This window comes from Grampus griseus (assembly GCF_964374135.1).
Source record: "Grampus griseus genome assembly, chromosome: 2".
Lineage (NCBI taxonomy): Eukaryota > Metazoa > Chordata > Mammalia > Artiodactyla > Delphinidae > Grampus > Grampus griseus.
In genome coordinates, this window is record NC_139018.1 from 119,605,732 (window position 1) to 119,666,679 (window position 60,948).

General features: G+C 45.9%; 2 protein-coding genes across 2 annotated transcripts; both read left to right on the forward strand.

The window, feature by feature from the left end:
• Positions 1-13,427: 13,427 nt before the first annotated feature.
• Positions 13,428-32,221, forward strand: CHRNB4 (cholinergic receptor nicotinic beta 4 subunit). Its single transcript, XM_082648116.1, has 6 exons — positions 13,428-13,598; positions 17,907-18,055; positions 25,651-25,695; positions 25,799-25,908; positions 26,984-27,971; positions 31,368-32,221. Exons 1-6 carry the CDS (start codon positions 13,544-13,546, stop codon positions 31,506-31,508), a joined length of 1,488 nt encoding a protein of 495 aa, XP_082504242.1. The 5' UTR covers positions 13,428-13,543; the 3' UTR covers positions 31,509-32,221.
• A 5,659-nt stretch (positions 32,222-37,880) lies between these two features.
• On the forward strand, positions 37,881-60,686 carry CHRNA3 (cholinergic receptor nicotinic alpha 3 subunit; the record flags this gene model as incomplete). Its single annotated transcript, XM_082649465.1, has 5 exons — positions 37,881-37,916; positions 38,030-38,074; positions 39,196-39,305; positions 52,732-53,743; positions 60,558-60,686. Exons 1-5 carry the CDS (start codon positions 37,896-37,898, stop codon positions 60,684-60,686), a joined length of 1,317 nt encoding a protein of 438 aa, XP_082505591.1. The 5' UTR covers positions 37,881-37,895.
• Between the last annotated feature and the right edge of the window lie 262 nt (positions 60,687-60,948).

The following is a 60,948-nucleotide window of genomic DNA, read 5'->3' on the forward strand; positions in this document are numbered from 1 at the left end:
GTGGAATATCTGAATAGACAACGAATCATCCCAAAATTGAGGCAGTGGACCTTGGGAGCAATGATATATATATATATATTTTTTTCCTTTTTCTCTTTCTGTGAGTGTGTATGTGTATGCCTCTGTGTGTGACTTTGTCTGTATAGCTTTGCTTTTACCATTTGTCCTAGGGTTCTGTCTGTCTGTTTTTTTTTTTTAGTATAGTTTTTAGCGCTTGTTATCATTGGTGGATTTGTTTTTTGGTTTGTTGCTCTCTTCTTTCTTTTCTTTTTTTTTCTTCTTTTATTACTTTTTATTTTTTTAATTTTTAATAATTATTTTTATTTTTTATTTTAATAACTTTATTTTATTTTATTCTCTTTCTTTCTTTTTTTCTCCCTTTTCTTCTGAGCTGTGTGGCTGACAGGGTCTTGGGGCTCCAGCCAAGTGTCAGGCCTGTGCTTCTGAGGTGGGAGAGCCGACTTCAGGACATTGGTCCACCAGAGACCTCCAGGTTCCATGTAATATCAAATGGTGAAAGCTCTCCCACAGATCTCCATCTCAAGGCTAAGAGCCAGCTCTACTCAACGACCAGCAAGCTCCAGTGCTGGCCAACCTATGCCAAATAATTAACAAGACAGGAACGCAACCCCACCCATTAGCAGAGAGGCTGCCTAAAATCATAATAAGGTCACAGACACCCAAAACATGCCACCAGACGCAGACCTGCCCACCAGTAAGAAAAGATCCAGCCTCATCCACCAGATCACAGGCACTATTCCTCTCCACCAGGAAGGCCACACAATCCACTGAACCAAACTTAGCTCCTGGGGGCAGACACCAAAGACAACAGGAACTATGAACCTGCAGCCTGCGAAAAGGAGACCCCAAACACAGTAAATTAAGCAAAATGAGAAGACAGAGAAACACACAGCAGATGAAGGAGCAAGGTAAAAGCCCACCAGACCTAACAAATGAAGAGGAAATAGGCAGTCTACCTGAAAAAGAATTGAGAGTAATGATAGTAAAGATGATCCAAAATCCTGGAACTAGAATGGAGAAAATACAAGAAACGTTTAACAAGGACCTAAAAGAACTAAAGAGCAAACAAACAATGATGAACAACACAACAAATGAAATTAAAATTCTCTGGAAGGAATCAATAGCAGACAGAATAACTGAGGCAGAAGAACAGATAAGTGACCTGGAAGATAAAATAGTGGAAATAACTACTGCAGAGCAGAATAAAGAAAAAAGAATGAAAAGAATTGAGGACAGTCTCAGAGACCTCTGGGACAACATTTAACATACTAACATTCGAATTACAGGGGTCCCAGAAGAAGAAGAGAAAAAGAAAGGGACTGAGAAAATATTTGAAGAGATTATAGTTGAAAACTTCCCTAATATGGGAAAGGAAATAGTTAATCAAGTCCAGGAAGCACAGAGAGTCCCATACAGGATAAATCCAAGGAGAAACATGCCAAGACACATAGTAATCAAACTATCAAAAATTAAATACAAAGAAAAAATATTAAAAGCAGCAAGGGGAAAACAACAAATAACATATAAGGGAATCCCCATAAGGTTAACAGCTGATCTTTCAGCGGAAACTCTGCAAGCCGGAAGGGAGTGGCAGGACACATTTAAAGTGATGAAAGGGAAAAACCTACAACCACGATTACCCTACCCAGCAAGGATCTCGTTCAGATTTGATGGAGGAATTAAAACCTTTACAGACAAGCAAAAGCTAAGAGAATTCAGCACCACCAAACCAGCTTTACAACAAATGCTAAAGGAACTTCTCTAGGCAGTAAACACAAGAGAAGGAAAAGACCTACAATAACAAGCCCACAATTCAGAAAATGGTAATAGGAACATACATATCGATAATTACCTTAAATGTAAATGGATTAAATGCTCCAACCAAAAGACATAGACTGGCTGAATGGATACAAAAACAAAACCCATATATAGGCTGTCTACAACAAACCCACTTCAGACCTAGGGACACATACAGACTGAAAGTGAGGGGATGGAAAAACTTACTCCATGCAAATGGAAATCAAAAGAAAGCTGGAGTAGCAATTCTCATATCAGACAAAATAGACTTTAAAATAAAGACTAATACAAGAGACAGAGAAGGGCACTACATAATGATCAAGGGATCAAGCTAAGAAGATATAACAATTGTAAATATTTATGCACCCAACATAGGAGCACCTCAATACATATGGCAAATGCTAACAGCCATAAAAGGGGAAATCAACAGTAACACAATCATAGTAGGGGACTTTAACACCCCACTTTCACCAATGGACAGATTATCCAAAATGAAAATAAATAAGGAAACACAAGCTTTAAATGATACATTAAACAAGATGGACTTCATTGATATTTATAGGACATTGCATCCAAAAACAACAGAATATACTTTCTTCTCAAGTGCTCACGGAACACTCTCCAGGATAGATCATATCTTGGGTCACAAATCAATCCTTGATAAATTAAAGAAAACTGAAATCACATCCTGTATCTTTTCCAACCACATCGCTATGAGGCTAGATATCAATTACAAGAAAAAAATCTGTAAAAAATATAAACACATGGAGGCTAAACAATACACTACTCAATAACCAAGAGATCACTGTAGAAATCAAAGAGGAAATCAAAAACTACCTAGAAACAAATAACAGTGAAGAAACGATGACCCAAAACCTAGGGGATGCAGCAAAAGCAGTTCTAAGAGGGAAGTTTATAGCAATACAATCCTACCTCAAGAAACAAGAAACATCTCAAATAAACAACCTAACCTTACACCTAAATCAACTAGAGAAAGAAGAACAAAAAACCCCCAATGTTAGCAGGAGGAAAGAAATCAATAAGGTCAGATCAGAAATAAATGAAAGAGACATGAAGGAAACAATAGCAAAGATCAATAAAACTAAAAGCCGGTTCTTTGAGAAGATAAACAAAATTGGTAAACCATTAGCCAGACTCATCAAGAAAAAAAGCGAGAAGACTCAAATCAATAGAATTAGAAACGACAAAAGAGAAGTAACAACTGACACTGCAGAAATACAAAGAATCATGAGAGATTACTACAAGCAACTATATGCAATAAAATGGACAACCTGGAAGAAGTGGAAAAATTCTTAGAAAAGCACAACCTTCCAAGACTGAACCAGGAAGAAACAGAAAATATAAACAGACCAATCACAAGCACTGAAATTGAGACTGTGATTAAAAATCTTCCAGCAAACAAAAGCCCAGGACCAGATGGCTTCACAGGCAAATTCTGTCAAATATTTAGAGAATAGCTAACACTTCTCCTTCTCAAACTCTTCCAGAATATAGCAGAGGGAGGAACACTCCCAAACTCATTCTACGAGGCCACCATCACCCTGATACCAAAACCAGTTAAAGATGTCATAAAGAAAGAAAACTGCAGGCCAATATCACTGATGAACATAGATGCAAAAATCCTCAACAAAATACTAGCAAACAGAATCCAACAGCACAGTAAAAGGATCATACACCATGATCAAGTGGGGTTTATTCCAGGAATGCAAGGATTCTTCAATATACGCAAATCAAACAATGTGGTACACCATATTAACAAACTGAAGAATAAAACCATATGATCATCTCAATAGATGCAGAAAAGCTTTTGACAAAATCAACACCCATTTATGATAAAAACACTCCAGAAAGTTGGCATAGAGGGAACTTACCTCGACATAATAAAGGCCATATATGACAAACCCACAGCCAACGTTGTTCTCAAGGATGAAAAACTGAAACCATTTCCACTAAGATCAGGAACAAGACAAGGTTGCCCATTCTCACCACTCTTATTCAACATAGTTTTGGAAGTTTTAGCCACAGCAATCAGAGAAGAAAGAGAAATAAAAGGAATCCAAACTGGAAAAGAAGTAAAGCTGTCACTGTTTGCAGATGACATGATGCTATACATAGAGAATCCTAAAGATGCTACCAGGAAACTACTAGAGCTAATCAATGAATTTGGTAAAGTAGCAGGATACAAAATTAATGCACAGAAATCTCTTGCATTCCTATACACTAATGATGAAAAATCTGAAAGAGAAATTAAGGACACAAACCCATTTACCACTGCAACAAAAAGAATAAAATACCTAGTAATAAACCTACCTCAGTAGACAAAAGACCTGTATGCAGAAAACTATAAGACACTGATGAAAGAAGTTAAAGATGATACAAACAGATGGAGAAATATACCGTGTTCTTTGGTTGCAAGAATCAACACTGTGAAAATATCTATACTACCCAAAGCAATCTACCGATTCAATGCAATGCCTATCAAACTACCAATGGCATTTTTCATAGAACTAGAACAAAAGATTTCACAATTTGTATGGAAACACAAAAGACCCCGAATAGCCAAAGCAATCTTGAGAAAGAAAAATGGAGTTGGAGGAATCAGGCTCCCTGACTTCAGACTATAGTACAAAGCTACAGTAATCAAGACAGTATGGTACTGGCACAAAAACAGAAATTTAGATCAATGGAACAGGATAGAAAGCCCAGAGATAAACCAACACACATATGGTCACCTTATTTTTGATAAAGGAGGCAAGAATATACAGTGGAGAGAAGACAGCCTCTTCAATACGTGGTGCTAGGAAAACTGGACAGCTACATGTAAAAGAATGAAATTAGAACACTCCCTAACACCATACACAAAAATAAACTCAAATGGATTAAAGAGCTAAATGTAAGGCTAGACACTATACAACTCTTTGAGGAAAACATAAGCAGAACACTCTAAGACATAAATCACAGCAAGATCCTTTTTGACCCACCTCCTAGAGAAATGGAAATAAAAACAAAAATAAACAAATGGACCTAATGAAACTTAAAAGCTCTTGCACAGCAAAGGAAACCATAAACACGATGTAAAGAAGACCCTCAGAATGGGATAAAATATTTGCAAATGAAGCAATGGACAAAGGATTAATCTCCAAAATTTACAAGCAGCTCATGTAGCTCAATACCAAAAAACCCACAACCCAATCCATAAATGGGCAGAAGACCTAAACAGACATTTCTCCAAAGAAGACATACAGATGGCCAATAGGCACATGAAAAGATGCTCAACGTCTCTAATTATTAGAGAAATGCAAATCAAAACTACAATGAGATATCACCTCACACCAGTCAGAATGGCCATCATCAAAAAATCTAGAAACAATAAATGCTGGAGAGGGTGTGGAGAAAAGGGAACCCTCTTGCACTGTTGGTGGTAATGTAAATTGATGCAGCCACTATGGAGAACAGTATGGATGTTCCTTAAAAAGCTAAAAATAGAATTACCATATGACCCAGCAATCCCACTACTGTGCATATACCCTGAGAAAACCATAATTCAAAAAGAGACATGTACCACAATGTTCACTGCAGCACTCTTTGCAATAGCCAGGACATGCAAGAAACCTAAGTGTCCATCGACAGATGAATGAATAAAGAAGATGTGGCACATATATACAATGGAATATTAGCCATAAAAAGAAATGAAATTGAGTTATTTGTAGTGAGGTGGATGGACCTAGAGTCTGTCATACAGAGTGAAGTAAGTCAGAAAGAGAAAAACAAATACCATATGCTAACACATATATATGGAATCTAAAAAAAAATGGTTCTGAAAAACCTAGAGGCAGCAGAGGAATAAAGACGCAGACGTAGAGAATGGACTTAAGGCTACAGGGAGGGGGAAGGGTAAGCTGGGACGAAGTGAGAGAGTGGCATGGACTTACATATACTACCAAATGTAAAACAGATAGCTAGTGGGAAGCAACCGCATAGCACAGGGAGATCAGCTCGGTGCTTTGTGACCACCTAGAGGGGTGGGATAGGGAGGGTGGGAGGGAGATTCAAGAGGGAAGAGATATGGGGATATATGTATATGTATAGCTGATTCACTTTGTTATAAAGCAGAAACTAACACACCATTGTAGAGCAATTATACTCCAATAAAGATGTTAAAAAAAACCCTAAAAAACAGAAGCAGACTCACAGACATAGAAAACAAACTTATGGTTACCAAAGGGGAAAGGGTGAGGAGGGATAAATTAAGAGTTTGCGATTAATATTTATACACTACTATGTATAAAATAGATAAACAGCAAGGACACAGAGAACTATACTCAATATCTTGTAATAAACTATAATGGGAAAGAATCTAAAAATATATATATATATATATATATATATGTATTTATATATGTAGAGCTGAATCACTTTTCCGTACACCAGAAAGTAACACAACATTGTACATTTGTGCATCGACTATACTTCAATTAAAAAACAACAACAGGGCTTCCCGGGTGGCGCAGTGGTTGAGAATCTGCCTGCCAATGCAGGGTACACGGGTTCGAGCCCTGGTCTGGGAAGATCCCACATGCTGCGGAGAAACTAGCCCCATGAGCTACAATTACTGAGCCTGCGCGTCTGGAGCCTGTGCTCCGCAACAAGAGAGGCCGCGATAGTGAGAGGCCCGCGCACCGCGATGAGGAGCGGCCCCCACTTGCCACAACTAGAGAAAACCCTCTCACAGAAACGAAGAGCCATACACAGCCATAAATAAATAAATAAATTTTTTTTTAAAAAGGCAAAATTCCTTTAAAAAACAAAAACAACAAAAAACCCCCACATCTCTTCCTATGTCTGTGGGCCATTTAAGTTTCCTCTCCTGTGAATTATGTGTTTGTGGCATTTGCCTATTTTTCTCTTTGGTTGTTTAACTTTTTAACACATTAATGTTTATAGGAATTCCTTAAATATTCTGGAATGTATCCTTTGTTGATTATATGAATTGCAAGGATCTTCACTCACTCTGTGGTTTCTCTCGAAACCTAATTTGAGGTATGTTTGGTTGGAGAGAAGTTCAAATAGTTTAGTGAAATCAGACCTAACAACATTTTTCTTTGGGAATTATGTTTTAAATATTTTGTTTAAGAAGTTACTTTCTACCTGTTATGCACTGAATGTTTGTGCCAACCCCCAAATTCATGCGTTGAGATCCTAACCCCTAATGTGATGGTTAGGAAGTGGGGCCTTTGGGAGGTGATTAGGTCATGAGGGTTGAGCCCTCATGAATGGGATTAGTACCTTTATAAGAAGATAATGAGAGAGCTTGCTTCCTCTCTTTTTCTGCTCCCTTCCATGTGAGGATACAAGGAGAAGGTGGCTGTCTGTGAACCAGGAAAAGGACCCTCACCAAGAACTCAACCATGTGGCACATCTTATCTCAGACTTCCAGCTTCCAGAGCTGTGAGAAATAAATGTTTATTAAAGCCACCCAGTCGATAGTTTTCTGTTATAGCAGTCCAAACTAAGACATTTACCCTAGTCATCATGATATCTTCCTATATTTCCTTCTAAAAGTTTTTAAAGTTTTTCATTTCACAACTAGATCATTAATCAACCTGGTATTTTTTTTTTTGGGTATGATGGGAGTTAGGGATCTAACTGTGTTTACTTTCCATGTGGATAATCCATTGTCCCAGCACCATTTATAGAACATTCCATCCTTTCCTCATTGATCTACACGGAAACATCTGTCTCATTTCACATTTCCATGTGTCACGGGTCTCTTGATGGGTTCTTGTTCTCTTCCAGTGGTCTATTTGTCCATCCCCTTGACAACACTTCACTGTCTTAATTTCTATGGCACTATCATATGTCTAAATATCTTAATAAGTTCCATTATCACCACCCCATATACCATTCTTATTCTTTAAACATGTATTCATTTGGGTTGCCCTAGAAGCAGAGCCTGAGACAAGGATTTGGATGTAAGAATTTTCTTTAGAAAGCAGTCCCAGGAAGAACAGGTAAGACAGTGGGGAAGTGAGATAGGGAAAGGAAGAAAGTCAATGGAGGTGCATTAATGAGCAAGATGGAAGGTCACCTGAGTGCAGTCTCACTGGGCACTTCAGAGTTACTCCAACTGAGAGGCAAAGAAACTGGAGTATTTATCTACTAACTCTCATTCCTCATTGGCTATTTTTAAAATGTACCCAGGATTTGTTTTAATCTGGTAAGGTAAGACATACAGACATAGAAATGACTGTCATAAAGGAAGAAGTTTTCCATACCCACAGATCTTTAGAAACAGGAGGCATGGCATGTCATGTAGGGCCACAGGGGGAAGCACCAAGTTCAGTCAGGAGGCAGAGGGAGTGCGAGGAAACATAGCATGAGTCTTTATTGTGATTTCTGCAGGAGAGGCAGGGCAAGGTAAGCAGGCTTAGTATTGACTAGTTTGAATAATTTCAGTGGCCTCTGGGGCATATCAGCTATCTGTAGTTGTCTAGTACTTGGCCCTAGGATGATTAGGGCAGATGGATAGTGGTCTGGAGTATAAGAGCCTGATAAGGAGGTGGTTGAGGGCTGTGGTCTTTGGACGGTTGGTTTGCATACGGAAGTTGCACTTGCAGGTGAGTCCTTTATTATCTCTAGAATTGGCTAACCCCTGGGAGGAGGAGTCTCTCCAGGATCAGCAAATCTTCAGATGTCAAAACATCAGAAAATAAAAAGGCATGATTAATACACTAAGGCTGCTCTTGGAGGCATCAACTCCCTGGCATGTATGGGGTTGGTGATGCTGAGGGACAGGGGCAGGGCACCACTGGTGTCTGCTACACTATTCTTGGTCCCTTGAATTCTATAGGGACTTTACAACCCACGCATTAAGTTCCATGAAAAATTCTATTGGGATTTGTGTGGGAATCACATCAAATTTATAGATTAATTTGGTAATAAGTGATATAATTGCAATATAGGTCCTCCTGTTCATAAATATAAGTACTTCCATTTTATAATTTGAGTCCTTACATTCATAAATATGTTATATATTTCCATTTAGTCAGTTCTTCCTTTAAGTCCTGGAGTAATTTTTATAATACTCTGCATGAAAGGTCTTGTGTATCTTTTGCTTGATGCAATCTCAGATTTTTGTTGCTGTTGTGAATAGAATCTCTTTTTCTATTACATGTTATAATTTGGTATTACTCAGGTATAAAATACTAATAAGTTTTTAAAAGTTGATCTTGAATTCATCAACCTACTCTCTTACTAGTCTTAATTATTTATCTGTATATTCTCTTGGATTTTCTACATAGACAATCATATTGTCTTCACATACAGGTAGTCTTCCTTTCCAATTCTTAAATTTCTTTCTTTCTTTTATAGGTTGAATCATATAAATTGCTGCTGTTGGGCAACCTGTGACCTAAAAAAATGGCAATTTCACATCACTTAAGCTAGCAAATGAAGGCCTAGGACCTCCAGTGTAGTGCTGAATAGGAACCACGATAGAAGGCATCCTTGTCTAATTCCTGACTTTGATGGAAATTGCTTTTAAAATTTTACCATTAAGTCTGATCATTGCTACATGTTTATTAGGTTAAGGAAGCTAGTTTGCTAACAGTCTGCATTGCGTGAGTAATCTGTTAAGGTACATTAGTGATTTATCTAATGTTGACTCACTCTTGTATTCTTGGAATAAACCCTACTTTGCCATGATGCATTATTTTTGTGTGTACACTGCTGTTTTCAACTTTGGTATTATTTTATTTAGAATTTTTGAATCTACATTCATGAAAACTGATAATAGCTAACATTTATTAGGTGCTTTCTATGTTTCAGGCACCATTAAGGCATTTTCCATGAATTATTTCATTTCATCCTAGAAGGTCTATTGTTTTGAAGGTTATTTCCTCCTCTGAAATATGAGAGAACTGAGGCACAGAAAAGTCAAGTCACCTCCCCAAGGTCACAGAGAATATTAGCAGTGACACCAGAATACAAATCCAGACTGCCTTGCTCCAGGGGCCACGTACTAACCACTAAGCCATGCCATCTCCCTGTGACAAATACCCATAAATCATATTGGTCTATAATTCTCTTGTATGTCCTTGTCTGGTTTAGTACCATAATTATACTATCCTCAACAAATAAGTTTGGGTAGCATTTCCTCTTTTTCTTTTCTTTCTAAAAATTATTTGTCATACTTCTATAAAAATGTATTTCATCTGGAGTGAATTCGCCGATTTCTTTATTTCGTTTGCTACCTTTGTTAGCCTTTGATTGCTGACGTTTTCAAATCTTGGTTTGTAGGCTCACTTTGCTTTTTTAGATACAATCTCAAATTTACAGAAAAGTTGCAAGTACCATACACAGAACTTTTCCCCCTTGCATCATTTTGAATACATTTACCACACAAGCTTCTGAACACTTTCATGTGCATTATCTACAAAGATATCTCCTATATAGCCAAAATATAGCCATCGATATCACGAAGTTAACATTGACATAGTACTACCATCTGATCCCCAGACCCCATTCAAATTTTGCCAGTTGTCCCCATAAAGTCCTATATAGCAAAAGGATCTGTTTCAGAATCAAGCGTTGTATTTAGTTGTGGTGTCACTTGAGTCTCCTTCTATCTGAAACAGTTCTTCAGTCTCTCCTTGACTTTCACAACCTTGACACTTTTGATGATAACAGATCAGTTATTTTATAGAATGTCCCATAATCTGGGTTTGTCTGATGTATCCTCATGATTAGATTCAAGTCATACATCTTTGGCAGGAATATCACAGAAGGAACTCTGTGTACTGCATCCTATCAGGTAATGTACAATTTTGATTTGCCCCATTATTCATGATACTGATTTTGATCACTTGGTTAAGGTAGTATATTGGTTTCCTAATGATGCTGTAAGAAATTACCACAAATGGCTTGAAAAAACATAAATTTTTTTCTCTTACAGGTCTGAAGGTGAGAAGTCCAAAATCAGTCTTATGGGGCTAAAATCAATGAACTGGCATGACTGGTTCCTTCTGAAGTTTCCAAAGGTGAATCTGTTCCTTGCCTCTTCAGTTCTGGAGGCTGCCTTGACATTCCTTAGCTCATGTATACATCACTCCAATCTCTGCTTCCATCTTCACATACATTCTGTCACTCTGATCCCTGTCTCCCTTTATAAGGATCTCTGTGACTACATCGGTCCCACCAGGAAAATCTCCCCATCCCAAGACCTTTTAATTTAATCTCATCTGCAAAGTTCCTTTCACCATATAAAGTGACATCCACAGGTTCCAAGATTAGGATGTGGACATCTTTGGGGATCATTATTCAGCCTACCACAGGTGGTATCTGCAAAGTTTCTCCTCTGTCAACTCTTTTCCCCCTTATAATTAATAAGTATTTTGTGAGGAGGTACTTTGAAACTATGTAAGTTCCTCATTTCTCATCAAACTTTCATCATTTATTTACTTCAATATAGTCTTAAAGTTTCTAATTTTATTCAATGAGTATTCATCAATATTATTTATTTTAATGCTAAAATTGTCCCAGATCTGGTCAGTGGAATCCTTTCTGGATCATTCTCTGAGCACTTCACTTATGTTCCAGCACAAGTTAGGCTGTTTTGAATGGACATCATACCCTCTCCCTCTCTCTCTCCCTTCCTACCCTCTCACCTTTGCTTACCTAACTTAAGGTTTTGCAGATGCCTCCAAGTTTTATGGCATTTTCAAGCTCCCATACTGTGGTACATGAGGGATAATACACATCCTATGAAGTTAGGGCCTCAGATAACAGGTCAGCAGCAGCATCCCTACCCTAGCATCCTTTCAGGGACTGGGGTACATTCAAGCCCCCAGCTTCTATCCAGGAGTCTTTTAGTCCCTTTTTATCACTAAGGACCTGCCACTGCCTTTGGCTTCCAGAGCCCAGCAGGCTCCAGGCTTCAGCACCCCCATCACTTTGCATTTCTTTTTTGATTTTAGTTCATGGAGATCTTATTTTTTCAGCCTGGCTATGTCTTTTTGGTTTGCTTTATATATTTCACGTATTTATTGCTGCAGTTTGGAGAGGAGAGGATGCACTCAAACCTTAATTCTACAAGCCATCTTAAAGGGAAAGTCAGCTCCATTTCAACAGTGTTCCTTTTAAAAGAATATGTCAACATGTCAGATTATAGCAAAAAAGACATTGGGGGAAGCAATATGATAGCAAGACTGAGAGTCCTGGAGAGAAGGTGGCAAAGCTGCCGTTTGTAGGCGATCACTCTCCCAGACCCTGCCCTTCCCACCCTCCCTCCAGTTGTTAGTTTTTCTTTTTTTTTGGCTGTGTTGGGTCTTCATTGCTGTGCCTGGCTTTTCTCTAGTTGCCGCAAGTAGGGGCTATGCTTCGCTGCGGTGCGCGGGCTTCTTATTGTGGTGGCTTATCTTGTTGTGGAGCACGGGCTCTAGGCCCGCGGGCATCAGCAGTTGCAGCACGCGGGCTCAGTAGTTGCAGTGTGTGGGCTCTAGGGTACGTGGCTCATGGGCTCTACAGCACAGGCTCAGCAGTTGTGGCGCATGGGTTTGTTACTCCGCAGCATGTGGGATCTTCCCAGACCAGGGCTCAAACCCATGTCCCCTGCATTGGCAGGCGGATTCCTAACCACTGTGCCACCAGGGAAGTCCCAGTCGTTAGGTTTGCCTGTTGGAACCCAGACAGGGGAGGGGGTGGGTGGGGAGGTGGAGTGCGAGCGAGGAGTGCCATGGGCTACAGGAATATGCCAAAGGCTCTTTTGGATCCTGGATTGAGGCACCACTTCTGGCCAGGTCCAAAAGTAGGGCTGCCCTGGCACTGATGCCTAGCCTGTGAGGTCCCCCAGCTCCCAAGGGAATGATACTGATTCCGACACTTACCCAGGACCACCTGGCTGGAGGAGGGGGTGCTTGCTCCCTTGAGTCACCAGAGCTGCCTGGGGTCAGCACAGGTTGTAAGGCTCAAGGGGGAGGACACAGCCAGCCCACTCTGGCTCCATCCTGTCCCTTCCCCAGTCACCCAATCTAGGTAAGGGGACCCTGAGCTATTTCACCCTCCCAAATTCCACACGCTTTTCCTAAGCGCCCTTTCCCCAATGTCTGCAGATAGCTGCGCCCCACTCCAGCTGGCTTACTCCCCACTCCCTGCAGTGCTCCTTTTTTTCAGCAAACCGCATGAGCATAGACTTGAGATCTTTTTCTGAAAGACCTCCTGGGTCCTGACGGCAGACAAAGCCCAGGGACCTCCCGGCTGGAGTACAACCACTTTCCCCAACAGTAGAGGGATCCCGAGCCAGCGTCTGCCTCAGTCTCCCCAGCTGTACAAAGGGTGCATGCACGGTCCCGCCGACCTCCCTTCAAGGAAAGTTGGAGGCCGGAGTAGGTCGGGAAGTGCAGAGGCCAGCCGCTGGGAGTCGACCCTAGGCAGTTGGCCGAAAAGAGCCAGTCCCGCCGGGTTGGTGCCGGCCCCGCCCCTGGGGTCTCTTCTGCCCCGCCCCATCCCCTTGTGGGCGTAGCTCACAGCTGCTACCCCCAAGCGGGCTTGGCTGGGCTCTCCCCGGGGTCCTAGTGCCCGCCGTCACCACGACTTCAAACCTCCGAGGCCGTGGGCACCGGCTCTCACTCGCCTGCCCGCGGCCGCCGGTGCCCGGGTAGTCCGACCGCTGAACTCGCCTCGGCTGCCTCTCCAACCCCCGCCCGTCATGAGAAGCCCGCTCCCCTTGCTCCTTTTCTCCCTGGTTGCCCTTTGTGGGCGAGGTGAGTTCTCTTCGGGGAAGGAGGGAGGGACGCCTGGGTCGGCCAGAGCCCGGCTGGACTGGCCACAGGTGGGAAGGAAGGGAGGGTGTCGAGCACCCAGGGGAGTGGCCCGAGATTGTCCGGGACGAATGGGGGCGTGGGCGGGACTAAGCCCACTCGCGGCAGCAGGGGCGGGTCAGGATGAGTGGGTCTGCGACGTTTGGGGTGGGGACCGCCTGTCCTCTGCGCGGCCGCCAGGGCCACCCTCCATATGGAGCGCCTTTGGGCTGGGCAGCGGGGCTGAGTGGTACCCGCTTGACAGGCAGCTCTGCTTAATCCCAGCGCTACTGTAGATAGGGAAACTTAGCCTGAGGGTGGAGGGTGGCGCTACCCAACTCGCCAGCCCAAGTGTGTTTGGGGGTGGATCTCCTAGAAACACACTTTTATGGCACCTCTGCCTCTGGTCACCCACTCCTAGCGGTTGGCCGGCCGGGGCAGCCAGCTTGGCTGAGTGCGGGGCTGGTGAAGTGGAGCCTGCCCCTCAGGAACCTGCAGACACCCAGAAGGGAAATCCAGTCAGCCCTTCCAAGGCGAGTCCAGATATGGTGAGGATTGTCTGCTCCCGGCCTCAGTCTCCCCACCTGAGTTCCAAGGACTCTTTCAGCTCCTTCCCTCCAGCCCAAGCTTGTCCTCCAAGCCCTAGTCAGCCTAGAGGACCAGGGCTATATCTTCCTTGGACAGAGACACACCACCAGGGGTGTTGGAGGTAAGGGGTAGGGGGACATATGAAGTTCCTATAGGGAAGCGGAGATCTCACCAAAGATGGTGTCTGCACTCCATGTGTGCATCCTGGATCTGTCACCACTTGCTCAGTGACCCTCTCTGGGCCTCAGTTTCCCTATCTGTTCTATGGGGATGATATGCCTTGACTACATACTTAGGGACTCAGATGTGAGTCAGTTGCAGTGTTTCTTAAGGACGGTCCTGGGGCCACCTGCATCAGAAACACCCACTACACATCCCCAGGGCCCCATCCTAGGCTCACAGGATCAGAATCTCCGGAAGTGGAGCCTGGGAATCTGCATTTATACCCGTATCCAGGTGATTCTTGCACATGATTGGAGAAGCTACTGATAATATATTGTGAGCTTTTCGTAACACGTAATAACCTCAACTTTTTGAAAAGAATCCATAGCTGCCTTTTAATAAATACAAATCTCTTGTTCCCTTCCTCAGTTAAGGACAAACATATGCCACTGAAAATCACGCTGCCTTTCAGATGCCCGCTTGCCAAGATTCCACTGACCCTTGACTTTCTGTGGTTTGTATTCCAAACCAATAGGTATTGCCTTTCCATTTTACCAATATAGATTTTTACCATTAGCCCTGCTTTTTCAGACTGTACACACACTCACACGTTTTAGAATTCCAGCCATGGCTTCCTCTCAGGCTGTTCGTTAACCCCTTACTGGTGGGGAGCAGTTTTTCCAGAGAAGGCCAAGGAAGGCAAGGCCCTGGACAGAGGCAGGGCGGGCCCACTCCTTCTCAGAATCACTGGGTCATGACTGACCCCTAGTGGTGGCCTCTTTGTGTAACTGTGCCGGCCCCAGGGCTGGGAGGTGACCCCCAACTGTGCCCTAGAAGCTTCCACCTCTTCTGGGCCACCCCTGTCATCTGGGGGTGAGAGGCCTGTTCCTTGTCTTTTGAACCCGGCAGGCCTCACAGGCATAAAGCAGTAGACTGAAAAGCCTAAACAAATATAGTTTGGAAACCCCTCTGCCCCCCATGCATGTATACAAGTACAAACACAGGCACAGGCATGAGTACACACTTGGCTGTGGACACCAACATGGCTTCTGCAGGGACAGGCTCCTTACGGGGAAGTTAGCAAGGGCGCGAAAGAAGACACAGGGGTTAGGGGAGGGCCTCTAACTGGCTCTGCCTCTGACTTGCTGGGACTCCTTGAGTAAGTTCCTCGCCCTCTTTGGTCTCAGTTTCCCCAGATAAGAAATAGAGAGTGGGCTAAATGGTCTAAGGTTTTCGGAACCTCTTTCTCTGGATCCCACAACTGGTCCTCAAGATGGGTGAGGGTCCCTGGGGGCCAGCTGAATGACTGAGAGGCAGGACAGGCCCGAAGGTGAGCAACCTGAGCATCCCAGGTGGGCTTGGAGCAGGAACAGAAGCCCCCGCAGCCTGCAGAGCAGCCCATGCCTCTCAGGAACCTAGGTACACCAGCCTCCTGGGGCTGCAGAGACGTGGGATCCAGCCTCCCCCAGCACTGCAGGGCTGGGGACCAGAAGCCTCAGATTCTGACCCGAGCTGTCCCAGACATGCTTGATGGACTTGGGCAAGTCATACCCTGCTGAAATGATGGGTCAACTCAAATATATATAATAAAGAGGGGCTATGGGAGAGACCCAGCTATAACCTGGGGCTACAGACTGGCTTCCAGGGGATTCAAGCGGCTGGCCTCTGGGAGGGGGTCCAGGGTATGAGAGGCAGGGCTCAGTATGTAGGCCAAGCATCCACAGGACCCCCTCTGGACAGCCTGGGGCAGGTTGGGGGAGGGACAGTGGGCAGCGGGTGCCCTGGGAGCATCTTTCACAGGCACTAAATGCTGCATTTGCTCCAGATAGGCAATGAGTTGGAAAGTGCATGGAGCAGGCAGGGTGGTGGCTGCTCTCCGTGGCCTCGTGTCCAGCCCAGCACCCACCCAGGAGTCCACCTCAGACTTGCTCTGTCAGGCAGTTCACACTCTGGGCCCTCTGGCCGCATCCAGAGGGTGGGATTTGGTAAAACAGAGTGAACTGGCCCCTCAGCGGAGGATGTAATCCCAGTCCTGGGCCTGGTGAGCCGGCAGACCCAACCCCACCTCCTCAGCCTCCCTTATTCCCTTATCCTTTACCCACTTCCTTGCCTGCCCCCCGACACTGTTTGCTCTGCACACCTGCATCTCTTCCCCTGTTCCTGGGGTCTCCTGCTCAGGTGTCCTTGACCTTCCTCTGAGGCTCCCTCTTTCCCAGGCCCCTCCCCAAACTGCCCTTACCTGACGTCACCAGAGTGAACGATGGAGTTCCTGAACCTCCCCTTCACTCCCAGACGTGTGAGGGAGATGGGACAAAGACCCAAAGGCCACATGGCAAGAGATCTGGGCTGTGAAAAGGGGCAGATCTGGGGCTGTGGGAGCTCAGTGGGGCTCCCGGCCAGGTCAGGCTCCTTGCGGGAGGCTGCGTTTGCTGGCTCGCAGGTATGGTTCTGAGCCCAGACCTCTCCTTTAAGCTCCAGACCAGGAGCCAACTGCCAGCTGGACCCCTCCATTTGGTGTCTCAAGGTACACCCTGAATGCTGTAGGGCCAAGTCTGATCCCAGCAAACTCCCCCTAGCCCAGGCCTTTGCTCTTTCAGTGAAAGCACCACCATCTCCCCAGCTCTGCACACAAACCCACGTTTGAATAATCTCTCTCCTCCACTACACAGGAGGCTCCCTGAGGGCAGGAGCCAGGGTTTTTGCTGGCTGTTACCCCCAGCGCATAACACAATGCCTGGCACAAGAAAGACTCTCAGATATTTGACAGCTGGTCGCCGGGGGGCTGTCCTGGCAGAAGAAAGAGTGTGCTTGAAGATTTAGAAGTGAGACAATGAAGGCCACATGGGGAAAGGAAAGCGGTATATATGGCCAAAATATACAGTACCTGGGCATAGAGGTGGAGAGGTAAGAAGAGATCAGGTTGAGGAAGAAATGCTGGTGCCAAGGGGCTTTGGATGCCAAGCCGGAACGTTTGGATTTGAATTCTGCCTACAGCTCTGAGAGGTTACGGGCAGGGATGGGCTCTGGTTCAGTAGCTGCAGGAAGACCACTCTGGCACTGAATGGGACATGATGGCAGGGGCAGAGTGGGGGTGGGGAGACCAGCAAGGAGGCTACTGGAAGAGCCTGGGGCAGGGTGGTGAGCCAGGACCAGGAGGGATGGAAAGGGGAGGACAGACTGAGAGATTTGGAAAGTAGAATAGACAGAACTGGGTGGCCCCTTGGATGAACCAAGGAAAGGGTCAAAACAGATGCCCAGGTTTTGGACTAGATGTCTAGAGTGTGGGGTGCCATTCATTGCTAGACGGAACAGGAGGAGGAAGATGTAGGGCGTGGGAGGAGAGGGCTGAGCTCTGTCTTGGGTAGATTTAATTTGAAGTCTCCAAGGAGAGGCAGGCCTGGCAGCCCCTTAGCTGCTCCAGCTGGCCCCGAGGGCACTTGTGCTCTCCGGCCCTCGCAGCTCTCCCTTTCACTGCCATCAGCTGGATGAGGACCCAGCAGATCTGACTATGTGTTTTCCCAGGGGACTGCCGCGTGGCCAACGCGGAGGAGAAGCTCATGGATGACCTCCTGAACAAAACCCTCTACAACAACCTGATCCGCCCAGCCACCAGCTCCTCAGAGCTCATCTCCATCCAGCTGCAGCTCTCCCTGGCGCAGCTCATCAGTGTGGTAGGTACAGGGGGCAGCTGCGCCTTCCCCACGGCTGGACACAGTATGCTACGTGCTCCTCATATGCATGCCCCCCTCAGAGCTGCTTCCAGGGGCAGGGCTCCAAACCTGTGCGTGGGGATGTGGAAAGGGCCACAGGGAAGATTAGCAATGAGCCATGGTTCCCTCAGGCACCTTCCTCAGCACTCCCTACGAGGCCCCACATCCACACATCAAGACCTGACAACCCTACTTTTGCACTCTGTAATCCATTCTTCATTTCCATACCTGCAGTGATCGCCCTCATTTACCCAGACCCTCAGTTGGCTAGACCGATGCAGCAGCTGCCTCTGGCCCTGTCCCTACACCTGGGCCTCTGTACCCATCGGTTTCTGTACCTAGTTCCTATCTCCCCCCAGTAGGTAGGGGGTATGTGAGGTCATCTGTTGAGCAGACTGGGGGAGATGATAGGGTAGAAGGAGGAGAAGCTTATGGCCATGTTGGAGGCCCACCTTGTCTATGGCAGGCCCATTGGCGGGCTACCCAGTGGACATTCCTGCCTCACAACTTCTTTGTTAATAAAACTATGACTTGATATTGGATACTCACGAACTTCATGGGCCCTTCTCCGGCCTCCTTGCCACGTATGGTTAAGTCGTAGCTAACCATGGTAATTCTATTCCTCCAGCCAATAATTAGTTAAGGCTTAGGCAAGAGCTGTAGCCCTGGCACTGGGATGTAGGGGCTGCCTAAAAGGGCGGGGCATCTCTGGGAAAGTTTTCCTTATACTCAAAAAGGGACCCAAGAAAAGATTTGCCATTTCCTGCCATAGACATTGTCATGTGAAGGTTTTATATTTGGAACTATGGCCTCCATCTTAGGATTGTGGGGGAAAAACAGGAGAATCAGAGTCCTAACATCACTGTCAACAACCTAGAATCCCGACATCATTGAATTACTGCATTAACCAACGCTGAAATGATTGGCCTGCTCTCTTATGTGATATAACAGATGTCCTTATTGTTTTAGCCGCTCGTAGTTGGATGTTTTGTGGAACATCCAGCTATGCTTGAAGCCAAAGCATTTTAACTGGTTCTGGGATATGGATTGGCAGGTGACTCCAAACTGGGAAACTAGAGTGCACAAAGTGGGCAGGATATCCCTAGCAAAGAGAAGAGCACGTGCAAAGGCACAGACGGCATTTCTGGAATGAAAGAATCATGACTTAGAGGCCAAGTCAGGGGTCTCAAAGTTTAGACAAATTCCTTAATTTATGCATATGGAAAAAGATCAGATGAACAACCTAGGACCTTGTCCAGGAGTTCTGGCGATGCCAGAAGTAGATCCCAAATTGCCTGACTCCCAGCCCTGCACACTGACTGGCCACTCCTTTTCCCAAGACCTTGCCAGCACACTGGAAATCCACCGTGCCTCGCCTCCTGAGCCTTGGGAAGCCAACCAATGCGGCTGAGCCTCCTCTGGTCTGGTGGCTGCCTTCTTACTGCCACCCTCTCTCTCTAGCACACTCAGCCCTCACAAACCCAGCCCCTCCAACCTACAGCCCTCACTGAAGGCTTTGGCCAGATTAATGGCTGGCTTCCTCCCCTGGGAGGAAGCACAGCCCAAGAATGGGGGAGGGGTGAAAAGCCTGTGCTCTCTGTCCCTCTCCCCTCCGAAGGCCAACTGGAAGGAATAAGTGCTTCCAGCCAGGCCACTCCCAGGCTGGTGTCTGAGTGTTATTGTCCAGCCAAAGGCTTTTTGCTTAATGGAGTGAGCCCAGCTGCAGCCTTGCAGCTGCTGCCTTGCAGCTGCTGCCCTGGTGAGGGGGAACAGGAAGGCAGCTCTCTAGCCACACTTCCAGGCTAAGGCTGCCCCTGCCAGATCTGCTCTGTGGTCCCTGTGGGATAACAGAAGTTACCAGAAGGAGGAGGGCACACAGCCTCCAGCCCCATGCCTATGAGTGTAGCACTGTGAGCTGTCATAATCCTGAAAGCTGTGTACAGAACAAATATGAGGTTTGGGGGGTTATTTTTCCTTTTGTATTTCAGGGTTTGGTTTTCAAGGAGGAAGGGTTATGGGCATAACCAATTTAAAGATGGAAGTTTCTAGGGAGCAGGCAGGGAGTTTGTGCTGTGTAAGGCCAGCAAGCCTTTCAGAAGCAGCTCTTTGGGAAGGCCAGGACTGCCTTTGGGAAGGCAGCTGTGGGGGAGTAAAGGGGACTAAGGCACTGGACTAAAGAAGGAGAGAATTTTCTGGGTGGCAGAAATGTTCTATACCTTGAAAGGAGGTGGGTTACCTGAATAATGCATTGTTAAAACTGATCAAACTGTACCCTTAAGATCTATGCATTTCACTGTCTGTGAATTGTACCTCAACTTCACTGTATGTAAATTGTACCTCAACTTTAAAAAAATTATTTTTTAAGACAGATGAAGGTTTTCAACTTTCTGTAATGACAGAGTATCTTGTTGCAGATTAACTTTTCCACAAGAACGATTAGAAAAGGGGGACAAAAATGCCTGTCCTACCCCAAATCTGTTTGAAGGTCTTAGAGAGCTTAGCCAGGACTTGAAGGACCAGGATCCAGGAGGTGACCCTGATAGCTTCTGGTGCTTTTCCTGTTGTTTGATGATTGGTAAACAGTATAGAGCCAAGGGGCTAGGGAGCTGAGTACAGAGTGGTGGCTAAGAGGCTGGGAAGCCTAGCTGAATGCTTGGCACTCTTACAGGGCTAGGATGACACAAATTGGAATTGGAGCCCCACTAAGGAGGTGAGGACCTTGCAAGGAGCATCGCTAAGAGTCAAAATGAATCAAGAACAGACCAGCCCTCACAAAAACTAAAACCTGCTTTGAACCAGCTCAGTCACAGACTAGATGAAGGTGATCTGTCCTTCCTCTAACTGCCTGCCATAAAGCCAAAGTCAGTCGTCCCTGGAGGCAGATAAAGTCAGATAAAAACTTACTAGGCAGGCAATAAGACAAGACTAAATAAGAAAAAACGAAGAGAGAAAAGAAGAGAAACAGACACACAAATGATTCAAATATTGGCGTCATCAGACGTAGACTTTTAAATAACTACCGTTAAGATGGTAAAACTTATATGTATTTTACCACTATTAAAAATAAACAAAATAGGGCTTCCCTGGTGGCGCAGTGGTTGAGAGTCCGCCTGCTGATGCAGGGGACACGGGTTTGTGCCCCGGTCTGGGAAGGTCCCACATGCCACAGAGCAGCTGGGCCCATGAGCCATGGCCGCTGAGCCTGCGCATCCGGAGCCTGTGCTCCGCAACGGGAGAGGCCACAACAGTGAGAGGCCCGCGTACCGCAAATAAATAAATAAAATAAATAAACATTCTTAAAATGCGATGCATTAATATGTTCAAGAAACTTATAATGATGGAGGTTAAAATTTATTAGATGGGTTTAATAGCAGATTGGTCATAGCAGAAGAGAAAGTTAATGAACAGGAAGAGAGGTCAAATGAAAATATCTAGACAAATTATAGAAAAAAGAAAGGAAAATACAGAAAAGAAGATAATATGATACAGGATAAAAATGTCAGGTCTAATGTGTATTTGGAGTTCCAGAAAGAATGGGAATAAAAATAAGAAGCAAAGGTTGAAGTGATACTGACTGAGAATTTTCCAAAACTAACTAAAGACATTAAGCTACACATGCAAGAGGCTCTGTGAACCCTATGAGGGGTAAATACAAAGAAAATCATACCCAGGTACATCATACTCAAACTCCTGACAACCAAAGAAAAAGAAAATCTTAAAAGCAGTCGGGGGAAACAAAAGTCAGAAGCAACAATAAAACTAACAGCTGAAAATGGAAGCCAGAAAATTGAATGACATTTTTTAAGTGCTGCAAGAAAACACTGCAAACCTAGAAATATACCACCAGTAAAAATATAATTAAAAATGAAGGTGACGGGCTTCCCTCGTGGCGCAGTGGTTGAGAGTCCACCTGCCGATGCAGGGGACAAGGGTTCGTGCCCCGGTCCTGGAAGATCCCACATGCCGTGGAGCGGCTGGGCCCGTGAGCCATGGCCGCTGAGCCTGCGCGTCCAGAGCCTGTGCTCTGCAACGGGAGAAGCCACAACAGTGAGAGGCCCACATACCGCAAAAACAAAAACCAAAAAACAAAAAACAAAAAACAAAATAAACAAAAAAAAAAATGAAGGTGAGGGCTTCCCTGGTGGCACAGTGGTTAAGAATCTGCCTACCAATGCAAGGGACACGGGTTCGAGCTCTGGCCTGGGAAGATCCCACATGCCATGGAGCAACTAAGCCTGTGGGCCACAACTACTGAGCCTGAGCTCTAGAGCCCGCAAGCCACAACTACTGAGCCCACGTGCCACAACTCCTGAAGCCTGTGCACCTAGAGCCTGTGCTCTACAACAAGAGAAGCCACGACAATGAGAAGCCCTCACACCACAACGAAGAGTAGCCCCCACTCACTGCAACTAGAGAAAGCCTGCCCACAGCAACGAAGACCCAACACAGCCATAAATAAATAAATAAATTTATTTATTTTAAAAAAAAAGGAAGGTGAAATAAAGATGTTTTCAGGAGAGAGAGAGAAAGAATTTAATACAAGAAGACCGAATACGGAAAATGATCCCAGATGGAAATATAGAAATGTAGGAAAGAATGAAGCACAACAGAAAGGGTAAATATATGGGTGAATTTGAATTGATATTGACAGTATAAGAAAACAGAAAAAAATATCTTGTAAGGTTTTAATTATATGTAGAATTAGATACATGACAATAACCCAAAAGTAAGGAGGGGGTAGATAAAATTGAAATGTTCTAAAGTTCTTGCCTTGTTCTGGAAGTGATGAAAGAACTAATTTATATTAGATGCTAAAAAGTCAAGTATATGCATATTGCAGACTCCAGAGTAACTACCTAAAGGAGAGTCACATTAATATCGGGAGAAATGGGTAATAAAATCGTTAATCCAAAATAAGGCAAGAAAAGAGAGAAGAGAATAAACAGAAAACAGATGGTAGGTTTAAACCCAAATTTATCAGTAACTGCACTGAATGTAAATGGCCTAAATACTCTAATTAAAACAAGACATTTGGGGTTGGGGGCAGACAATTGGCATGCATCCTCTCTTTCCTCTTCCCATCTACCCCTCAACAGTCTGGAATGTGAGTGTAATGACTGGAGCTGCAGCAGTCATTGTGGACCATGCAGATGAGAGCCACACTCTAGGTGTGGTAGAGAAGAAATCTGGAAGGAACCTGGGTCCCTAATTTGTAGAGCAAAGCCACCATATTACAGGTATACCTCAGAGATACTGCAGGTTTGGTTTCAGACCACTGCAACACAGTGAATATCACCATAAAGCAAGTCACATGATTTTTTTTGGTTTCCCAGTGCATATAAAACCTATGTTTACACTATGCTGTAGTCTATTCAGTGTGCAATAGCATTATGTCTAAAAAACAATGTACATAACTTAAGTTTAAAATACTTTATTGCTAAAAAATGCTAACCATCATCTGAGCCTTCAGTGAGTTGTAATATTTTGCAGTAGTAACATCAAAGATACTGATCACAGATCACTGTAACAAATACAGTAATAATGAAAAAGTTTAAAATATTCCAAAAATTACCAAAATGTGACACAGAGGCATGAAGTAAGCAAGTGCTGTTGGAAAAACGGTGCCAATAGATGCTCCACACAGAGTTGCCACAAAACTCTGATTTTGAAAAAATGCAGTATCTGTGAAGCACAATAAAACGAGGTATGCCTGTACATCCAAACTGTTACAAGACAGAAATAAACTTATTTAAGGCAGTGTTACTCTGGCTCTCTGTGACTGGCAACTGAACCTTTTTCTACTGATATGATTACCTAGTTAAAGGAAGTGATTCCCAAGCTGATATCAAGATGCTGGAAGTTATCTTGGTGAAGAGGAGGCAGGGAAATTGGTACAGACGGAGAGCACAAGACACATTTGGAGAACTAAAGAAGGCCAGGGCGGATGGCGGGGGAAGGGCATAGAATAAAGGTGAAATGAAGCCAGGAAAGTTGGCAAGACCTTGCAGACCCTGTGAAGGAGCTGGATTTTTATTTTATATGTGAAGGAAGCCACAGAAGTGACCTAAGTAAAAATAGGATTAAGGGGGAAATGGCAGGAACTTTGGAAGTTTCTTCTGGCTGCAGAGGAAGAATAGATGTGTGTCTGTATGGGGTATGTGTGCAGAGTGGTCATAGACCAGTTGGGAGGGCCTTGCAGTGGTTCAGGTGAGAGATGGATTATGGTGGCCTGGATTATTGTGGTAGGATTCTTATATTCTTCAGAAAATATTTATTTCACATCTGATACATCCCAGATACCCTTCTAGGTGCTGTCTGCCCTCAAGGAACTTAGATGCTAGTAGGAGGTGGCATATAATACACAAATAGAGGTGGCCAGCGGTGATAAGAGCTATAAAGAAAAATGAAGCAGGGGTGACGCAGTGGTTAAGAATCCGCCTGCCAATGCAGAGGACATGGGTTCGAGCCCTGGTCCGGGAAGATCCCACATGCCGCGGAGCGACTAAGCCCGTGTGCCACAACTACTGAGCCTGTGCTCTAGAGCCCGCGAGCCACAACTACTGCAGCCCGCATGCCTAGAGCCTGTGCTCTGCAACAAAGAGAAGCCACCAAAATGAGAATCCCGCACGCTGCAACCAAGAGTAGCCCCTGCTCGCCACAACTAGAGAAAGCCTGTGCACAGCAACGAAGACCCAATGCAGCCAAAAAATTAATTAATTAATTAATTAATTATTTTAAAAAAAGAAGAAAAATGAAGCAGGGAGAGAGGGGAACGGGGTGCTATTTTATGTAGAAAGGTCAGGGAAGACCTGAAGAAGGTGAGGAAGTCAGCTGTGTGGATTTCCAGGAAGAGAGAATAACATGTGCAAAGGCAGAAGCAAAGAGACACGTATAGCCGAAGTGGGATGAGCAAACAGGAAAGTGTTGAGGTAAGAGGTACTAGAGCTAATAGGGATGGAGGTGGCGGAGGGGGGCAGATCATGGATGTCCTTGTAGGCCCTGGGCAGAACTTTGGCTTTCACTTTAGATGAGATGGGAGGGGAGTGGAGGGTTTCAGCAGAGAGATGTAGTCTGAGGAGCTGAGATTTTAAAAGGATTACCCACATTGCTCTATAGAGAATAGACTAAAGGCAGGCCAAGGCAGAGCAGGAAGGCCAGTTGGGAGGCTACTGCAACAGTCCAGGTAACAGATGATGGTGGCAGAGGAGATGGGGAGAAGCAGACAAATTTGAGACTCATGTAGGCGGTACAACCTACAGGACTTACTGATGGATCAGAGAGCAAGGGATCAGGGCCGACTGCCAGGTTTCTGGCTTGTGGAATTGTATGGCTGGGGGATGCCATTCACTGAGATGGCAGTGCCAGTGGAGGCCCAGGTCTGGGTGAAGATCATGAGGTTTGTCGCAGGCATGTCGGGTGGGAAATACGTCTGAGCCCTCCGAGGATGTTAAGTTGGTGGTTGGTCACATGGCCCTGGAGCTCGGAGACTTTTGCTTGATAAAGTGTGGTCTATCACCTCCTAACAGGTGAACTGATAACCTCATTTCCCTCCCCAGAATGAGCGAGAACAGATCATGACCACCAATGTCTGGCTGAAACAGGTAAGTGCCCTGCAGGGTCCCCAGCCCAAGGAGGCGTTTTCTCCAGGGCTGCCCCTTGGCGGCGAGGGACCTACAAGTGACGGGGCCTTGCCTGTCTGCTCAGGAATGGACAGACTACCGCCTGGCCTGGAACAGCTCCCGCTATGAGGGTGTGAACATCCTGAGGATCCCCGCAAAGCGCATCTGGCTGCCTGACATCGTGCTTTACAACAAGTTAAGTGGCAGGGCTGGCCAAGGTGGTGAGGGCCAGGCCTCCAGCCCTGTGCTTCACCCCGACTTCCAAGCGGTCAGGCTGCAAGAGGAATTAGAGATGAGCAGAGCCAGCACCCTCGGTTACAGATGGGGAATTGGAGGCCAGAGATGGGGAGGGCCTTGCGACTCACTCAGGCACAGCTGGGACCAGGGCCACCACCCTGACCCCAAGTCCAGTGCTCTTTCTGTCCTCCATACTGTCCTCTTTCTTTCTAAACTTGCTTTTTAATTTATTTATTTATTTTTGGCTCTTCGTTTCTGTGCGAGGGCTTTCTCTAGTTGCGGCAAGCGGGGGCCACCCTTCATCGCGGTGCGTGGGCCTCTCACTATCGCAGCCTCTCTTGTTGCGGAGCATAGGCTCCAGACACGCGGGCTCAGTAGTTGTGGCTCACGGGCCTAGTTGCTCCGCGGCATGTGGGATCTTCCCAGACCAGGGCTCGAACCCGTGTCCCCTGCATTGGCAGGCAGATTCTCAACCACTGCGCCACCAGGGAAGCCCCATACTGTCCTCTTTCTGACCTTCGGTTGCTTTGTCAGTGTTGGGTGTTGGTAGCACTGACTTGATATGCATAAATATCTCAGGTAGGTGGAGAGGGATAAAGAGACTTCCCAGGTCGCAGTTGTACCAGCAGAAGCGAGAAATGATTAGGAGTAGGTGATCTAAGGACAGAAAGACCTGACTTCAAATCTTAGCTGTACTGCTTACTAGTTTTCTGACCTTGAAGAGGACAACTAACTTCTCTGAGCCTTGTTTTTCCCATCTGTAAAATGGGGATGATAATAATATCTACCTCATTGGACTGTTGTGAGGCTTAAACGAGCAAATCTATGTAAAGCCTTCACGCTGTTTCATGGCAGGGCTCTCACCGCCAGGCAGTTGCCAAGTAAAGCAGGCCTTTCCAGTGAGGGCATGGGGGTTTGGAAGAGTGATTAGTGAGAAATAATCCTGCAGGGCTCTTTGGCGAGTTCTAAGAACAGCCAGGCATCATCTATGGATTTCATGATATTCTCCTCCATGCCCTGTCCCCACCCCCAGTGCCGACGGTACCTACGAGGTGTCTCTCTATACCAATGTGGTGGTCCGCTCCAATGGCAGCATCATGTGGCTGCCCCCTGCCATCTACAAGAGTGCCTGCAAGATCGAGGTGAAGCACTTCCCCTTTGACCAGCAGAACTGCACCCTCAAGTTCCGCTCTTGGACCTACGACCACACAGAGATCGACATGGTCCTCAAGTCACCCACGGCCAGCATGGATGACTTCACCCCCAGTGGCGAATGGGACATAGTTGCCCTCCCTGGGCGAAGGACGGTGAACCCGCAGGACCCCAGCTACGTGGACGTGACTTACGACTTCATCATCAAGCGCAAGCCGCTCTTCTACACCATCAACCTCATCATCCCCTGCGTGCTCATCACCTCCCTGGCCATCCTCGTCTTCTACCTGCCCTCCGACTGCGGCGAGAAGATGACGCTGTGCATCTCCGTGCTGCTGGCGCTCACCGTCTTCCTGCTGCTCATCTCCAAGATCGTGCCGCCCACCTCCCTCGACGTGCCGCTCATCGGCAAATACCTCATGTTCACCATGGTGCTGGTTACCTTCTCCATCGTCACCAGCGTCTGTGTGCTCAACGTGCACCACCGCTCACCCAGCACACACACCATGGCGCCCTGGGTCAAGCGCTGCTTCCTACACAAGCTGCCCACTTTCCTTTTCATGAAGCGCCCTGCCAGCAGCCCCTCCAGGGCCCCCCAGCCCAGCCAGGCTCACCTGACCAAGTCCAAGGCCGCCACCACTGCCTCGGCCATGGGCCCCACCAGCTCCTCCAACCTCTACGGGAACTCCACGTACTTTGTGAACCCTGCCTCTGCAGCTCCCAAGTCTCCGGCCGGCTCTGACTCAGCGGGTATCCCCAGGGATTTCCGGCTGAGGTCTTCTGGGAGGTTCAAGCAGGATGTGCAGGAGGCTTTAGAGGGTGTCAGCTTCATTGCCCAGCACATGAAGAGTGACGATCAGGACCAGAGTGTAAGTTGCTAGCCCAGCCCCCAACACCCGCCCAATGGAAGAGGCTGGGATAATATAGTCAGTTTCCCATTTCCTGAAGTTAATTCATGAGACAAGGGTTCTCAAACTCTTTGTTTGAATAAGGGATCCAAGACTGAAATGAGTTTTATTCTAGTTTCGTGCACCGAGGGATAGGAAGGAAGCACAAGTGATGCTTTTTGGTTTGTTGTGGGTTCCCCAAAAGCAGAGCCTGATGTAAGCACCTGGGCAGAGGGAGTTTTTTTGAGAAGTGATCCCCAGGAAGCACAGTGAGGAAGTGGAGAAAGTGAGACAGGGAAAGGCGGAAAGCCAATGTCGGTATCAGTGAGCAGGATACTGCCATGGGCTCTGGAGGCTAGTCCAGTCAGAGAGCCTCTGCGGAAGCCGGAAGCATGGAAGCAACTCTCAGAATCATCCCCCAGGAGGGAGGAGGGTATTTGCCCATTAGCTCCCATCCCCAAGGCTCTAGTAACCTTGGGGGCATTAACTCCCCTGCACTTCCTGGTTTTGCCAGCTGGTTGTGGAGCAAGCAGTTTTGGTGCTAGAGAAAGCCCTGGGGCAGAGAAGAGAGGAGAAGCAAGCAGATAGTGGAAGGCTGCCGTGGGCTGGAAAATAATTCTGCAGCCTTTAGGGACGCAGGTGGGCCAGGGCACCAAGGGCATATGCTCCCATCCTTGTCAGGCTTGCCAAGAAGCCATACAAACATTTATAACTCTTAGGAGTATAGAACCATCCATTTAAATATTATTGCTACCAGGATAATAAATTATCAAGTACAATTACAGATTTCTAAAAAGAGGTTAAGTTTACTTCCACAGGGCAAAGCCATGAGCTCTAGAGTTTAGGTGTCTTGACTGATTCCTTTGAAGTTAATGCTTCAAAGGACAATTTTATAACTAAACACAGAACGTGATGGTACGGTTAGACATTTTCACACACATTTCCAGACTGGGCTGGAGAACAAGTTTCAGACTCTTGGGAATGTTCGCATTCTAACACCTTATCAAATCAGATTCTTTGAACAGGTTTTTACGCCACAACAAGCAGCTGCACGTGAAAAAGAGAGCATCGCCTTGTTCTTACCTTTCTGTGATTCCTTTTCACTAGCCACATTCTCAAGGGAAAGCACGGAGATTCCATTATTTAGTGCCAAGAGAAAAGAGCAGGGTGGAAAAGCTCCAAAATTACACTGTGAAAAAAAGAAAGAATTGCTAACAAGCGGAATATGGGACACAAGTTCTTCCACACCCTTGTCCTCAGAGTGTGGTCCTTGGACCAGCAGCACCGGTCTCACCTGGGAGCTGTTTAGAAATGCTGCATCTCAGGCCCCACCCCAGACCTGCTGGCTCAGCAGCTACATTTTCACCAGATCCCCAGGGGGTTCCTAGGCTCTGTCCAGTTTGAGAAGCACAGCTCTATAGGATTATCAGATTTCACTTTCTAAAAACTTAATTTAGTTATGCTTGCTCTAGTTCAGAACCATTCAGTAGCTCAGTATCACCTAATTCATTGACTCCCAAATATTAATATACAGACTGGGGCCCTCCTGGGTAATTAGGAACCACTTGGGCAACTTTTCAAAATACAGCTTTGGGGCCACCTGTTCTGACTGAGCTGGGATCTCTGTGGGAAGTGGTCCAGCAGCTGCATTTTTCACCAGATCCCCGCTGGTTCCTGTGCATATGTAGGTTGAGAAACTGGTCTCCTGCAGCCCTGGCTGAGCCACCCGCATCCTGAGCTCTCTCTTCTAAAGGTCTCACCACCCCGTAGACACTCACAGGCCTCTGCCTCTTTCTAACTCAATTAATTAAAAGCATTTTGTGGGAAGGAGCCAGGCAGGGCCCACAGTTATTATATTTGCCAGTGTTCATTGAGCTCCAACCACACATCAGGCACTCTACCAGGAAGTGACATACGTTACTGCTAATTCTGCCAGGAACCTGTGAAGTGTCATTTACTTGAATCCCGATTCTACAATAGAAAAAAAATCTAGGCCCAGAGAGGCTCATTAACTGGCCCAAGGTCACACAGCTGGCACAGAGCAGAGCCAAGCTCCATACTCAGATCTTTCTGATGTCATTAACATTCCTTGCCCTTCGCAGTGCCTTGCCCTGAACTGACACACATGGGGGCCTTACTGGTTGATCGACTTTCTCATGTCTAGCTGGAGAGAAGAAGCTTTCTTCCCTTCCAGAGCATGCCCGCCCCTAAGCCAGCCTGGGCTGTTTCTCATCTTCAGCACTTTCACCCTCCCTGGTGATTAACTGGTCACTATAAATAGCACAAAAATATAAAAAGAGGGGAAAAGGAGCGTGCACACACGCGCGTGCACACACACACGGTTGTTTGCAATTAGGGCTGTCATAAAGAAACCCAAGAGTGCCGTGTGGAAAGTGGGCGGTGCCTGCTGCATCTAGGAAACAGACAGCAGCTGTGTTTGGCTGGGGGTGTGTTTGGTGGGGCTGGTTGAGCAGGGATCATCCTGGAGGGGAGATGCACACCACTGACCAAGGCTCTGACAAATTGGGTCACTGACATCGCTTGCCCATTGCTGCCCGAATTTCCAGCTCCAGAGCCCCTGCTGAGTTCTGCTGATGCAGCCATTCTCCACCAGGACAAGTATGCATGCAGAAGGATCCAGACAGGCTGGGGTGTGCAAGCGGGTGAGGGGAAGGGAGACCAGAATGCTGGGTCTCTCTGGGGGCATCTCCCCCAGGCCAAGGAGGCAGGCACATCTGTGGTGGCGCCTCAGGAGGCTAGCCATGTTTCTGCCAATCCTATACCCCACACCTGGGCCTGAGAAGATGGGGGGCGGGGAAGGAGGTGGAGAGAAACCCAGATGATGTGGAAGGAGGCTGGGTCTTAATTACAGGAACTAGCAGACACTGCCGTTAATGGAACTGAGCAAATTAAACAGGATTTCCAGGTGTCCTGCGGGTCCCATTGCCCAACCCCCTCTCAGCTAGGTGCACCTCAAGTCTTCCTTTGGGCAAAGCCAGCTCAGGCAGGGGGCTTGGGGTGAAAATGAGATCAGGGGCCTGTGATCCTCAGGTTTCATTCCCCTTATTTATAATCCAGTTTGGTTTCGAATCACATATGTGGCGTTAATAACCCCTTCCATTCCTAACCTTCCCATACAGCCTGGTTCCCAGTGGCTCCCTGATGCCATGCAGGGTGGGTAGGGGTGGATTGAGGACCTGAGAAGCACCCAGGTACCCAGCTGAAAGACCAGCCTCAGACTCAGAACTTACCACTCCATGTTCTAAGTGGCCTACGGGGTCCCTGGCCAGATAGTGATGCCCCAGGTTGGGGAAGGAGGGAAAGCAGGGAGGACCTCCGCGCTCGGTGCCTGTAACCGGCCCCTCTGTCTGCCCACAGGTCATTGAGGACTGGAAGTACGTGGCCATGGTGGTGGACCGGCTGTTCCTGTGGGTGTTCGTGGTTGTGTGTGTGCTCGGCACTGTGGGGCTCTTCCTACCTCCCTTCTTCCAGACCCACACACCTTCTGAAGGGCCCTAGGCTGCCCTGCATGTCTGAGGCCCCCAGGATGTGGGGTGAGATGACGTGAGTGGCCAGACGGACAGTCTGCTGCTTCCTTCTGGGTCACGGCTGATGAGGCCCTAAATAAATGAGTCTGTCAGCCATCAGCCCCATCAAACAGCCATGGTCATGGGAGGGGCAAGGATGGGGGGGCCTGGACCGTCCTCTCTGAAGGCCTTGGAGGAACCCCAGGAAACCCGCTGCAGGAGGGTCCTTGGACACCTTAATTCCGGCTTGGCTTCCTTCCCTGCAGCAGGCACTGGGGATAAAGATGCGTGTAGCACCGGCACCCACAGTGTGCCAGGCATCTGACCTGCATGCCGGCTTACCTCTCACTCCATCTCCCTGCACTCCTCCTTGTCCACTAGGTTCACTGGCCTTCTTTTAGTCCCTCACATGCTTCAAGATCTTCCCAGCTTAGAGCCTCTGCATTTGCTGTACATTCTACCCAAACCTTCTTCCTCAGATGTCTCGTAAGCTCTTCCCACGGCTGCATCATTCAGGGCTCTGCTCCGATCCATCATTTGTCCAATGTCACCTACCCCAGGGGCCTTCCCCAGTCACTCATCCCAAAGCATTCTCCCCACAGCCACGTTACCCCGACACCTTCCTCCAGCAGCCCTCGGTACCCGAGACCCTCATCCGCTAGAGTGTGAGCTCTGTGAGAGCAGGGACCTGGCCCTTCGTGTTCGCTGCGGTATCCTCAGGGCCTAGGACAGAGCTCGGCCCATAGTAGGTGCTCAATAAATGTTTGTTGAATGAAGACATGGCTCCTATCCCTCCTTCAATCTCAGATTCCCCCTCCCCTCAGCAGCTTTCCCTTGTTCCCCACCTGAAAGGAATGGCTCTCTCCTCCATGCTCCGCGGCCCTGGTCATGTTCTGCTTTTTATCCAGGCTGGGTCAGGTGTGTCTCCCTCACACATGCTCTGATTGGTTTCCCCTACATACTGCCTTTTGAACAGTGCCTGGCAAGTCGTAAGCACTCAAAATACTTGTGCGATGGAGGAGGACTTTTCAAAAAATCTATTTTAAAAATTATACAATAAAACTGACTTTTTAGGTACTGTTCTATTAATTTTAACATATGTATAGAGTCATGTAATCAGGATGTAGGAGTCACTTATCACCCAAAACAGCTCCCACCTGCTACTCCTTTATGGTCACGTGTCCCTCCACCCCTAACCCCCGGCAACCACTGAGCTTTTCTCCATCACTATAGTTTAGTATCTTCAAGAATAACCTCTAGGGCTTCCCTGGTGGCGCAGTGGTTGAGAGTCTGCCTACCGATGCAGGGGACACGGGTTCGTGCCCCGGTCCGGGAAGATCCCACATGCCGCGGAGCGGCTGGGCCCGTGAGCCATGGCCGCTGAGCCTGCGCGTCCGGAGCCTGTGCTCCGCAACGGGAGAGGCCACAACAGTGAGAGGCCCGCGTACCGCGAAAAAAAAAAAAGAAGAACCTCTAGGGACTTCCCTGGTGGTGCAGTGGTTAAGAATCTGCCTGCCAATGCAGGGGACACGGGTTCAAGCCCGGTCTGGGAAGATCCCATATGCCACAGAGCAACTATGTCCGTGATCCACAACTACTGAGCCTGCTTGCCACAATTACTGAAGCCTACCCGCCTAGAGCCCGTGCTCCGCAACAAGAGAAGCCACTGCAACGGGAAGCCCGTGCACCACAATGAAGAGTACACCCCACTCACTGCAACTAGAGAAAGCCTGCGTGCAGCAATGGAGACCCAACACAGCCCAAAATAAATAAATTTATATATAAAAAAAAGAATAACCTCTAATGGGGACTTCCCTGGTGGTCCAGCTGTTAGGACTCCATGTTCCCAAAGCAGGGGGCCCAGGTTCAATCCCTGGTCAGGGAACTAGATCCCACGGGCCACAATTAAAGATCCTGCACGCACCAACGTTAGTATGGAACCACTGGAGAGTGGCTTCGTTCACTCAGCATAATGCCTTTGAGATTCATCCAAGTTGAAGAGTGTAACAATAGTTTGTTCTTTTGCATCCATCATATGGCTGTTGAAGCACATTTAGGTTGTTACCAGTTTGGGGCAATTATCAATACCGTTACCATAAACATTTCACTTATAGTATTTTGTGTGAACAAAACTTTTCATTTTTCTAGATAAATAGTAATGTGATTGCTGGGTTATATGGGGAGAGTATGTTTATATGAAACTGTCAACCTGTTTTCTGGAGCAGCCAAACTGTTTTGCATTCCCACCAGCAAAGTATGAGAGATGCAGTTGCTCTGTTTCCTCATCTGCACTTGGTATTGACAGTATTTTTTTATTTTAGCCAACTCAGTGGCTGTTAAGTGGTATATCACCCTGGTTTTAATTTGCTTTCCCTAATGGCTAGTGATACCAAAATCTTGGCTCTCTGTGCACCGATGCCAAAAAGAAATATGGAGACAGAGTTTTGGAGAAACGAGAAAAATGGCTTTAATCTTTGCCTGGCAAAGGGGGTAACACAGCAAGCTAGCGCCTCAAGAGCTGTGCCCCCTTCCCTGGGGAAAAGGGAAAGGTTATATAGCCTGGGGCTCATGGTCTGGGGTAAGTGATAAAGCTCAAAGTAATGAAGGTCTTGCATTTCTTTTGTTCTACAAATTCATGGCCAAAGCTGTCATCAGGTGGCTCAACAACCTGGTCTGGTGTCCCTGAAGTTATCGGCCCAGTGACCTTCTGTCCCAAATGAAGAGTGCTACAAGGGAGTGTAGCGGGAGAAGAAATGCCAGGTGCAAAGGGTAATTCATGTGGAGTCAGAGAGTAATCAGCTTTGGGAAGGACGTCTAGCTACAAGTGTTTGTTAGAAGTAACAGCTGAAGAATAACCACGATTGATTAACTCTTTCAGGCCTGTTTATGTTGTTTCCCCAGCCTGTTCATTGTTTCCTTATTTTCCTCGTTTATCAGAAAACAGAAGTCTCATTTCTATTTTTGCTGCAACATTAGCAGCAAATGTTGGACATCTTTTCGTGAGCTTTTTGCCTTTTTTGGTCAAGTGTCTGTTTAACTCTTTTGCTCATTTTTAAAACTGCGTTTTAGTTTTCTTCTGAGATCTTAAAAATAACTAGGTATAATTTACATATCATAAAATTCACACATTTTAAGTGTACAGTTCAATGAGCTTAATAAGTTTATCACTATAACCCAGTTTTAGAACACTGACATCACCCCAATAAGATCACTCATACCCATCTATTCTTCCTTTTGAGTTTTGAGGGTTCTTTATATGTTCTGGATACAAGTCCTTGGTTGGATATGTGATTTGCAATATTTTCCAGATAAAGGGATTCTTGTCAGAAGAATGAAAATTCTCTAAATGGGGGCCTGACAGTAAGTCCCAATTCTTAAAAACATTTTCTGAATCCTGCAAAATGTCTCCTTTTGTTTGGTTTTAATGTGGGTAGGTGACCCATTCTGGAAATAATAAAGGTGACTGACCTGTCCTGTGATAGAGGAATTCCAAGGAAGCCTGCAGGTACCCCACCCCACTCCTGGGGGGTGGTCCGAGAGACCAAGGGGCCCCAGGGCGGTCTGCTCCGTCACAGAACCATCCCGTTGCACCCAGGGCGCAGATGGGCCGGTGGGCAGAGGAGGTTCTGCAGGGGCCAGCAAGGGCAGTGCTTTCTCTGATGGCTCCATCTCCAAGACTTATTTTTAATTTGGTTCTTTCTTTCTTTTGTTTTACTTTTTATCAAGATATTGCAACATATTCGACAGTAGACTAGAATAACAAACCTCCAGGTGTTTCTCATCTAGCCTCATCAATTACCAACTCAATGGCCGATATTGTTTCAACTGACTCCAACCCTCCTCTTCACGGTAACCCTAAGGACTCTTAAAAACACAAATACCATTATCACTCCTAAAATATTTAACAATTACTTAATAGTGTCAAAATCTTGAGTCGTCGTCTTAAGGATGTGTTAGAACCTTTCAGGCAGGCCGGCGACCGTCCGTCTAGCCCGGTGGTCCCCAAGCCCGGGGAAAGGAGAGACTCGCACCCACCCAGGAAGCCAGGAACAGAGATTCGACCCCTATTCTTCCCCGTGGTTTGCCAGTACCTGCTTGGATTGGCCCGGCGCGGAGCCGTCCGTGGGCTACACCGACCACAGAGGGAGGGATGAGACCGCCCAACACAGCGCAGTAGAGGACCAGCGCATCCCTGTTGTCGGACGCTAGCGCACCTCTCTCCCCCGCAGAGGCTCGGAAACCCCACGGCGGCGGGCGGGGCTGCGCCCGGTATTGGGGGTGGGGCTGGAGCAGCCGGGGCTCCGCACGCCGCGCCCTGGTCCCGCTCCGACTGGGCGGGCAGCGCCTGGAGCCCGGCCAGGCGAGTCTGTCTCCGCCACTGTCCCGCCGGCTCCCGACCGTCCGGCTCTGCTCGGTCTGCCCTCCGCCCCACGCCGCCCGCCCGGTCAGCGCGGAACCTCTGGCCAGAGGGCAGACCAGCCATGGGCGCCCAGCCGCGCGGAGTCCGCGTCGCGAAGCTCTTGCCTCCCTGGGCGCCGCCGCCGCTGCTGCTAGTTCTGCTGCTGCTGCTGCCAGGTACGCGCGCGGGGCGAGGGGGACTGGAGGGACGGGCGCCCAGCCCGAGCGGGGTCCGAAGGGGATGCGGCCCGGAGCGCAGCGCGAGGAGGTGGGGAGAAGGGCGCCGTGGCTGGGGACCCGAAACTCGCGTGGACTGGCTCCGGCCCGGCGGCGAGTTAGGTGGGGGGTGCGTGTTTTCCCCTCGGCGGGCCCCTCCTTGAGAGTGATTTGTGCGCTCCCTGGAGGCGCGGGGAGGGCCCGCACTGGGGCTCTTCCTTCCACAGCCCAGCGTTACAGATTCGAGTCTCGGCCCTGCCCATTGTCCTGCTTGGCGCACTGGGTGCTGAACTGACGCGCCCAGGCCGCGGGTTCCACTGTCTGCATCCCGCCCACCTCCTCGTTTTACGAATATCTGGGGAAGCTGAGGCCAGAGAGGGCTCAAGATTTGCTCAAGGCCACCTGGGGCAGAGGGGAGTCGTTAAGGGGCGCCAGCCTCTCCTCCTTGTCCTCGCCTCTCAGCACTCCTGGCACCTCCCCGCCTTCGCCTTCTGCCCGGTCTCTAAGAGGAGCTTGTTAGGGAGAAGCTGGCCCTGATAGAAAGGCTTTTGAGTGTCCTGGGAGGGGTGGTAGATACCAGGGGACGAGGGATTTGGCAGGGCTGCAGGCGGTCCCTGCAGCTGGGAGGGTAAGTGTGTTGGGAGACCACGTTGTGACCATGCACTCAGAGCGCTGTTCCTGCCCCTCCGGTGCTGAGGCCCCCACTACTCAGAGCGCTGAACACTCCCCACGGAGCTCCTGAATGTGGCCCCTTCTTTATTTGGAGGAGGGGGTTAGGGGACAGTCAAAATCCCTGGAGAAGTTGGGTTGGACTTAAAGGATTCCCCTCATCCCCTCCCCAGATTTTTCCCAGATCTGTGAGAAGCAGCAGACAGCTGACTCAAGATGCCTGGAGTGTGGCTTATAAACAAAGAGGGTCCCCAAGGGTTTCAGAGAGGGAAGGGTCTTTGATCAGGATGTGAAGACAACATCAGCGGGAACCGTGGGTCGCACTCTGAAAGCATGGGAGCCACGTAGGCACCCGCTTCTAAGATGTTCGGTGGCCAAACCCCTACAGGGTCCTGGGTGGGAAGAAGGAAAGCCCCAGTCCTAGGTTGTAGTCTCCCTCGGGCCCTGGGGTACTCCTGCCCTGGGAGTGGACTGGTCGTCTCTCCATTGTGGCTGTATGCAGGCAGATTGCATTTGGATCACGCTGCTGCCATGCAGTAACAAAGATGGTGAGGACGGTTCCTGAGCTCTTACCATATGCCTGCATGGAGCTAAGCACTTCACTCTTAACAACCCTAAGAGGTGGATACATTTATAATCTTTCACAGATGAAGGAAATGAGGTTTAGAGAGGTTAAGCCACTTGCCTAAGCTCACACAGCTCACAAGGATTCTGTCAGGATTTGCACCAGATCTATCCAAATTCAGAGCCCAGGCTTGTAATCATTGTGCTTCTCAACGAATGTGTGTGACCTGATGGAATCCCTTCTCTCTTGGGCCTCAGTTTCCTAGTCTTTAACTTCAAGGAGTAGGACTAGTCTGAAAGTCTGGAGTTCCAGAGAGTACCCTCAGCAGATGGAGAGGAAGCTGTAGGTGGATGGTGTCCCTGGTGAGGGGAAAAGTGACTTCCCCAGGATCTGACAGGGCTACTTCCCTCAGTGGCCAGAGCCTCCGACGCCGAGCATCGTCTGTTTGAGCGGCTGTTCGAAGATTACAATGAGATCATCCGGCCAGTGGCCAATGTGTCTGACCCAGTCATCATCCAGTTTGAAGTGTCCATGTCTCAGCTGGTGAAGGTGGTGAGTGTCAGAGCCACAAGCCGTGGCCGTGGGGTATGGAGCTTCTGGAATAGCCTTTCCCAGAACCAGCCTTGTTTTTGTAATTCACCATCTACTTTAATCTCTCTTTCTAGGATGAAGTAAACCAGATCATGGAGACCAACCTGTGGCTCAAGCAAGTAAGTGACCATACCCTGGGCACTGCTGCCCCCTGGTGGTGACTGCTTTATTTGCTGTCTGTGAACCAAGGGCCAAAACGCCTACTTCACTCCTGTGGACCCAGATTGAGGTCCACTGACTGGCTGGTCTGTCTCTACCTGGGCTTGGGGTCATATGCACTGCTCTACACCCCTGTGGAAAGACTGCAGGGCCCAGCCCCTCGAGTCACAGACGATAGACTGCATCCTGGAAAGAGAGACCTCCATGCTCAGACAAAATGGGGCTGACCCGGGCCTGGAGCCCTGGCACCGACTCTAGGGTGGCGCCTGAGGCACCTCTTCCCCTTCCTCTTGCTAAAAACTCATCCTTGTTGTTGATGGGGGGGTGGGAGCTGGGGTTCTGGATTTTCCTGTTCAGATTGGGACCAAAGAAAGGGGCTTCCACATGTTCTCCCCAGGGAGGCTTTGTGCAGACGTGGACAGATAACCCACTGGCCTAAGGGTGATCCTTCCACCAGCTCAGCCAACTGGACACTCAGCTCATGCAGCCTTCCCTCCTAGGAGGCTGGCAAGCCAGATGGGCACGGTGCCCACTCACCGCCCTCTGGTACACGTTCCCTCCAGCCACAGCTTCACCTCTCTCCCCTCAGGTGCTCAGGACTCACACCCCCCAGCCTCTACACCCAAACACTTCCTGGGCCCTGGTGGGATCATGGTTCCTTCCCCAGACCCTTCAGAGGCCAACCCTGCTCAACCCGGAGGTGGAAGAGAGTTCTGTGTGTCATGAGCACCGTTACTGGGGCCTGATGGCATGTCCAAGCCGTTTCAGGAATGTAAACAGCAGGAGCTTAAGGCAGGGACCTGGACCTGGCACTGGAAGTGACTGGAGAAAGCCCTAGTGGTCCTGATTGATTGATGGGGGCTGGGCTTGCCCCACTCATGGGGGCGGCCTGCACACTCAGCCCAGTGCTGTCTCCCCACTAGCACCCACATGAGGAATGGGCCAGTGTGGTCTGCATTGCAGAGGCGGCTCTGACGTGCAGCCGAGGTGGGGAGGTCACCAAGATGAGTGGTGTCAAAAGAAGTAAAACCATGCTTGTCCTTCCACTGCCCCCCTCTCCCTCCTTGCCTTCTCCCCCCAGATCTGGAATGACTACAAGCTGAAGTGGAACCCTTCCGACTACAATGGAGCGGAGTTCATGCGTGTCCCTGCACAGAAGATCTGGAAGCCAGACATTGTGCTGTATAACAAGTAAGGTGCTGGGTGGCCCCCACCTCTCAGGGCTGTCAGCCTGGACCTGGGTCCTTGGCCTGCTGTGCTTTACAGCCTGGTCTTCCTGGGACCTTTTCCAAGAGAGCTCCATTCATTTGGTTCATTCCGCAGGTATTTATTGACCTACTATGTGCCAGGTCCTAGAGATACTGTGGCACAAGATAGATACCCTCCCCCTTGCCTCTAGGAGTTTATCAGACACACCAGGGAATACAGGAATGAGTTACAGTATCCAAATATGCAATTACAGACTGGAGGAAGGGCAAGGAAGGAAACATGGGGGTGGGCTTCTGTCACCAAGGCAGGACCTGACCATCCCTGTAAGTCAGGCTGTAGCCACGCCCCATGGTTAGACCACAGGAAAGCTTCATTCTTTTTTTTTAATGGATGACCACAACAAAAGCAACAATGATTGCAACTACCAAACACGAAACACACTCGTACTGTCATAATGTTGACATTCAGTCCAGTAATCCTCCACTGTAACAGCTCCTTTACTTTGCACTGAAAATTGATTTGTATATTTTTTGCCTCTGAGTCCTTGTGGGATTTTTTTTTTATTATTCAAACAGAAAGTCACAAAAATTGTAATCATCCTCATCAGTTCACTCAGTCCCATGTAATTAATTTTTTTTATCTTGATCTTTTGTTAGCACTTTTATGAATTCATCAGTTTTCCATTAGAGTTCTGAAAATGCTTATTCATTCAGTTCAGCACTATAGTCAGTTACCAGAAACCTGTACTTGTCAGTCTTTTCCATGAATTCCTTGAAGATGAAACCCTTTTATAGGAACATTTTGTGAAAGCATCAGAGTACACCCAGAACTCTCTGTAAATGACAAAAGACTTAAATATTACCACGGTTAAAGATATGATGAAAGTTCATAATAATGCAGCTGACAAGGAAATTTAGTTATTTCTGAGATATACATTTTAAAGTAATAACTAGAGTTATGACTTCTAACATTATACCAGAAAATATAAGATTTTTAGAAATTTCATGTAACGTTTGAATCATTTATATTAATATATTTCCATACAAATAACCCAAAGAAAGTTTAGTATTAGTTGTTTTTTTTGTTTGTTTTTTTGTACTGCAGGTTCTTACTAGTCATCAATTTTATACACATCAGTGTATACATGTCAATCCCAACCGCCCAATTCAGCACAACACCATCCCCACCCCACCGTGGTTTTCCCCCCTTGGTGTCCATATGTTCGTTCTCTACATCTGTGTCTCAACTTCTGCCCTGTAAACCGGGTTCATCTGTACCATTTTTCTGGGTTCCACATACATGCGTTAATATACTATATTTGCTTTTCTCTTTCTGACTTACTTCACTCTGTATGACAGTCTCTAGATCCATCCATGTATCAACAAATGACTCAATTTCGTTCCTTTTTATGGCTGAGTAATATTCCATTGTATATATGTACCACTACTTCTTTATCCATTTGTCTGTCGATGGGCATTTAGGCTGCTTCCATGACCTGGCTATTGTAAACAGTGCTGCACTGAACATTGGGGTGCATGTGTATTTTTGAATTATGGTTTTCTCTGGGTATATGCCCAGTAGTGGGATTGCTAGATCATATGGTAATTCCATTTTTAATTTTTTAAGGAACCTCCATACTGTTCTCCATAGTGGCTGTATCAAATTACATTCCCACCAACAGTGCAAGAGGGTTCCCTTTTCTCCACACCCTCTCCAGCATTTGTTGTTTGCAGATTTTTTTTTTTTTTTTTTTTGCTGTACATGGGCCTCTCACTGTTGGGGCCTCTCCCGTTGTGGAGCACAGGCTCTGGACGCGCAGGCTCAGCGGCCATGGCTCACGGGCCCAGCCTCTCCGCAGCATGTGGGATCTTCCCGGACCGGGGCACGAACCCATGTCCCCTGCATTGACAGGCGGACCCTCAACCACTGCGCCACCAGGGAAGCCCTGTTGTTTGCAGATTTTTGATGATGCCCATTCTAACTGTAGTTTTGATTTGCATTTCTCTAACAATTAGTGATGTTGAGCAGCTTTTCATGTGCTTCTTGGCCATCTGTATGTCTTCTTTGGAGAAATGTCTGTTTAGGTCTTCTGCCCATTTTTGGATTGGGTTGTTTGTTTCTTTAATATTGAGCTGCATGAGCTCTTTATATATTTTGAAGATTAATCCTTTGTCTGTTGATTAGTTTGCGAATATTTTCTCCCATTCTGAGGGTTGTCTTTTCGTCTTGTTTATGGTTTCCTTTGCTGTGCAACAGCTTTGAAATTTCATTAGGTCCTATTTGTTTATTTTTGTTCTTATTTCCATTACTCTAGGAGGTGGATCAAAAAAGATCTTGCTGTCATTTATGTCAAACAGTGTTCTTCCTATGTTTTCCTCTAATAGTTTCATAGTGTCCGGTCTTACATTTAGGTCTCGAATCCATTTTGAGTTTATTTTTGTGTATGGTGTTAGGGAGTGTTCTAATTTCATTCTTTTACATGTAGCTGTCCAGTTTTCCCAGCACCACGTATTGAAGAGACTGTCTTTTCTCCACTGTATATCTTTGCCTCATTGTCATAGATTAGTTGACCATAGGCACGTGGGTTTATCGCTGGGCTTTCTATCTTGTTCCATTGATCTATGTTTCTGTTTTTTGTGCCAGTACCATATTGTCTTGATTATTGTAGCTTTGTAGTATAATCTGAAGTCAGGGAGACTGATTCCTCCAGCTCCGTTTTTCCCCTCAAGAATCCTTTTGCTATTCGGGATCTTTTGTGTCTCCGTACAAATTTTAAGATGATTTGTTCTAGTTTCGTAAAAAATGCCATTGGTAATTTGATAGGGATTGCACTGAATCTGTAGATTGCTTTGGGTAGTATAGTCATTTTCACAATATTGATTCTTCCAATCCAAGAACATGGTATATCTCTCCATCTGTTGGTATCATCTTTAATGTTTTTCATCAGTGTCTTATAGTTTTCTGCATATAGGTCTTTTGTTTCCCTAGGTAGGTTTATTCCTAGGTATTTTATTCTTTTTGTTGCAATGGTAAACAGGAGTGTTTCCATAATTTCTATTTCAGATTTTTCATCATTAGTGTATAGGAATGCAAGAGATTTCTGTGCATTAATTTCGTATCCCATAACTTTACCAAATTCATTGATTAGCTCTAGTAGTTTTCTTGTGGCATTTTTAGGATTCTCTATGTATAGTATCATGTCATCTGCAAACAGAGACAGTTTTACTTCTTCTTCTCCAATTTGTATTCCTTTTATTTCTTTTCCTTCTCTGATTGCCATGGCTAGGACTTCCAAAATTATGTTGAATAATAGTGGTGAGAGTGGACATCCTTGTCTTGTTCCTGATCTTAGAGGAAATGCTTTCAGTTTTTCAGCATTGAGAATGATGTTTGCTGTGGGTTTGCCGTATATGGCCTTTCTTATGTTGAGGTAGCTTCCCTCTATGCCCACTTTCTGGAGAGTTTTTATCATAAACGGGTGTTGAATTTTGTCAAAAGCTTTTTCTGCATCTATTGAGATGATTATATGGTTTTTATTCTTCATTTTGTTAATGTGGTGTATCACATTGATTGATTTGCGTATTCTGAAGAATCCTTGCATTCCTGGGATAAATCCCACTTGATCATGGTGTATGATCCTTTTAATGTGTTGTTGAATTCTGTTTGCCAGTATTTTGTTGAGGATTTTTGCATCTGTGTTCATCAGTGATATTGGTCTGTAATTTTTATCTTTGGTAGTATCTTTGTTTGGTTTTCGTATCAGAGTGATGGTGGCCTCAGAGAATGAGTTTGGGAGTGTTCCTTCCTCTGCAATTTTTTGGGAGAGTTTGAGAAGGATGGGTGTTAGCTCTTCTCTAAATGTTTGGTAGAATTCACCTGTGAAGCCATCTGGTCCTGGACTTTTCTTTGTTGGAAAATTTTTAATCACAGTTTCAATTTCATTACTTGTGATTGGTCTGTTCATATTTTCTGTTTCTTTGTGGTTCAATCTTGGAAGGTTATACCTTTCTAAGAATTTGTCCATTTCTTCCTGGTTGTCCATTTTATTGGCATAGAGTTGCTTGTAGTAGTCTCTTAGGATGCTTTGTATGTCTGCCATGTCTGTTGTAACTTCTTTTTCATTTTTAATTTTATTGATTTGAGTCCTCTCCCTCTTTTTCTTGTTGAGTCAGGCTAATGGTTTATCAATTTTGTTTATCTTCTCAAAGAACCAGCTTTTAGTTTTATTGACCTTTGCTATTGTTTTCTTTGTTTCTATTTCATTTATTTCTGCTCTGATCTTTATGATTTCTTTCCTTCTGCTAAATTTGGGTTTTGTTTGTTCTTCTTTGTCTAGTTCCTTTAGGTGTAAGGTTAGATTGTTTACTTGAGTTTTTTGTTTCTTGAGGTAGGCTTGTATAGCTATAAACTTCCCTCTTAGAACTGCTTTTCCTGCCTCTCATAGGTTTTGGATCATTGTGTTTTCATTGTCATTTGTCTCTAGGTATTTTTTTATTTCCTCTTTGATTTCTTCAGTGATCTCTTGGTTATTTAGTAACATATTGTCTAGCCTCCAAGTGTTTGTCTTTTTTACGTTTTTTTTCCCTGTAATTCATTTGTAATCTCATAGCATTGTGGTCAGAAAAGATGCTTGATATGAGTTCACTTTTCTTAAATTTACTGAGGCTTGATTTGTGACCCAAGATGTGATCTATCCTGGAGAATGTTCTGTGTGTGCTTGAGAAGAAAGTGTAATCTGCTGTTTTTGGATGGAATGTCCTATAAATATCAATTAAATCTATTTGGTCTATTGTGTCATTTAAAGCTTCTGTTTCCTTATTTATTTTCATTTTGGATGATCTGTCCATTGGTGTAAGTGAGGTGTTAAAGTCCCCCACTATTGTTTTACTGTTGATTTCCTCTTTTATAGCTGTTAGCAGTTGCCTTATGTATTGAGGTGCTCCTATGTTGGGTACATATATCTTTATAATTGTTATATCTTCTTCTTGGAGTGATCCCTTGATCATTATGTAGTGTCCTTCCTTGTCTCTTGTAACATTCTTTATTTTAAAGTCTATTTTATCTGATATGATTATAGCTACTCCAGCTTTCTTTTGACTTCCATTTGCATGGAATATCTTTCACCATCCCCTCACTTTCAGTCTGTACGTGTCCCTAGATCTGAAGTGGGTCTCTTGTAGAGAGCATATATATGGGTCTTGTTTTTGTATCCATTCAGCAAGCCTGTGTCTTTTGGTTGGAGCATTTAATCCATTCACATTTAAGGTAATTATTGATATGTATGTTCCTATGACCATTTTCTTAATTGTTTTGGGTTTGTTTTTGTAGGTCCTTTTCTTCTCTTTTGTTTCCCACTTAGAGAAGTTCCTTTAGCATTTGTTGTAGAGCTGGTGTGGTAGTGCTGAATTCTCTTAGCTTTTGCTTGTCTGTAAAGGTTTTGATTTCTCCATCGAATCTGAATGAGATCCTTGCCGGTAGAGTAATCTTGGTTGTAGGTTCTTCCCTTTCATCACTTTAAGTATATCATGCCACTCCCTTCTGGCTTGTAGAGTTTCTGCTGAGAAATCAGCTGTTAACCTTATGGGAGTTCCCTTGCATGTTATTTGTCATTTTTCCCTTGCTGCTTTCAGTAGTTTTTCTTTGTCTTTCATTTTTGCCAATTTGATTAGTATGTGTCTCGGCGTGTTTCTCCTTGGGTTTATCCTGTATGGGACTTTCTGCACTTCCTGGACTTGGGTGGCTGTTTCCTTCCCCATGTTAGGGAAATTTTTGACTATGATCTCTTCAAATATTTTCTCGGGTCCTTTTTCTCTCTCTTCTCCTTCTGGGACCCCTATAATGTGAATGTGGGTGCATTTAACGTTGTCCCAGAGGTCTCTTAGGCTGTCTTCATTTCTTTTCATTCTTTTTTCTTCATTCTGTTGCGCAGCAGTGAATTCCACCATTCTGTCTTCCAGTTCACTTATCTGTTCTTCTGCCTCAGTTATTCTGCTATTGATTCCTTCTAGTGTAGTTTTCATTTCAGTTATTGTATTGTTCATCTCTGTTTGTTCTCTAATTCTTATAGGTCTTTGTTAAACATTTCTTGCATCTTCTCTATCTTTGCCTCCATTCTTTTTCCGAGGTCCTGGATCATCTTCACTATCATTATTCTGAATTCTTTTTCTGGAAGGTTGCCTATCTCCACTTCATTTAGTTGTTTTACTTGGGTTTTATCTTGTGCCTTCATCTGGTACATAGCCCTCTGCCTTTTCATCTTGTCTGTCTTTCTGTGAATGTGGTTTTTGTTCCACAGGCTGCAGGATTGTAATTCTTCTTGCTTCTGTTCTCTGCCCTCTGCTGGATGAGGCTATCTAAGAGGCTTGATGCGAGGGACTGGTGCTGGGTAGAGCTGACTGTTGCTCTGTTGGGCAGAGCTCAGTTAAACTTAATCTGCTTGACTGTTGATGGGTGGGGCTGGGTTCCCTCCCTGTTGGTTGTTTGGCCTGAGGCAACCCAACACTGGAGCCTACCTGGGCTTTTGGTGGGGCTAATGACAGACTCTGGGAGGGCTCATGCCAAGGAGTACTTCCCAGAACTTCTGCTGTCAGTGTCCTTGTCCCCACGGTGAGCCACAGCGCCCCCCCCCCCCACTGCCTCTGCAGGAGACCCTCCAACACTAGCAGGTTGGTCTGGTTCAGTCTCCCCTGGGGTCATTGCTCCTTACCCTGAGTCCTGATGTGCACACTACTTTGTGTGTGCCCTCCAAGAGTGGAGTCTCTGTTTCCCCTAGTCCTGTCGAAGTCCTGCAGTCAATTCCCACTAGGCTTCAGGGTCTAATTCTCTAGGAATTCCTCCTCCTGTTGCCGGACCCCCAGGTTCGGAAGCCTGACGTGGGGCTCAGAACCTTCACTCCAGTGGGTGGGCTTCTGCAGTATAAGTGTTCTCCAATCTGTGAGTCACCCACCCAGCAGTTATGGGATTTGATTTTACTGTGATAGAGCTCCTCCTACCATCTCATTGTAGCTTCTCCTTTGTCTTTGGATGTGGGGTATCTTTTTTGGTGAGTTCCAGTGTCTTCTGTTGATGATTGTCCAGCAGCTAGTTGTGGTTCTGGTGTTCTTGCAAGAGGGAGTGAGAGCACGTCCTTCTACTCCAGCATCTTGGTTCCTCTCCAAGCTTCATTCTTTTACTCACCCAGCGAATGCTCCCTGCCCCTGCCTCACACTGCACACGTGCATCTGCCCACCAGCCACAGGAAGCTGCACCTTTCTCTCTCTTTCAAAGGTTCTTCCTCTGCCTATCTGAATCTGCCCATTGTGGCACCTACAAAACCTGCCTCTTTCTTAAGCCCATACAAACCTGACACCTTCCACATTTAACCTCTGTTATTAGACAAACATAATTTTAATTGGTATTTTACAGTATGTACTAGTTTGTTCTCCAGGTATTGACAGACTTCAATTTCGTAACTGTGCTTTATCTCTGGAGTTCTAATGTCTTAAAAAACCACTGAGCATTTTTCAACAAAACACTTCATATAGAATTAGTCTAATCAGATTTTAAAGCATTCTGTGTTTAGGTTTGTATGCTGTATTAGTACGAATCAATATGTTTTACTGTTCGTATTGGGACTAGAGAAGCTACGTTTTTGGTTGAATCCCACTTTCTATTCATGGGTTAAAAGAGAAGTGTTCTTTAACTACTCTAAAGATGGTCCGTGTTTTTATTTTTTAAATTTTTTTATTTTTTTAACATCTTTATTGGAGTATAATTGCTTTACAATGGTGTGTTAGTTTCTGCTTTATAACAAAGTGAATCAGCTGTACATGTACATATACATATATCCCCATATCTCTTCCCTCTTGCGTCTCCCTCCCTCCCACCCTCCCTATGCCACCCTCTAGGTGGTCACAAAGCACTGAGCTGATCTCCCTGTGCTGTGTGGCTGCTTCCCACTAGCTATCGATTTTATATTTGGTAGTGTATATATGTCCATGCCACTCTCTCATTTTGTCCCAGCTTACCCTTCCCCCTCCCCATGTCCTCAAGTCCATTCTCTAGTAGGTCTGCATCTTTATTCCTGTCCTGCCCCTAGGTTCTTCATAACCTTTTTTTTTTTTTAGATTCCATATATATGTGTTAGCATACGGTATTTGTTTTTCTCTTTCTGACTTACTTCGGTCTGTATGACAGATTCTAGGTCCATCCACCTCACTACAAATAACTCAGTTTCATTTCTTTTTATGGCTGAGTAATTCCATTGTATATATGTGCCACATCTTCTTTATCCATTCATCTGTCGCTGGACACTTAGGTTGCTTCCATGTCCTGGCTATTGTAAATAGAGCTGAACATGAACACTGTGGTACGTGACTCTTTCTGAATTATAGTTTAAGCTACAGTAATCAAGAGAGTATGGTACTGGCACAAAAACAGAAATATAGATCAATGGAACAGGATAGAAAGCCCAGAGATAAACCCACCCACATATGGTCACCTTATTTTTGATAAAGGAGGCAAGAATATACAATGGAGAAAAGACAGCCTCTTCAACAAGTGGTGCTGGGAAAACTGGACAGCTACATGTAAAAGAATGAAATTAGAGCACTCCCTAACACCATTCACAAAAATAAACTCAAAATGGATTAAAGACCTAAATGGAAGGCCAGAAACTATAAAACTCTTAGAGGTCCGTGTTTTGTTTACTGCTTTTCCAAGAAAAGACAGCATTCATAAATGTGTTTCTTTCATGCAACTTGTAAACATGTAACATGTAAATTGGTCCTTAAAGAACTGGGACAGGAGATAAATTAACTGGTTTGTAGAAATCTCCTGGTCCAAAGGCTCTTAAGGAGCTGAGCAGGGTGGTAAGAATTTTTGCTAAGCTAGAATTAAGACAGTGGGCACAGATCTTAATCTTATGATTTGCATTTCATAGCTGTTTTCTTGCTGGCAACCTTGGGTGAACAGCTGGGGTACTTTAGGGATGTGTGCTTTTAACAGTACTGAGAGACATAGTGAAAAGCTTCCATCGGATATGGAGAGGAGCAAATATCATAAGGAATTTCCTTGGAATCTGAAGCTGAAAATAAGATTTAGAGACTATCCTTCAATTCCTCTCTCCTAACTAAAACTTCAGTTTCTCTGAACCTCGGGTGAGAGTTTCTTTTCATTTCAACACACTAGAAAGACTTTTTACCTTCTTATGCCAGTTTCTCCTGCCATGTTTTTGTTCTTTGAAGTTCGTTCTCTAGTAGAATCCTCAGAAAGTGTTCGTGGACACAGTGTACCCTAAGTTCTTACAAGTTCATAACTCATTGTAGCCTTTTTAGGTAATACTCTTAGGTCATTTGCTGATATAAAATCCTTCACTCATACTTTCCTTCCATGAAAACCTTAAAAATGCTGACTCATGTTCTGGTATGAAGTGTTGCTGTCAAAAACGATTGCCAGTCTAATTTTCTTTTTTTCTTGTAAAATCTGGTGACTTTGGGGAGAGTAAAGGGACTCTATTAATACGTGTGCCAGGACCACAGATGTAAACCAGGACTGTTCTGGATGAATTGGGATTCATAGTCAGCTTGTTTACAAGGGCGTTGTTCTTTTTCTTGGGTAACCCAAAGATATTTTACCCTTTATCTTTAAAATCTAGTTGTTTTACTCTGTACCATATACATAATAAGCCTTCTTTTATTCCAGTAAATGTTTTGTGAATTAGAGTTTTTCAGATCTGTTCTATTGCTTTATCTCTCCAGGAACTCCATTTTCACATATATTTGAACTGCTTTACCTATATTCTTTCCATATTATTTTCTCTCACATTCTTTTTCTTTGTCTCTTTTTGATTTAAAAGAATTTTTTCTCCTTTCTGTTTTCTATTTTCATCACAATACTTTCCATGGTGTGTGCTGCTTGTTACGTTTTAGTTTTTATTTCTAAAATGATTTTTTAAATTTCTTTCTTCCCATTCTTTCCTAAGTTCTGTCAGTTCTTTATTCATCCTCCTATTGCTTACCCAAATTCTTAACTTTTCTATTTCTAATTTATGCTGCTCTTTCAAAGTTTCTAAAGATCGTTCTTTCTATTACCTTAATTTGTAATGTCAGATTATCAGTTTCATCTGCTCTGAGGTTATATTTTTGCAGTGTGCACTTGTCTGCTTGTATGCTATTGTCATTCAATTACTTTTCATATTTTTCTTACAATATGTTAATATGAGGTTCAGTCTAATCCTTTTTTGTTGCTCTTGTTTGATGGCCTTTGTTGCTCTATTTGATGGCCTTTGTTGTACTTTTAGGACAGGTTCCCAGAGGGGATGGGAGTGGGTAAGGGTGGGTCTCTTGTGTCACCTGCTTGGGAGTTCCCTCCTCAAGTGGTTCCCTTGAAGCATTTAAATACTCCGTGTAGCCACCTCCACAGTCTGAGAGCTGCCACTTCTAGACACCTGCTTCTCTACTTTCTCAACCATCTTCTTTTTCTTACTCTCAGTTTCCCACGCTGTTCAATTTGAAGCCTACCCTATGTAGCTTTTTTCTGGGTGGGTCTCTGCCCTTCTGGAAGGCAGTTGGGGTGGGAGGTGTTTCTGAGATAGAGCCCAGTCCAGCCTCCTCTGCAGACCCTGGTGGCTCCCCATCGTTTTGTCCTCTCCCACAAACTGGAACCTGTGGTGCCCTCTCTGTTTCACCGTTCCCCTTGCTGAAGATGCAGTGCAGAGCGGGGTCCTCTTTTTTGAGGGGCAGATACCTCTTGGTGATTTCTGTCTGGGGCTTTCGGGACAGGAGAACTTCCCTTCCTCTTCCCTCAGCCACCTCCACAGCAGCTAACCCCACCCGAATCCCACGCAGGTCCCACTGGTGGTAGTGGTTCGACCCCACTCTCTCACACCTGAGGTTCTTAGAGTTCCACGTAACCTAACTTTGTTGACCACGTGGGCAGCGGGATTTTCCTTTTGCTATCTTGTTGCCCTGTTTTTCTGAGGAAATTTGGAAAGGTTAAAGAAACGGATGCCATCGTGATCTTTCTCATACCACTCACCACCCTCGCCCCACTTCAGCTCTTACTCTTTCCTTCTATTAAAGTGATACCTCAACTAATCATTTGCACCCACCCTGCCTTTTCTTTTTTTTAATCAGCTCACGTGGTTCAGCAACACACTGGCTGAGTGAGACCTTTCCCCCTCTGCTGACCCTTGCTGCCAGCCATCTCTTGGGCAGCCAGGGGGGTGAGAGCTTCATTTATCTTTTTGGTCATCCGTTCAGTCAGCTAGTACTTACCGAGCGCCCTCTCTGTGGCTGGGGCTCTGCCAGACCCTGGTACCCAGCGAGGTCTTCATCTTCGGTCTCCTGGTGGCAGAGCTAGGCCGCTGACGCTGTCAGCAAGCAGGCCTCCTGGTCTGGACAGACACAGCTGTGGGGGTCTGTAGGCAGCCGCCACAGTGACCAGGATCCCTGGAAAATAGCAGACATGTGCACCAGCAACCAAGGTAAGCTGATCTCCAGTGTTTGGCCTTTTGGACACACAGACTTAAGGACTCAAGTTCCGACTGGTCAAGGCCCTGCCACAGACTCTGTGTGGGACCCTGAGCAAGCCAGTCCTGCCCTCTGACCTTCAGTTTCCTCATTGGTAAAATGAGGGGATCAGACTAAAGCAGGGATCATTAAGCTTTCCTGTGAAGGGCCAGGTAGTTAAGTATTTTAGGCTTTGTGGGCCTTAGAGTCTCTGTCGCAGCTACTCAGTCCTGCCCTTGTAGCTTAAAAGTAACTGCAGACAATAGACCACAAATGGGTATGGCTGTGTGCTCCAATAAAAATTTATGTACAGAAATAGGGGGCAGGCCAGTGGGCCATACTTTGCCCTGGACTAGTCCCTGGGCTCTGAAGGTCCATTTTGTTGATCCAGATGCCCTAAGGAAAGTTGTTCTGGAGGCCTCTGCCTTCCAGGGGTCCTCTCAGCCCTCTGCGTAATGTAGGCCAGCCTCCCAGGACTCCTTGGTGCCCAACATGGTCAAGTCCACTTGGGGCTGTGTGGGTCCCCACCCCCTTCCCACTTCTCATACCCCTCCTTTCCTCCTGGAGCTGGGAATCCTCTTCTTGTGGGGAATTGAGGGCCCAGTAGGATAAAGTGGGGCTAAGAACATATAAACACAGCAGGGCACCTTTGGGACAACCCAGCTGGCTGGAGTGAAGGCGGGTAGTGGATTTGACATCAAGCCTTCACATGTAACGACTGTCCTGCTCGACAGACGCACGTGACGGTGGGAGGGCCAGAGACCAGCAAGGAGACACAGCCCGGACACACCCCCTCCTGTCTTCACACAGTGCTATCCAGTAACAACCAGCCAGGATATCCCTAAATGTATAGGTTTGTCTTTTTTTTTTTTTTTTCCAGCTCTTCAGGCAAATGGGTATAGTGGTTGCTCCCTTTAGAAGGACATACATGCCTTCAAATGCAGAACTCTAAGAAATCAACAGGGCTGACCCACGGAAATGTCAAGAGCTTTCACTGGGCGAGGCCATTGTCATGAGGACCGGCTGGCTTCATGCTCAGATGTGAGCTTGGACGGGGTGTTGAGCTGGTCGTCAGCAAATCTTCCACTGCACAAACCAGCTGATAAATGCCAACAAGCCAATTCTAGGAATAATGTATGTCTCTGCATAGAAAGGGCGCACATAGCTAAACAGAAGGGAGAAGGAACATGGGGAAGGATAGGGACACAGAAGGCAAAGGAACCTGTCATGCTGGGTTTGAAAGACAAGGAATCAGAAAACATGATTATTCATTCTAAAACAGTGCAGGGAGGAATGGGGAGTTTGGTAAACGGTAGAACCAGGGTCCAGAGATAGGGCCTGGTAATAGACCCATCTAACAGGCTCAGTTTAATGGCAGTGGGCTCCTACGGTGGTCTCTGCAGCCCCTTCCAGGTCCACGGTCTGGTTTGACATCCGTGTGTGTACACACATTGGGGTCCCAATGCAGACAGAATGAGGAGGCATTACCAGGGCCAAACCATAGGGAGAGCGAGTGGCAAATATCCCCAAGGTCACCTAAACACCTGCCTCTGATGACCACTTTCATTCATTTCTTTTATTTCTTCAATTAAAGGAGAAAAAAAATCTCTGGCATTTGGGAGTGTCTCCATATATATCAAGCTGGGAGTTGTATGGTGTGGAATGAACCCATGACGTGCCCCAGGGCGGGGGGTGATGAGTGTGTCAGATCGTTGGGGGTTGGGGGGTCCTGGGCCTCAGTATCCCCATTGGTAAATGGGATGGTGAACTGCGAGACCTTTTACAGCACTTTGAGCTCTCATATTCTGCAGTTTTACAAATCGTTACTTGCCGTTTACCTGCTGGCAGCATGAGAAGCTGGGCTAGCTGACCACATGGTAATGACCTGTGTGCCGCACACCTCCTCTTTGTCTCCGCAGTGCTGTTGGGGATTTCCAGGTGGACGACAAGACCAAAGCTTTACTCAAGTACACAGGGGAAGTGACTTGGATCCCCCCGGCCATCTTTAAGAGCTCGTGCAAAATCGATGTGACCTACTTCCCATTCGATTACCAGAACTGCACCATGAAGTTTGGTTCCTGGTCCTACGACAAGGCAAAAATCGACCTGGTCCTGATCGGCTCCTCCATGAACCTCAGGGACTACTGGGAGAGTGGTGAGTGGGCCATCATCAAAGCCCCAGGCTACAAACATGACATCAAGTACAACTGCTGCGAGGAGATCTACACGGACATCACGTACTCGCTGTACATCCGGCGCCTGCCCCTGTTCTACACCATCAACCTCATCATCCCCTGCCTGCTCATCTCCTTCCTGACTGTGCTTGTCTTCTACCTGCCCTCCGACTGCGGCGAGAAGGTGACCCTCTGCATCTCGGTCCTCCTCTCCTTGACTGTGTTTCTGCTGGTGATCACTGAGACCATCCCGTCCACCTCTCTGGTGATTCCCCTGATCGGCGAGTACCTCCTGTTCACCATGATTTTTGTAACCTTGTCCATCGTCATCACCGTCTTCGTGCTCAACGTGCACTACAGGACCCCCACCACACACACGATGCCCATGTGGGTGAAGACCATATTCTTGAACTTTCTTCCCAGGGTCATGTTCATGACCAGGCCGGCAAGCAGTGAGGGTAACACTCAGAGGCCAAGACCCTTCAATAGCGCTGAGCTCTCAAACCTGAATTGCTTCAGCCACATAGAGTCCAAGAGCTGCAAAGAAGGCTACCCCTGCCAGGACGAGCTATGTAGCCACTGCCACCACCGCAGGGTAAAAATCCTGAATTTCAGTGCCAATCTCACGAGAAGCTCCAGTTCTGAATCCGTCAATGCCGTGCTGTCCCTCTCTGCTCTGTCACCAGAAATCAGAGAAGCTATCCAAAGTGTCAAGTATATTGCTGAAAATATGAAAGCACAGAATGAAGCCAAAGAGGTAAGGATATGTCTGTTATTACATTGGTCATTCATTCATTCAACAAACATTGTATTGGTTCCTTGTGGGCAAGGAATTAGACTGGCATCAGTGGCTTGTGTTCAGACCAGCTCCTCATTTACCAGTTATTTATCCTTGGATACACCGCCTCACCTCTGTGAGTCTGTCTTTTCATCTGTAAAATGGGATGATAAAGGTTGTGAGTATGTGGTGCCCTGCATTTAGCTGCTGGGCTGCCATTAGTTTGGGCCATTGGAACACCTGATGCTGAGTGAGTGGATTAGGAGGTAGGCTGGAAGAGGGCATGAGGCCAGATGATCTCCAATTAGTACTGATCAGCTGAGCTGACATTTTAAACTTTACTCGTTGTGTCTCCCTACTCCCCTTTAAGAGTAATTTACATAAAGTACACACCTCTTAAGTCTACATCTCAGTGAATTTTTACATTATGTGTACACCCACATAACCATGATCTAGATAAAGGTATAGAACATTTCCAGTGCCCCAGACGGTTCCCTTGTGCCCCTCCCCAGTCAGTAACCCCCTCCCTCCCTCCTCAGTAACCACTGATCCCGACGTCTTTTATGTTAATTAATTTTACCTATTCTTGAACTTCATATACGTGGAATCGCATAGCATAAACTTTCATATCAGACTTCTTTCATTCAGCAAAGTGTACAAAGATGTCTGAGGTTTATCCTTGTGGTTTGTTATTGGTGTGTAAGATTCTACAGTATGACGACACCGCCTTCTGTTTATTCATTCTACAGTTGTTGGACATTTGGTTATTTCCAGTTTGGGGCGATATGAATAAAGCTGCTATAAATTTATACATATCTTTTGGTGAATATATACACTCGTTTCTCCTGGCTACATTCCTAGGGGTGGAATTGCTGGATCACTGGAGAGGTGTACTTTTCACTTTAGTGGACACTGTCAGGTTTCCAAAGGGTTTGAGCCGATTGACATGCCCCCTGGCAATGTTTGAGAGTTCCAGCTGCTGCCCATCCTCGCCAAACGGGGGTGAAGTGGCCTTTCTTGTCCCTGTGGACTAATGATTAGGGCTTTTTTTCATATGCTTATTGGCCATTTGGATATCTTCTTTTGTGAACTATCTATTCACACTCTTGCCCATCTTTTTTTCATTGGGTGAACTTGTATTTCCTTCAAAAATCTTATGCTAGAACTAGTGATAGGTATTAGTAATGGGGAAGCTTTACACTTATGTGTTTGGCTGTTCCCACACTGTTTACCCCCAAGGTTACCAGAATCATGTTCAATAATTTTTTAAGAAGCTCTGCTTTAAAATTAACTGGTTCTGTTTTTAAGTTGATTATTAGCAAAGAGCTAATTACCAGATAATTTCAGCTCCTGATGCACTGTAGGTAATTAATGTTGGTAGGAAATGTCTGGAGCCTCTTTTATTCAGCTGTGAACGGCATATTAAAGTAGATGAGACAGGAGGGAGATAGCAACAGTGGCCCCGTGTCCTCACCCCACCCATCTGAGCAACTCTGAGCCCACTTGTGACTGTAACAATGCAAAACCTCCCACTGATACCAGAAATTTAGCCAAAAAGTCAGGCCCTCCTTTAAATTCAATTGAAGTAGTTGGTTGGTTGGTTTTTTTTTTTCAAGTCTTCATTGAATTTTTTACAACATTGCTTCTGTTTTATGTTTTGGTTTTTTGGCCCTGTGGCACGTGGGATCTTAGCTCCGGGACCAGGGATCGAACCCACACCCCCTGCATTGGAAGTCGAAGTCTTAACCACTGGAGCACCGGGAAGTCCCTGAAGCAGTTGTTGGACATTAAGTACATGATTAGAGAATCTCATTTGTCTAACACTACTCACTTTTGCAGATATTCTCTACCCTTTCTTTTAAAAATAATCACTTCTTTTGAGTGATAATTTACTAAAGATTGAGATCTAAGTACCCATCGTCTTTGTCAGGCTATTAGAAACTATCTTTATTCCAAAAATTATTTACTAGGAACCATATAAGGTGTTAAGAGTTTCACGAGGGTTTTAGTTAGCGTTAGAGTTTCCACAAGACGTGTGACGGAGGCAGAGAGTAAAAAAAAAAATGTTACTGAAAGGGAAGTCACAGCTGAAATGCCAGGAAGGTAAATTAGTGAAATAGCCTGAATGTGGCCAGCTAGAGGCACATGGTTCATCTCAAGGGGCAGCCACTGCTCACTTCTGGTCATCTGTTACCACAGATGAATGTGGTCCCATTGTTTTTCCAGAGAAAGCAGAAATCTGGACCACCGTCCAGTGGATTGCAACCTGTTTATGAAAGGGTGGCAGGTGTTAGAATAAAGATGCCTACTCAGTGCTCTGAGGAGAGTTGGGCTGTCTGAAGGATGCCTTCTTTCTCTCTTACTGTGTGACGGACATGCTGCTGTTTACATAGAGTTTTCTAGAGGTATTTTAATTTCCTAATTCCCTGGCTCCAACTTGGTTGGTTTTAACTGTCCTGGGCTCCTAGGCACTTGGAATGAACAGGCTTGGTTCTCCCAGAGCCATCTCCTGAGGGTGCTGAGAGCCTGTGAATGACTGTCCCTGGACACGCCAGATCCCAGAGGGACAGGAGTGTCATCGTGTCACCTGCCTTGGCTGTTCTCTTTTCAAGTTGTTTGTGTTGGTCACCCCTACTTGCTCACACTTGTGAGGTGTTTAATACTCTAAATTCAGAGTTAGGGCTAGGATTGGGTTACAAGTTAGAAAACTAGTTAGGGAGCTTGTGGTCTCATGTTAATACTCTCCGTCTTACGGTTTTGACGGCTGATCGTTTGAAGTTGGTTCCACTGTATGAGTTGTTCTTGAGGTCTTGGAGGTGTGCATAGATCAGAGCCATGATCTTTTGAGCTAATAACCCTGATACAACTTGTTTTGTTTGGTTCAGATACAGATAGAGAGATATATCTATATATGTATGTATATCTGTTAGTTCATTCATTCCAACTAGAGTCAGACTTCTGATCAATGATTTATTTACATGTGTTGTAATTACTGTTTTCTAGGGTTAAATTTTGGCCATCTTATTTCGCGTTTTCCATTTACTTTCTTTTTGCCTCAGTTCTTGCTGTTTACTAGAAAGTTTGAATATTTTTTGCTGGTTGAAAGTCGTGTGCTTTATTTTTATTTTTCTACTAGCTCTTCCTAACTGATTTAAACCCATGCTCAAGTTCCGTTTTCCATATCAATTGGTCTCTTACATTTTTAAGTATCTGTGTTTTGCCCCCACCCAACTGTCCTTCCCCTCTGATCTTCCTCACTGCTTTGGTTACCTGGGTGTTACTAGAGCTTTAGTTTTGGTTTTTCATGAATATATGTTTTGGTTTTTGACCTTCCTTTTTTTATTTAGTCTATAGTCACCCCTCACATCTACTTATGGTGTCCTCCTGGATTTATCTCTTTGTGTTGGCATGCCTTCTCAGGATTGTTTATGGGTAAACCTTTTGGGGCCTGTAAGCTTAAAAATGTATTGTGGGGCTTCCCTGGTGGCGCAGTGGTTAAGAATCTGCCTGACAATGCAGGGGACACGGGTTCGAGCCCTCATGCAGGAAGATCCCACACGCTGCAGAGCAACTAAGCCCGTGTGCCACAACTACTGAGCCCACGCGCCTAGAGCCCGTGCTCCACAACAAGAGAAGCCACCGCAATGAGAAGCCCATGCACCACAACGAAGAGTAGACCCTACTCACCGCAATAAGGGAAAACCCGCACACAGCAACGAAGATCCAACACAGACAAAAATAAATAATTTTTTTTTAAACTGTATTGTGCCCTCACTTTTTTTTTTTTGCAGTATGCAGGCCTCTCACTGTTGTGGCCTCTCCCGTTGCGGAGCACAGGCTCCGGACGCACAGGCTCAGCGGCCATGGCTCACGGGCCCAGCTGCTCCGCAGCACGTGGGATCTTCCCGGACCGGGGCACGAACCCGTGTCCCCTGCATCGGCAGACAGACTCTCAACCACTGCGCCACCAGGGAACCCCATGTGCCCTCACTTTTAAGTGCGAGTTTAGCTGGATACGAAATTCTAGGGTTGAAGTTCTTTTCCTTAAATACTTAAATAACACTCCATGGCCTTTTTGCCTCAGTGTCGTTTCTGAAAAAGTTTTAATTAATCTGAATGTTGTTCCTTTGCAAGCAATCTATTCTATCTAGAAGCTATTAGAATTTTCTGTTTGTAGAGAAATCGAATGACACCAAACACAACGTGTTGGTGTGGGTCTCTCCTAGTCTGTTTGGCATTCCTGTGAGCCATTTAATTCCAAGGTTTTTCATCTCACTTTAACTCTGGGGAAGTCAATGTTATTTCTGTAAAGATCTCCTGTTCACCCTTCTTTTCTCTTTCCCTGAACTGTTGCTGTACAGATGGGATACCTCTGCTCCCAGCTTCTCCATCTCCTAGCTTTTCTTTTACATCGCTGCCCTAGGTGAGGTCCTTACTCTCCTCCCTGTTTCTTTCCGGGGCTGTATTTACCCTTGCCAGTCACCCCAGCTCTTGAGTTCTTTATCGCGACTTGTCTGTTGTTCACACTTGTATTTCCACTTGATTCTTCTATAACACTGCTTGTTCCTAACTTCGTGTTTCCAGTATTCTCTCCTATCCAGTGACTATCTGGATAGTCTCAAAAGACTGTCTTGTTTAGTTTAGATCCTTAACCTATCTGTTCCATGAATTTTCTTTCAAATACCTAAGTTTGTGTATTGGGGGCCTGTAAACTCACCTTTTCTGGGGGTGTCAGCCATCCTTACTGAACTGTGTTTGAGGGGCCCAAACCCATGCTTCCCAAGGCAGAGGACCCACATGGCCACAAACTGGGCTAGACGCCCCTTCAGGGGCGTTTCCTCCCCTCCAGCTGACCTTGTCCGTGAGGAGCTCCTCCACGTCCCTTTCACGCAACTGCAGTTGTTCATCTTTGATGTGGGGAGCGAGGAGGGAAGCCTCAGGCCCCACCAATCAGTGGGCACCTCTGCTCTGCTCTTCCCCTCAGCCAGGCCCTTCTTTGCTGACAAGTGACCCTGCCTGCATCTCTGGGCTGGGAGTGGCAGGCTGGAAAGAGGCACAGGGTTGGGGGAGAGAAGAGCACAACCAAGCCTTCCCCAGTCCTTCCCTCCACCGAGACCCTTCTCTTCCAACCGCATGCTCACACTCAGCAGTCCACACCTGCCCAGGTTTCTGAGAGTCTTTAAGGCACGGTCTCCTCTTGTTTCTGGGACATCTCCAGGGTTGGGCTGGGAAACAGAGCCAAGTGCTTGGGCTAGTTCACCGTTCTGCCCAACACTCATCTACCTGTTCGTGCATCACTAGTGCCAAAGTTTCCAGAGAATGACCAGTGTCCTTGTGCCTTAAAGACTCAGAGTTAGACATAAAATTAAGTTTCACCCAGCTCTGTTTGCAGCACTGTTTGTATTCATGTGTAAAACCCAAGTCCCCTCTTTCTTCACCAGGCTAAACCATGTGAAGTGCTCTCAGAGGAAGATTTATACTTGGTTAATGGTCATTTTTAAAGTCAGCATTAATATCAGTAGGTATTATTCATTAAGGACCCTGTGCCAGGCACATATTTCATTTAATCCTCATAACAACTCTCTGAATTAGGTACTGTTCTTATCCCCGATTTACCAAGGAGGAAATTGAGGCTGAGAGAGGTCACATAATTTACCCAGATTCTCGTGCCTAGAAAGGAGCAGAGCTGGGATTATAACAAGTCTTGGTTTTCCCACCCCGCTGCCTCCTAGGCCCTAGGAGGTTTAGCCAGTAGGGGGTTGGCAGGAATCACAGCGTCTATTGTATATTGGAATCTTTTACACCCAAAGTCTTAGGAATTCAAATAAGTAACCGGTGGCAAATAGGGCATTATAGCTCTAATCCACTGACTTCTCAATGTCATCAGAGGGACACGTTCACTCACGCTCATAATGGTGAAATAAAATCCTTGTCTCCCAGCCCCATTTCAGTGCACTTAATTAAATTACTAAATCACATGCTGCCTCTCTATTATGTGATTATTTCTTCAAAATCAGTTGATTCATGGGTTCTCTTTTTCTCAGTCCAATTATGGTTTCCCTTCTGAGTTGTCTAGTATAATTAATGTGCAGTTCTCCTTCCTATTTCAAGCCTAAATTGAAGCTGTCTTGTATACAATTAGTCTTGCTCTTTCTTCCATCTTTACTTTATGGTCAGCATTGATTTCTGATTTTGAACCTGTTCTGTAACTGTACGGAATTCCATGATCCTTTGGCCTTCTAATTGAAGATGATACTTGGCTAGTTGGGCATTGTGGAGAGAGGGCAGTGGGAGAGGAAGAGTGATGATGGGCTTACCCTGATGTGCTTATTTCATTTTTGAAACAGACGTTACAAGGAAATTAGTATCTAAAACTGGATAAGAGCTAGTACTCTGAATTATGTTGGACTGTATTAGCTATTCTAACCAAGGCCCAGAATCCTCCTGCAGAGGTGTAAATCAAGTTAACTGGTTTTAACTAACTTTATAAATTGGAATTCAATTTTTAGGGAAAAAAAGGGTTATGTAGATGTTAAGAAATTTGATTTAAAACATTTAATATGACAGATATTTTATTCCTGTTTCTCTAGTGCATAAAGAGAAACTTGAGAATGGTAGACTTCCTCAGACTACATCCATTAGAAAAAAGAGGTTTCTTGCATATTGGCAAGCAGAATGGCTTCTTCTACTGAAACCCATTTATTAGATATTCAATATTGAAAATGTGTCCACCTTGCCTTTTCCTTCCTGCTTTATTTTTTCCTCTTTCATGATGTTTGTTTTTGTCTTTCAGATTCAAGACGATTGGAAGTATGTTGCCATGGTGATTGATCGTATATTTCTGTGGGTTTTCATTCTGGTGTGCATTTTAGGGACAGCAGGATTGTTTCTGCAACCTTTGATGGCCAGGGATGATGCATAAGCACTAAACTGTGTGTTACTTATGAGGTTACTTATGTGTATTGGGGGAGAGGCGGCTCACTGTTTTTTTAATTTTATTTTTTGTTGTGGTAAAATTCACTTAGCATAAAATGTACCATCTTAACCATGTTTAAGGGCACAGTTCAGTGGTATTAAATATATTCAGAGCTTCCCTGGTGGCGCCGTGGTTGACAGTCCGCCTGCCGATGCAGGGGACACGGGTTCGTGCCCCGGTCCAGGAGGATCCCACATGCTGCGGAGCG

Bases quoted from the DNA above. Each gene is read 5' to 3' on its own strand.
- CHRNB4 (XM_082648116.1), top strand. From the start codon at position 13,544: ATGAGAAGCCCGCTCCCCTTGCTCCTTTTCTCCCTGGTTGCCCTTTGT. The intron at 13,599-17,906 runs GTGAGTTCTCTT...GTGTTTTCCCAG, and splicing joins GGTTGCCCTTTGTGGGCGAG to GGGACTGCCGCGTGGCCAAC. The intron at 25,696-25,798 runs GTAAGTGCCCTG...CTGTCTGCTCAG, and splicing joins CCAATGTCTGGCTGAAACAG to GAATGGACAGACTACCGCCT.